The sequence below is a fragment of the Prionailurus viverrinus genome, chromosome A2 (assembly GCF_022837055.1).
Source record: "Prionailurus viverrinus isolate Anna chromosome A2, UM_Priviv_1.0, whole genome shotgun sequence".
NCBI lineage: Eukaryota > Metazoa > Chordata > Mammalia > Carnivora > Felidae > Prionailurus > Prionailurus viverrinus.
In genome coordinates, this window is record NC_062562.1 from 59,991,847 (window position 1) to 60,063,935 (window position 72,089).

A 72,089-nucleotide genomic window follows, 5' to 3' on the forward strand; every position below is an offset into this window, starting at 1 on the left:
ACCATGATGAAGTGAGACAAAAAACAAAAACTTAATTGATCAAATAGAGAGTACAATAGTCAATACTCCAAAGAGTATTTGAGAAAAATGGATAAAAAAGAAGACAGATCACACTGGGCAAATTGATGAGCAGGAGATGGGGAAACCAATCATTTTTAAAGTATGAATGTGAATAAGACAGAGATGGGAATTTAACTTGAGGAAAATGTAGGGTTGCAGGAGAAATTACGTATGACAGGGAGAAGTAAACAGTTAGTTTGCTTTAAGAAAGGCTCTGTGGGAAAGAAGTGTTTGCAGATCCAAGAAAGAGAGGGGAAATCTGATGAAGTAAGTTCTTAAAGTACATAGAAAGGAGAGATAGCAAGAAAATTGTTGGAAAACTAACCCTAAGAAGGAAAAGGTATTTCCTTCTCTGAAATTGGAGGAGAAAGTGAGATAAATCCTAGTATCACGGAATATGAAGAATCTGTGATAGAGGGTAAAGAGGGGCAGCAAAGAAATTTCATGACTGTTGACTTGTTTTCTCACTGAGGAAATAATCCAAGACATCTGTTGAAGTTAAAGGATAGCAGCTTGGTAACACTGGGGCAGCCACAACAAAAAAGGGACCTGGAGCCAACAGGAAAGAAAAAGGTATCAGACATTAATAAGTATGCAGCCAGCACTTCCTTTTGTGGGCCACAGTGAGAGTGGAAAGTGCGCCCCAAAGGCCTCAGGCACACTGGGAGAGTACAAGGTGATAGAGCACTGCCTGCCTACCCCAAATGCCATACTCTGCGCCTCTATCACGTGCACATCTTTGTACATAATCATGCTGTCAACAAGTTCCACTTCTGGTACTTTGTCTCTCAGCTGAAGAAGATGAATATATCTTCAAGGGAAATTGTCTACTATGGACAGGTGTTTCAGAAATACCCCCATGTGGGTCAAGAACTTTGGCACCTGTCTGTGCCATGACTCCCCAGTGGCACTCACAATATGTACCAAGAGTACTGGACCTGACCACTGCAGGTGCTGTTACCCAGTCAGTGCTACTGAGACATGGACACCTGGCATTGCACCTGGGCCCCCTCGATCCAGATTATAAAGGTGGAGGAGACTGCAGCCAGCAAGTGCCTACCAGCAGCCAACCAACTCCATGACTCTACGATCAAGTTCCCACTGACCCACCAGGTCTTGCATGGCCAATAGAAGCCATGTTTTACCATGAAGAGGCCCAAGATCTTCTTTCAGATACAGAGCTGCCCTGTCCCTAGGTCTGCCCAAAGAAATGCCTTGGGAAAACCAAAAACCCAAAAAGCCAAACAAACCAACAAACAAAAAAACCTAAACAAAACAAAACAGAGAGAGAGAGAGAGAGAGAGAGAGAGAGAGAATGCAGTTAAGGCAGAAGATTCTACACTCATAACCTTAAAGGATCTGATCAGTATAGCTATGTCATGTTTCTGTAGAAGTCCTAAGCATCTGAGATGACAAGGAGACACATAAAACTCTTGGACCAATCCCTGTTATCAATGGCAAGTTTTCTGTGGTGAAAGGTGAAGAGGAACAAACGAATAAAAAGTCTTAAGCGAGCGCAATTGAAATGAGCGATGACTGTGTCCAGGCCACATAAACAGGAAAACAAAGCCTGCTACAGAATGACCCATTAAAGGAGCTCAATTTCTAGGTCACTGGAGATAGGGAATGGAGAAGACAGGTGGAGATGTAAGGGTGGGGTGGGGTGGGGGATGGCAGCTACGCTCAGTAGCAGTGCCACCGAAGGAATTTGAAGGTTGGAAAGGTAGAGGGTTTCAGATAAGGTGTTTTAAGATTTTGGAAACCAAACAATTATAAAAGATAGTGAGATGCAGCCAATGATGTAGAAATTTGTCCTTGAAGTTGGGCAGTGTTATGGAGGGAAGTAACTAGAGAAGAGTCCAAGACCCTAGTGGCCAGGAAAGGTGTTACAGGTTAACAGGAGATTAACTTTAAAAAGATTACTAAATATTAGTTGTCCTATTTTCTCAGACCAAATAAGATTTCTAGTACACTATAAAAAGAAAGAAGAAAAAGAAAACCCCTTTAATGTTTCATATTATAGTTCAGAAAACTTACATTATTGTATAACAATTTCATTAAACTGCAGTGAGATTTATTTTTACAGAATGCTCATATGCTACAGATAGACATTACCTTCTGAAGAAGATGTCAAATAGACTTGTTTATGCCCAGAGAAGCCACGTATGTAGAAAAAGCCTCACACATCTACTACAGTTTCTGGAAAAGAGCTGAACAATTGGTGGTTACTACTGACGGAATTTAAAACAGATTCAAAAGATATAAGAAGCTACATTGTTAAAGGAATGGTATATAATTCTTGTGCTTCTTTACGTATGAGATCTTTTCTAAAAATTTTTTTGATGTTTAGTTATTTTTGAGAGAGAGAGAGAGAGAGAGAGAGAGAGAGAGAGAGAGACAGCGCAAACAGGGGGAGACACAGAATCCGAAGTAGGCTCCGAGCGCTGAGCTGAGCTGTCAGCACACAGCCCTACACGGGGCTTGAACTCATTGACCGCGAGATCATGACCTGAGCTGAAGTCCAATGCTTAACCAACTGAGCCACCCAGGTGTCCCTCTAGGTATAAGATTCTTAATTTAAAAAGTAACTGCATAAATCTCGTGACCCTAGGAAATACTTGGTTACACTGAAGCTTTATTTAGCCCTGAAAAGAAATTCGGTGTTCTCTCTTGGTAAAATTTTGAAGAATCACTCATTAGACCTAATTGTTCTTCCAGAACGTCTGGCTGTTAGAGGTAATTTAGTAGGACAGAAAATAAAATATACTCACAGATTACTTGCTACAAATAAGATTGTACTCTCTGTCTATATCGTGAAACATTAAATCATATTTCCAAAGAGAGAAGTTACCGGATTATCTCCTTGAGAAAATACATGTGTGTTAATTCTTAACATCTTAACTCTACATTTGGGAAGACCTTATTTTAAGGTTTGACTTTTTCCTGCTGCTGATCATAGACCTGAGGACAATAATCAGAACCACTAACATAAGATGACAAAGAAAGGCCATAAAAAATACTTACATAAGATATACCAGGAAAACAAACAAACAAACAAACAAACAAACAAAATACTTGTTTTTTCTGGGCAGTCTTATTGTGATATGTAGAATTTTTACAAAGATTAGGTGATTTTGAGTGGTGTTTACAACTAAAAGATAGGAAAAAAATCAACATTTTTTAAAATTTTATTTTTCTTCTGGAATCCTCAGGCAATATTATAACTGACTCATTTAACTCATCTGAATTAGTTTTTAATAAGCTCTCAAAGGTGGACCAATTGTCTCTAGTTTCTCCTGGGAACTGGAGATAATTAAATGAAGGTGCGATCCAAACTCCTAAGGATATTTTTTGGCTAATTTTTGAGACTTCTTTTTTTTTGTTTCTTTTTTTTTTTTTTTTCAACGTTTTTTTATTTTATTTTTGGGACAGAGAGCGACAGAGCATGAACGGGGGAGGGGCAGAGAGAGAGGGAGACACAGAATCGGAAAAACAGGCTCCGGGCTCTGAGCCATCAGCCCAGAGCCCGACGCGGGGCTCGAACTCACGGACCGCGAGATCGTGACCTGGCTGAAGTCGGACGCTTAACCGACTGCGCCACCCAGGCGCCCGAGACTTCTTACTTCTAACTAATTTCCCTTAGATCTACATACCATTCTGACCCCACATCTACCATGGGTGATTAAGAGTTCTGCTTGCTTCTTTCACTATCAATAGGAATAACTCATATTTCAAACTTAGAATTTGCCTGCAAAACTGAAAAACTTGTCAGTTATTATCTACCATTACACTCTGTCATATTCACACACAAAAAAATCGTTTATTGATTTCATATGTAACCAATGATGGGTTTTACATTCTTAGCTACTAACCAACCACTCCTTTTGATTTTGGCATATTGTTAGAATTTAGAATTCAAACCCAAGTCCCTTACTCTTGTCTCTCACCTTCCACATATCTATTGGCATAATCAGAAATTATGAATAGGTCATGTTTGAGAACCTAGAACTCTCTGCATGTCATTTAACAGCCACCAGTCATGTATAGTTATTGGGCCCTTGAAATGTGTCACTACTCTGAACTGAGATGTGCTGTAAGTTTAAAATATAAAGCAGGTATTTAGGTCCTAGTACAAAAATAGGTAAAAACCTCATTAATTTTTATAATGGTTTGATGTTGAAATAGTAATAGTTTTATATATTTGCTAAAATACAACATTGAAATATTTTATAGTGTATATAGTATAGTAGTCTGGCTATAAAAAATTTTAAATTGCATTTGTGATTCACATTTCCATTTCCCATTACAATTTTATTGGACAGTACTGCCCTAGCACAAAGTTTGAAATTAGCATTCTCAGTAAATGTTGTATCCTACAAAAGAAAGCAGATTTGGAAAATGTTACAGGACACCCTACTATCTGCCCCACCATTTCTCATGAGTTGGGCTCATTCTTTCTCTTTGAAAATAACCAAGATTTTTTTTTCTTTTTTAATGTGTATTTCTTTTGAGAGAGGGGAAGAGGGAGGGATAGAGAGAATCCTAAGCAGGCTCCAGGCTGTCAGAGCTGAGCACAGCATGGGGCTCAGTAGCACGACTGTGAGATCATGAGCTGAGCCCAAATCAAGAGTTAGATGCTTAACCTACTGAGCCACCCAGGTGCCCCCCAAATAACCAAGATTTTCAAACAGCTGTTTAAAGGTATACCAACAATTAGCAAGATTTTAAAACAGCTGTTTAAAAGTATGGATTGACAAGAACCAAATTTTAAAGTGTTTTAGAGTGTAAGCCAATAATTGTAGTCTTTCTACTACTCACAATGTCATGTGTTATTCTGTAGTCATAACATTCAAAATATCCGAGGAGGTACGAAGTTGAATAGAACCTCTGCATCTTCTATCTCTAGCATTCTTTAGACAGTAAAACAGTTATGCATAGGCGGACCACATTTAAAAAACCAAGGCTCTCACATATTTACTCCTCTGGTCACAAATGTGCAATGATTTCCCAGGCAGTACTGTCCACATGTATAGAAACAGAAGCTTACCTTACATTACCTCCTCAATAACTAATAATGACTTGTCCCTACCAATAACACTACAATCATGGGATACAGCTTGGACAGGGTCATGTTTTATAAATGCTGTCTTTAAGAAAAAGAGTAAAGTGGCTACTAGCTCACAAATTGGGTATGAATGCCAGTTAATCATTTTTTATTTAAAGAATGCTTATAGTCTTCATCAAGCCTCAAAGTCCTAGTAGATCACAGAATTGAATATGGATACTGAAAAAAAAATACTAAAAAGCAATAAAAAATAAGGCAAATTATATAAATATGCAATTAAGAAACAAGATTCAGAAGGAATAATACATTTGTTTTAAAAGTTCTTTTTCATGGTGCCTGGGTAGCTCAGTCGGTTAAGCATCTGACTCGACTTCAAGCTCAGGTCATGTTCTCATGGTTAATGGGTTCAAGCCCTGTATCCACCTCTGCTCTGACAGCTTGGAGCCTGCTTGGGATTCTCTCTCTCTGTGCCCCTCCCCCACTTGCTCTTTCTTTCTCAAAATAAATAAAAATAAACCTTAAAAAATAAATTAAATAAATAAAGTTCTTTTCTCATTTACTAGAAATGAAATGCAAATTAAAATATGACATGATTTTTGTCAATCTAGTCAGCATTTTTTAAAATTTGACCTTTATTTTTATACAGCAGTTTTATATTCATACAAACTGCAGGGCTTATCGTAGTTATATATTGTAGGGGTTTGAACAAATATATAATGACATACATCCATCAGTACAGTATCATAAAGAGTATTTTCATTGCCCTAAAAATCCTCTATGATCTTATTCATCCTTCCCTGCCCAGAACCCTTGGCCACCACAGATCATTTTATTGCCTACATAATTTTGATTTTTCCACAATGTCATAGAGTTGGAATCACCCGGTACATAGCCTTTTCAGATTGGCCTCTTCCACTTAGTAATATGCATGTATGTTTCCTCCATGTCTTTTCATGGCATGATAGGTTTTGTTTTTGTTTTTGTTTTTGTTTTTGTTTTTGTTTTTTCAGCACTGGATAATATTATAAGGTGGCTTGCACGTTTTGCTGAATTAGAGTAAATGTGCTACAAACATCCAAGTACAGGTTTTTGTGTGGGTGTAAATCTTTAACATAAACTTTGAACTCCTTTGGATAAATACCAAGTAGCATATTGCTGGAGACTGTGATTCTTTTTTTAAATTATTTTAAATGTTTATTTATTTTATGAGAGAGACAGAGTGTGATCAGGGAAAGGGCAGCAGAACCTGAAGCAGGCTCCAGGCTCTGAGGTGTCAGCACAGAGCCCAACTTAAGGCTTGAACCCATGATCTATAAGATTATGACCTAAGATGGACTCGGATACCTAACTGATTGAGCCACCCAGGTGCCCCACTACGATTAGTTTTGTAAGAAAACACCAAACTGGGTTCCACAGTGGCTGCATCATTTTACATTCTTACTAGCAATAAATCAGAGTTCCCATTGTTCCACATCCTTGCTAGCATTTGGTGTTTTGGATTTTGGCCATTCTAATAGGTGTGTAGTGGTACATTGTTTTCATTTGTAATTCCCTGATGACATATAATGTGAAGCATCCGCTTAGATACTTATTTCCCATCTTTCTATCTTCTTTGGTGAAGTGTCTGTTGAGGTCTTTGGTCCATATTTTAATTAAGTTTTTTGTTTTCTTATTGTTGAGATTTAAGTGTTCTTTGCATATTTTAGAAAACAGTCATTTATGACAATGTATTTTTTAATTATTTTCTCCCAATGTTTTACTTATCTTCTCATTTTCTTGACATTATCTTTCACAGAGCAAAAGGCTTTAATTTCAATTTTTATCCAGTTTGTCATTTACTTCTTTCATGGATGGTGTCTTTAGTGTTGTATCTAAAAAGTCATTACCAGGTAGCATCTTTTAAATATATGTATATATATTATAAATGACCTAATTTGCGAAGACTAATGTATACAGATACTTACAATTTTGTCTGAAATGGAAAAAAGAACAACATACTTGAATTATGTGGAAATTTTAAATAAATTACAGCATATTCAAAGACTGAAATATCAAGTATGCATCAAACTTATTGAGAATATTCTAAGATAGGAAATTATCTATAATAAAATTTTAAAATAAAAGTCAAAAACCCTGATATACTCAACTTAAAAAATGATATTTATAGAAAGGCTAGAGTAAATTAAAATATACAAAATGTTTTCTCTGAATAGCAGGATTATGGATGCTTTCAATATTATATTAACAATTTAATTTTCAAGTTTTCCAATTTTTTTTAATTATAAAAATACAAAAAAAAATCACCCTTTTAATCAGATCAAATGATGAGACAGTTTATATACTGAAGTCTCTGAACAATGCTGATGATATGACTGACATGTAAACTTTAAGTATTCTCCCAATTTTATCAAGTCTCTTATCAGGGAGAAGAAGGAAAATTGACAATTCTAATTATATTAAAGGTTTCATCACTGCAGATCCTTACATTCTCTGAAACTTCTATGCCTAACGCACTTTTTTGTTTCAAAATACTTAAACATATAAATTTTGTTTGTTTCAAATACATTAATATATAAATACCAGAAGCACAGAACATACAAAATATTTTTCAATATGCACCAAAATTGGGCAAATTTGATTTGAGCTTCTAAGGTCCCAGGTAAAAGACCTATTCATTTGCTTACCAGTTCTTTTTTTTTTTTTTTAACCTATTTATTTATTTAAATATAATTTGTCAAACTGGCTTCCATAAAACATCCAGTGCTCACCCCAACACGTGCCCTCCTCATTGCCCATCACTCACTTCCCCTCCCTGCTCCCCACCCATTTGCTTGTTCTCTGTATTTAAGAGTCTCCTATGGTTTGCCTCCCTCCCTCTCTGTAACTTTTTTTTCCCCCTTCCCCTCCCCCATGGTCTTCTGTTAAGTTTCTCAGGATCCACATACGAGTGAAAACATGTGCTATCCGTCCTTCTTTGTCTGACTTATTCCATTTAGCACAATACCCTCCAGTTCCATCCACATTGCCGCAAATGGCCAGGTTTAATTCTTTGTCGTTGCCAAGTACTACTCCGTTGTAAACATAAACCACATCTCCTTTATCCATTCATCAGTTGATGGACATTTGGGCTCTCCCCATAATTTGGCCTTTGTTTGAAAGTGCTGCTATAAACATTGGGGGACAAGTGCCCCTATGCATCAGCACTCCTGTATCCATTGGGTAAATTCCCAACAGTGCTATTGCTGGGTCATAGGGTAGTTCCATTTTTAATTTTTTGAGGAACTTCCATACTGTTTTCCAGAGCAGCTGCACCACTTTGCATTACCACCACCAGTGCAAGAGGGTTCCCGTTTCTCCACATCCTCTCCAGCATCTATAGTCTCCTGATTTGTTCATTTTAGCCACTCTAACCGGCGTGAGGTGGTATCTGAGTGTGGTTTTGATTTGTATTTCCCTGATGAAGAGCGACATTGAGCATCTTTTCATGTGTATGTTGGCCAGCTGGATGTCTTTGGAAAAGTGTCTATTCGTGTCTTCTGCCCCTTTCTTCACTGGATTATTGGTTTAAAAAAACCTGTATTTATTTTGAGAGAGTGTGTGAGTGGGGGAGGAGGGAGACAGAGAATTCTAAGCAGCCTCCATGCTGTCATCACAGAGCCCAACCTGGACTTGATCTCAACGACTCTGAAATCATGACCTAAGCCAAAACCAAGAATCAGACACTAACCGACTGAGCCACCCAGGTGCCCCTGACATGGTAATTCTTGAATATGTTGCTTCAGAACAAAGAAATCTGCTTTCCTGTCCTAAATGTTCTGGATATTTTCTTCTTACACTATATGTGGATATTGTCATAATACAAGTAATGTCATCCTGATGGATTTCTAGGGTATACCCAGTTTTTCCCCTTAGTACGGTGATATAAAAGCTTTTGAAAGGGCATGCAGGTTTTTTACTCAAATAAGTCAAGGTAATTAAGGTAGATAAGAAATAAAAAGTACTTTGATGTATAAAATAAGATGGCTTTAGGAAATGGTGGCATCCTAGATTTCTAATTTATGGTAACAGTGTTTGTCCCATGCTCCCAGTTGATGTCTGTTTTATAGGAAATCAATTTTATGGGCTCTGTTTAAACACAATGCAGAAGTAGAGAGAAAAATTGTAATTCAAATGTCTGGCTGGCTCCACTCATGATGCCATGTCCCTGAGTGTGACACTGCCGATGTGAATGTCCTGTGCCCACTGTCCTTCTCAGAGCACATCTTGACCCATGGATAGGAGCTGTGCTTTTTTTTTTTCTTCAATATATGAAATTTATTGTCAAATTGGTTTCCATACAACATCCAGTGCTCATCCCAAAAGGTGCCCTCCTCAATACCCATCACCCACCCTCCCCTCCCTCCCATCCCCCCCCCCCATCAACCCTCAGTTTGTTCTCAGTTTGTAAGATTCTCTTATGCTTTGGCTCTCTCCCACTCTAACCTCTTTTTTTTTGTCCTTCCCCTCCCCCATGGGTTTCTGTTAAGTTTCTCAGGATCCACATAAGAGTGGAAACATATGGTATCTGTCTTTCTCTGTATGGCTTATTTCACTTAGCATCACACTCTCCAGTTCCATCCACGTTGCTACAAAGGGCCATATTTCGTTCTTTCTCATTGCCATGTAGTACTCCATTGTGTATATAAGCCACAATTTCCTTATCCATTCATCAGTTGATGGACGTTTAGGCTCTTTCCATAATTTGGCTATTGTTGAGAGTGCTGCTATAAACATTGGGGTACAAGTGCCCCTATGCATCAGTACTCCTGTATCCCTTGGGTAAATTCCTAGCAGTGCTATTGCTGGGTCATAGGGTAGGTCTATTTTTAATTTTCTGAGGAACCTGCACACTGTTTTCCAGAGTGGCTGCACCAGTTTGCATTCCCACCACCAGTGGAAGAGGGTTCCCGTTTCTCCACATCATCGCCAGCATCTATAGTCTCCTGATTTGTTTATTTTGGCCACTCTGACTGGCGTGAGGTGATATCTGAGTGTGGTTTTGGTTTGTATTTCCCTGATGAGGAGCGACGTTGAGCATCTTTTCATGTGCCTGTTGGCCATCCGGATGTCTTCTTTAGAGAAGTTATTTGTTTTTCAGGTGTGGAGTTTGGTGAGCTCTTTATAGATTTTCGATACTAGCCCTTTGTCTGATATGTCATTTGCAAATATCTTTTCCCATTCCATTGGTTGCCTTTTAATTTTGTTGGTTGTTTCTTTTGCTGTGCAGAAGCTTTTTATCTGCATAAGGTCCCAGTAATTCATTTTTGCTTTTAATTCCCTTGCCTTTGGGGATGTGTCGAGAAAGAGATTGCTACGGCTGAGGTCAGAGAGGTCTTTTCCTGCTTTCTCCTCTGAGGTTTTGATGGTTTCCTGTCTCACATTCAGGTCCTTTATCCATTTTGAGTTTATTTTTGTGAATGGTGTCAGGAAGTGGTCTAGTTTCACCCTTCTGCACGTTGCTGTCCAGTTCTCCCAGCACCATTTGTTAAAGAGACTGTCTTTTTTCCATTGGATGTTCTTTCCTGCTTTGTCAAAGATGAGTTGGCCATACGTTTGTGGGTCTAGTTCTGGGGTTTCTATTCTATTCCATTGGTCTATGTGTCTGTTTTTGTGCCAATACCATGCTGTCTTGACGACAGCTTTGTAGTAGAGGCTAAAGTCTGGGATTGTGATGTCTCCTGCTTTGGTCTTCTTCTTCAAAATGACTTTGGCTATTCAGGGCCTTTTGTGGTTCCATATGAATTTTAGAATTGCTTCTTCTAGCTTTGAGAAGAATGCTGGTGCAATTTGGATTGGGATTGCCTTGAATGTGTAGATAGCTTTGGATAGTATTGACAGTTTGACAATATTTATTCTTCCAATCCATGAGCAGGGAATGTCTTTCCATTTCTTTAAATCTTCTTCAATTACCTTCATAAGCTTTCTATACTTTTCAGCATACAGATCTTTTACATCTTTGGTTAGATGTATTCCTAGGTATTTTATGCTTCTTGGTGCAATCGTGAATGGGATCAGTTTCTTTATTTGTCTTTCTGTTGTTTCATTGTTAGTGTATAAGAATGTAACTGATTTCTGTACATTGATTTTGTATCCTGGCAACTTTGCTGAATTCATGTATCAGTTCTAGCAGACGTTTGGTGGAGTCTATCGGATTTTCCATGTATAGTATCATGTCATCTGCAAAAAGCGAAAGCTTGACTTCATCTTTGCCAATTTGGATGCCTTTGATTTCCTTTTGTGGTCTGATTGCTGATGCTAGAACTTCCAACACTATGTTAAACAACAGCGGTGAGAGTGGGCATCCCTGTCGTGTTCCTGATCTCAGGGAAAAAGCTCTCAGTTTTCCCCCATTGAGGATGATGTTAGCTGTGGGCTTTTCTAAAATGGCTTTGATGATGTTTAAGTATGTTCCTTCTATCCCGACTTTCTCAAGGGTTTTTATTAAGAAAGGGTGCTGAATTTTGTCAAAGGCCTTGTCTGCATCGATTGACAGGATCATATGGTTCTTATCTTTTCTTTTATTAATGTGATGTATCACGTTGATTGATTTGCGAATGTTGAACCAGCCCTGCATCCCAGGAATGAATCCCACTTGATCATGGTGAATAATTCTTTTTATATGCTGTTGAATTCGATTTGCTAGTATCTTATTGAGAAGTTTTTCATCCATATTCATCAGGGATATTGGCCTGTCGTTCTCTTTTTTTACTGGGTCTCTGTCTGGTTTAGGAATCAAAGTAATACTGGCTTCATAGAATGAGTCTGGAAGTTTTCCTTCCCTTTCTATTTCTTGGAATAGCTTGAGAAGGATAGGTATTATCTCTGCTTTAAACATCTGGTAGAACTCCCCTGGGAAGCCATCTGGTCCTGGACTCTTATTTGTTGGGAGATTTTTGATAACCGATTCAATTTCTTCACTGGTTATGGGTCTGTTCAAGCTTTCTAGTTCCTCCTGTTTTGGAAGAGTGTGGGTGTTTAGGAATTTGTCCATTTCTTCCAGGTTGTCCAATTTGTTGGCATATAATTTTTCATAGTATTCCCGGATAATTGTTTGTATCTCTGAGGGATTGGTTGTAATAATTCCATTTTCATTCATGATTTTATCTATTTGGGTCATCTCCCTTTTCTTTTTGAGAAGCCTGGCTAGAGGTTTATCAATTTTGTTTATTTTTTAAAAAAAACAACTCTTGGTTTCGTTGATCTGCTCTACAGTTTTTTTAGATTCTATATTGTTTATTTCTGCTCTGATCTTTATTATTTCTCTTCTTCTGCTGGGTTTAGGCTGCCTTTGCTGTTCTGCTTCTATTTCCTTTAGGTGTGCGGTTAGATTTTGTATTTGGGATTTTTCTTGTTTCTTGAAATAGGCCTGGATTGCAATGTATTTTCCTCTCAGGACTGCCTTCGCTGCGTCCCAAAGCGTTTGGATTGTTGTATTTTCATTTTCGTTTGTTTCCATATATTTTTTGATTTCTTCTCTAATTGCCTGGTTGACCCACTCATTCTTTAGTAGGGTGCTCTTTAACCTCCATGCTTTTGGAGGTTTTCCAGACTTTTTCCTGTGGTTGATTTCAAGCTTCATGGCATTGTGGTCTGAAAGTATGCATGGTATCATTTCAATTCTTATATACTTATGAAGGGCTGTTTGGTGACCCAGTATATGACCTATCTTGGAGAATGTTCCATGTGCACTCGAGAAGAAAGTATATTCTGTTGCTTTGGGATGCAGAGTTCTAAATATATCTGTCAAGTCCATCTGATCCAATGTGTCATTCAGGGCCCTTGTTTCTTTATTGACCGTGTGTCTAGATGATCTATCCATTTCTGTAAGTGGAGTGTTAAAGTCCCCTGCAATTACCACATTATTATCAATAAGGTTGCTTATGTTTGTAACTGTTTTATATATTTGGGGGCTCCAGTATTTGGCGCATCGACATTTATATAATTGTTACCTCTTCCTGATGGATAGACCCTGTACTTATTATATAATGCCCTTCTTCATCTCTTGTTACAGCCTTTAATTTAAAGTCTCGTTTGTCTGATATAAGTATGGCTACTCCAGCTTTCTTTTGGCTTCCAGTAGCATGATAAATATTTCTCCATCCCCTCACTCTCAATCTAAAGGTGTCCTCAGATCTAAAATGAGTCTCTTGTAGACAGCAAATAGATGGGTCTTGTTTTTTTATCCATTCTGATACCCTATGTCTTTTGGTTGGCGCATGTAATCCATTTACATTCAGTGTTATTATACAAAGATACGTGTTTAGAGTCATTGTGATGTCTGTAGGTTTTATGCTTGTAGTGATGTCTCTGGTACTTTATCTCACAGGATTCCCCTTAGGATCTCTTGTAGGGCTGGTTTAGTGGTGACAAATTCCTTCAGTTTTTGTTTGTTTGGGAAGATCTTTATCTCTCCTTCTATTCTAAATGATAGACTTGCTGGATAAAGGATTCTCGGCTGCATATTTTTTCTGTTCAATACATTGAAGATTTGGTGCCAATCCTTTCTGGCCTGCCAAGTTTCAAAAGAGAGATGAGTCACGATTCTTATAGGTCTCCCTTTATATGTGAGGGCACGTTTATCCCTTGCTGCTTTCAGAATTTTCTCTTTATCCTTGTATTTTGCCAGTTTCACTATGATATGTTGTGCAGAAGATCGATTCAAGTTACGTGAAGGGAGTTCTCTGTGCCTCTTGCATTCCAATGCCTTTTTCCTTCCCCAGTTCAGGGAAGTTCTCAGCTATTATTTCTTCAAGTACACCTTCAGCACCTTTCCCTCTCTCTTCCTCCTCTGGGATACCAATTATGCGTATATTATTTCTTTTTAGTGTGTCACCTAGTTCTCTAATTTTCCCCTCATACTCCTGGATTTTTTTATCTCTCTTTTTCTCAGCTTCCTCTTTTTCCATAACTTTGTCTTCTAGTTCACCTATTCTCTCCTCTGCCTCTTCAATCCGAGCCATCGTTGTTTCCATTTTGTTTTGCATTTCGTTTAAAGCATTTTTCAGCTCCTCCTGACTGTTCCTTAGTCCCTTGATCTCTGTAGCAAGAGATTCTCTGCTGTCCTCTATACTGTTTTCAAGCCCAGCGATTAATCTTATGACTATTATTCTAAATTCACTTTCTGTTATATTATTTAAATCCTTTTTGATCAGTTCATTAGCTGTTGTTATTTCCTGGAGATTCTTCTGAGGGGAATTCTTCCGTTTGGTCATTTCGGATAGTCCCTGGAGTTGTGTGGACCTGTAGGGCACTTCCCCTGTGCTGTGGTGTATAACTGGAGCTGGTGGGCGGAGTCGCAGTCAGACCTGACGTCTGCCCCCGGCCCACCACTGGGGCCACAGTCAAACTGGTGTGTGCCTTCTCTTCCCCTCTCCTAGGGGCGGGATTCACTGTGGGGCGGGGTGGTGTGGCCCATCTGGGCTACTTGCACACTGCCAGGCATGCAGAGCTGGAGATCTGGCGTATTAGCCTGGGTGGGTAGGCAAGGTGCACGGGGGCAGGAGGGACAGGCTTAGCTCGCTTCTCCTTAGGTGATCCACTTCAGGAGGGGCCCTGTGGCAGCGGGAGGGAGTCAGACCCGCTGCTGGAGGGGTGGCTCCGCAGAAGCACAATGTTGGGTGTTTGCGCGGAGCAAGCAAGTTCCCTGGCAGGGACTGTTTGCCTTTGGGATTTTGGTTGGGGGACGGGCGAGGGAGATGGCGCTGGCGAGCGCCTTTGTTCCCTGACAAACTGAGCTCTGTCGTCCCGGGGCTCAGCAACTCTCTCTCCCTTTGTCCTCCAGGCTTCCCGCTTTCTGAGCAGAGCTGTTAACTTATGACCTCCCAGATGCTAAGCAAGTCCCGCTTGCTGTCAGAACACACTTCGTCCGGCTCCTCCGCTTTTTCGAGCCAGACTCGGGGTCTCTGCTTGGCCTGCAGGCCGCCCCTCCGCCCCGGCTCCCTCCTGCCAGTCTGTGGAGTTCGCACCACCTCTCTGCCCTTCCTACCCTCTTCCGTGGGCCTCTCATCTGCGCTTGGCTCCGGAGACTCCGTTCTGCTAATTTCTGGTAGTTTTCTGGATTAGTTAGGCAGGGGTAGGTGGAATCTACGTGATCAGCAGGATGCGCGGTGAGCCCAGCGTCCTCCTAAGCCGCCATCTTCCCTAAACCTCGCTTACCAGTTCTTGAGAGTATGTGCAGAGTGTGTGACATTTTCTAATTTTCTCAGCTTTAAAGTCCTGTCCTCACCACTAAATAAGTAGATCTTCAAGAGGTAGTTCTTATGGGGTAGCAACTACTCTCAGCAAGCCCAATCTTAAATCACATCAACACAAAATTACTTTAATTAAAAAGAAAATTAAAACGCAAACACTACAGACACATATCCATATCCATACACACACACACACACACACACACACACACACACAAACTGCAGTTCTCTAGAGATCACCCACTTCAACTTTCCTTAAAGTTCAAATAATATATTCCTGAATTTAACATGGATCATATGATACAATAATCTTTGGTTTCATTCATCTCATTATTTACAAGTCAATCTTTTCCAGCAAACAGTTAAATAATTTTTTAAAATTAACTGACAATTCTAATGATATATTCACAGTTGCCTAATAGGCTAAAGAAAAAAAGACTCCAAGGAAAAGCCAATAGAGGCCCATTCAACCTCCTTTTAACAACAGTAAAACTCCAGTACTTTCTCACAGTTGAGTCTCCAAGCATTTATTTCCCTTCCTTTTAATTTTAACCACACAGCCAATGTTGCCTTATCTTCCTTTACATTTGTTGTGAAATCTTCTGCCACTTTCTTTTCCTTCTCTTGTTGAAGTTGTCAGTCTCTATTTTCCCTTCAGTATTTCACTCAGCCTTAATGAAAGTTAACCTCACAATCAAAATTAAATGGAGCTTAATGGGAGAAAAGAAGAAGGTAATACGTTTGTAAGAAAACTGATGCCATACTTAGGAAAATCAGTGTCAAAAGCTGTGATCATGGTATCACTTAATGATACAACGTCATTAATGCAGCTGATGTAAAGTGATCCTGAGTATAAGTAATTGTGTCTGAGAGAACACAGGTGTGAGTGTACATAACCACCCACTGGATTCCACTCAGGATCTGTGAAGGTCATATGTGGTCATCACATTCAGGACCTCATACCAAAATAGCAGCACCTTTGATGATAAAAGATAAGGCTGGAGCATCAACAGAAAACCAATTGCCTTCTTTCTAATGCAGAAAGCTCACACTGCAAGGCATTTCCATTCTAATAGAAATACACTTCACACTTTCCACAGATCAAAAGATATTTGAGTCTCTTGTATCTGGCATATGAGGATATTTCACTTTATGTTCCAGACAATTCTTCCTCTCTCTCTTCTTCTCCCTTCACTCCCCTTCCCTGTTCTCTCCTCCTTGACCCCAGACCATGTTTCCTTACTAAATCACACCACAAGCAATAGTTTCAACTTTACCTAATCAAATACACATAAACGGATCAAAGTGATTAAATGTTGAAGCACCAACCAAAGATTTACAATAGGCTCTATAGAAAATGAAGGATACAACATCTCCAGTAAAGCTTATACTTTCAAAGTGGTAAACTTTCTGTCTGTTCACTTTTGGTTCCCTTGATTTTGATAATTTTTTGTAAATCTGAAGTTCAGGAAACCAAAGAAAATCCACAAGAGATCTTTAGGGTACAATGATAATCGGGTGTCGAAGTTTTACCTCTTCCTAAACAATAAAAAAAAAAAAACCAACACCTGAAACTATATATAAAATGTAATTAAAAATCATCCATATTTCTCTAGTAATCCAGTGTTCAGAAACAGTTGATTCTGGAATAAATAGGTTTGTAAATTTTTTAGTGTGATTAATTATGATTTAGTAAGAGTAACTAAGTTTTATTAGTTTGCCTGAATTTATGATCTTTTTCCTTTTTAAAAGCAGTATCTTCGGGGCACATGGTAGCTCAGTTGGTTAAATGTCAAACTCTTGGGTTCAAGTCTGGGTCAAACTCCCGGCTGGGCATGAAGACTGCTTGGGATTCTCTCTCTCTCTCTCTCTCTCTCTCTCTCTCTCTCTCTCTCCCTCTGCCCCTCTCCTCTACTCATGCTCTTTCTAAATTTAAAAAAAATTAAAAACTGAAAAACAAATAAAAAATAAAAGTGCTCTCTTCACTGACAGTAATTCTATTTGTGGCCATAACATTCAAGATTCTGAATGCTTCTTCAGTCTCCATTTTCATATTTATTGATTTTTTTTTGTAGACACATTGTTTTTTTCTTATTTGAGGGAAAGAATGCATGCAGAAGCAGAAAGAAGGGGCAGATGGAGAGAGAGAGAGACAGAGAGAGAGAGAGAGAGAGAGAGAGAGAGAGAATCTTAAGCAGGCTTCACACTCAGCAGGGAGCCTGATGTGGGGTTCCATTCCATGACCCTGGGATCATCACCTGAGCCAGTATCAAGAGTTGGATGTTCAATCAACTGAGCCATCCACGTGTCCCTCCATTCTCTTATTTATTAAAGAGTCATGGCCATCCATTCTTAAAGGCAAAACTATCTGAGGCTCCTGTATAAAAGTACCCAGGTGATTCTAGATCTATCATTTAGTGGTTAATACATGTTTTTGGCTATTGACTCCCTTTTGGGGAAATAGTCATCTCCTACTCTCAACTCATGTGGTTCCCATGAAACTGATTCCATTCATAGGTACAGGCCTGGCATATGACTCAAACCTGGCCAACAAAAGCCTCACATTTGTCTACCTCAGTGATTGGCTCAAGGATACACACTGACCTCATGAGAACCAACTAAAGCAGGTTTTACTAAGATTTCCCACAGAGAATTCATCTGCTTTCTTTGCAGTAGTTGGCCTAGTGGTACCCAACTTGCAAACACAAGAAGTCTACCTGACAATGGAGCTTATATGAAAGAGAACCAGGGTCTGGAGAGAACAAATGGATTGAGGGACATTGTTTGATCCTCTGAATTAAGCAGCTAATGAGTTTATATATACTGCTGGAAGTCTCAGTTTCCAGGGATAATGATTATGCCTTTTGTTTAAAGCAATTCGAGTTAAATTTTATGTACCTTGCAACCAAAATAGTCTTAACGGACACACAGCAATGACCACTCTCACTTCATATATTCTGTAGAAATTAAAACTGTACAAACTGTCAATGTAATAATATACAGGTTTAAATGACTTAGCATATATTAAGGAAGGCTTGTTTTTAATCTCTCTGATAGGATTTACTTTCTACAAAGAATATTTTATCTTATAATTAGCCATGTTCTCCCATATGAAAAGGAAAACTGAGAAGCACCTGGGTGGCTGAGTTGGTTAAGTGTCAGACCCTTGGTTTAGACTCCGATCATGATCTCGCAGGTTCATAGGTTTGAGTCCTGCATCAGCTCAGCTCTGACAGTGCAGCCCTGCTAAGGATTAGCTCTCCTTCTCTCCCTCTCTCCCTCTCTCACTCTCCCAAAATAATTAAACTTAAAAAAAAAAGGAAGGCTGAGATAGATAAATTTTTCAAGAGCTTATTTGATGACACTTCTAATGGAATTGCAAGGCAAACCAAGAATAGTTGGAAGCATTCCACCCACAGAAGCTAGGGGCCAGGTTTTTATAGAGGAGAAAAAGAAGCAAAGCAATTATTTGACTGGTTATAGCTTAAGCAGTTGTCTGATTTGGGAAAGCCTAGGTGGCTGTTTGTGACTGGCTGTCCTCAGGGTTCATTTTCTTGGATTCAAATGCACGGACTCTGGCTTAGTGTTTGGTTTGGTTAATGAGGCCTTAGAGCGACCCCTGTCTAGTGGCCTCCTTCTTTAAATATTTTCACACCAGCATATATTCTCCATAGGTTTAAGTTTAAATATAAAATTTCTGGTTGGTATGGGCCTCCACAAAAATAACACATTTGGCAATACAGGAACAAAATGTGACCAGGTAATTCACACAAAGCTTTCTTTTATACAGTTGGCAAGGAAGAAGAATCTGAGAAATTGAAGCAAGTGCAATCTAGGGTGAGACTAATACTCCTACATGTAGTTAGCTATAAGGTTTCTGTTTTATTTTTATTAATAGTCAAATTGTTGGAGAAGAAGAAAAATTCAAACGTTCTTGTCCTCATTTTAAAGTACAATATTTTAGGGGCACGAGGGTGGCTCAGCCAGTTAAGCTTCCCACTTCAGCTCAGGTCATGGTCTCGTGGTTTGTGAGTTCAAGCCCCACATCTGGCTGTCTGTTGTTACTACAGAGCCTGCTTCAGATCCTCTGTCCCTCTCTCTCTCTTTCTGCCCCTTCCCGGTTTGTTCTTTTTTTTTTTTTTTTTCCTTTCTCTCTTTCTCTCAAGAATAAATAAATAGTAATACATACATACATAAATTTAAAAAGTATATAATATTTTAAAGAAAATTCCTTTTGCAAATATGACCTTCTAACAGAGCTATCTCTATGCTTGGAAAAAAAAAAAAGCATTTAACTATCCCTTACTCCAAGAAATTCCTCAAGATCCATCTCATATACAGACCTATTCCATGACATTTAGTTCACATAACAATTCCACATGCTCCTAAACTTGGTGTCTGCCTTTCTTGTAACAGTAAATACATTATACCAATGGGAAAAAAAAGGAGGTAAAAAAGAATGTCTTAAATTCATCACTGTATGCTTAGAGCTGGCTTTTATATGTATAGGTAATACATCTTAATTTTTTGACATTCAATCTTCAGGGGGTACTAAGAAAATATCATTTTTCATGCACTTCAGATATATTATTTCTAGAATTCACAACTATCCTGCAGATATCACCCCCATTTTACAGATGAGGAAACTATAGATCAGAAAATGGAGTCCATAGTTCTCATCTAATAGGTTACAGGAACAGATTTTAAACAAAGATCTGAATTCCAGTTCTTTCCACATTACTTTGCTAACATATGCTTACCTTAGAATGACGTTTCCTGTAGGACAAGAATTTCATCATGGCTATTATTGCTTCATTATATAGAATGTTGCAATATAAAGAGAAAGCCAAATAATGAATCTGGATAATGTTAAAATAAGCCCCAAACAGGGGTGCCTGGTTGGCTCAGTTGGTTAAGTGTCTGACTTTGGCTCAGGTCATGGTCCCCTGGTTCTCGGGTTCATGCCCCGCAGAGATATGCACTGGTGGTGTGGAGCCTCCTTGGGATTCTCTCTCCCTCTCTGCTCTTTCCCCACATGTGTGCTATCTCAAGATAAATAAACTTAAAATAAGCCCCAAACATGTATAATCTTACACTTATTTGCAGATCTCGAGCAAGTTGCTTAACTTCTCTGTGCCAAAACTGCTTCAAACGGTAGTGATAATACCTTAGAAATTAGTTATGATGCTGACATACATTAAAATATATAAAGCTCTTAGCACAATATCTGGAACATAGTAAACACTCCAGAAATGTTAGCTATTGCTACTGAGATGAAAACTCACTAGATGGACATGTTTTAAACCAGGTGACTCCAGTCAGCAATAGCTGGACATCTAATCCGAAAACAGTCAATCCTACACTGGCTTGAAATCTATGATATGATCCGGTGAAAATATGATGCATGTCTACTAGTTTCTCTCCCTTGGGAATCTGAATTAAGAAACAAGGACTAAGCCCATTCATCGTAATTCAGAATTTATATGGTTTGGCTCCTACCTTCATCAATTTTTCTCTCATCAATGTAACCAACAATGCTAAGACTGTTGCTGAATCTAGTCTTTCAGTCTTCATTTTTATATCATTTGGCAGCATTCCATATGTTCAAGACCATTCTCCTCATTCTCTTTGGAAAGCACTGAAAAATTGCAGCTATTCAACACTTAATCCCAAGCCTCTAATCTCCACACCCCACTGTCCCTCTATGCAATTTCATCCACACTTTTGACTTCACTAATTATCTTCATGTTAGCTCAGACTTGTCTTACACATTCAACTGCCTTGTCCATCTCTCACTTCTCTGGATGGCTCAACGATAAATGATACCTCCGACACCATATGTCCCAAACCAAACTCATGATCTTCCCTCTCAAACATAGCCAAGATCCCTTCCAGTGCTCCTTACCTCCATAGTGGCCCCAACAAGTAACCAGATCACGAATTAGAAAATTAGAAGCATGCCCGGATACCTCTTTTTCCTTTATCCCCATCTTTTACTAAATCCTATTAATTTTATCTCTTAAATATTTCTCAATTCCTTCTCTCCATCTCCACTGCTACCTTTTAACAGGTATACCTACATCCATTCTAATATCTTGTGTACTTTCCATACTGTAACCAGTTATATTTTTTTATGATTCTAATCATGTCATGTTCCTGCTGAAGAGTCCACAATGGCTTCCTACTATTCTTAAGATATTTGGTGAAAATACATATCATAGTAGTCAAGACCTGCAAGATATGTTTCAGCTTCTTTCCCTCTCCTGTTGCCCTACATGCAGCCATATTTGTCTTTTTTTCAGCTCCTTAAACATAATAGATTATATTTCCTGCTACCTTAGGATCTTTGCACATGGTTTCGCTCTGCCTGGACTACTCCTCGTCCTTCTCTTCACTTAATTAATCCTTATTATATCTCATCTCATAATACTTCCTCACAGAAAGTTTCTTGAACAACTAGACTTTATCAGATCATTTAGTTATTTATTCAACAAATATTTAATAAAAACCTACTATACACCATGTATAGCTCTAAACATATGGGATTGAGAAACACAAAAAACCCTTCCCTTCATGAAGCCTACATTCTAGTGGAAGCAAACAGGCAATAACCAACAAAATAATGCATAGAATGTATAATATATGTAAAGCCAGTAAGTCTGGGGACTGGGGGTAAGGGGGAAGAAAGAAAAAAAAAAGGGTAAGAAAATCACAAGCAGAGAGTTTCCAGTGCCTGAGTTGGTATCTGACATAGAGTTGGCCCTCAATAAATATTTGTTGAGCAGATGAATGAATAAAGGAAGGAGCATGTTCAAGTTATGAGAAAGTGTACAGTGTAAAAGACTAGAGGAACTACTTGATGGATGAAACAAAGAGAAACCAGGCAGGTCTTGAGAGATAACAGTCTCTTGAACCATTCATTCTCAATGGCTTCATTCAGCTCCAGTTCCAGTCATTATATGGTCTTAGTATAACCATATTTAGTATCCATACCCTTCCTTCCCCAGTGCCAAGGGCTGGATAATTCAAGTGGATCACTCTTGAAACCAAAATACCTAATCAGGACACGGATACAAGATTGTGTATACCACTTCCATCACTCACCACCACACATATCCCTAAAGCCACTTCTTTACTACACACACACACACACACACACACACAGATATCACTTGTGTTGAAGCTTCAGTTCTCCAGTCCACAGCCCCTTTCAGGTACAAACTCCCTCCCATATACACAAGACTGTGAAAGCCCTTGCTCTTTTCCCTGACCCTGTGAGACACTTAGGTCACTACTCTCCAAATCCAGTCAAACCCACAACTGGGGGCCCCTCAGGAAAAGGAACCTGGGTCTCTCCTTCCCAGCAGTCTCCTGCACCTTAAAGACTATCTTCTACCCACACGTAGATGGACATGAACTCCTTTGTGATTCTGAATGACCTTCAAGATCACTGATCCCATATATACTCAAACTCAGGCTCCAGCATCAGATGGCAAGGTTCTGAAGGACTGGGGCTCTGAGTGCCCCCTCAAGCCTCTTGTCTTTATCAGAACCCACAGAAGGATTTGTATACTTTCTGGGTGGCCTGGGCGGAAACTAAGGCACTGTACTTCCCCAAAACACAAATATTCAGTGTATACCCCCTTTCCATGGCACTGCCTGATATTACAGTAACACTCGCCTCACAGATAACTGCCTCCTCACAATTAGAGACTCTATCAAACCATGTCCCTTTAGGGAGCCCTCCCATGTTCCCACAAGTCTGTGTACCCTGCTCCATGACTAAGCCCACTCCTATGATCAGCCCCATCACAAGCGCCCCTCAGGATTGGAGTCCTGTATCTTCCCTGGAGTCCCAGCACTTTCTGGGCTCATGCTCACTCAGGAGTGGGCACACTCGCACATACATCCCTGCGCCTTCTCTGGGACTCCGAGGTCCCTTCCCACCATTCAGAGTTGTATGACTTCCCTTGACCCCTGACCCCGAGGTCCCAGCCCCACCACACAAACACACAGGGACGCCTCCTCAGGAGTAGGGCCATGCCCAAGTCCCCTCTCCCCTCAGACCCAGGACTGCCCAGCTGCTTCAGCGCTTCCCCCTGAACGACCGCCTCCACAGATCTGCCTCAGGTGCCCTCTGGCTCTGCTCCACCATGTTTTGTTGTCCCTCCACATCTAAGCCCACGCAAAAGTCACGGGGCAGTGGGGAGTGGGCAATAGGATCCTCGGGGTGACATACCTTCCTCAGGAAGACTGGGAACAATGTAGAGGGCCTGGCGGGGAGGTGGTAGGTGGGCTGGGAGGGAGCAGTCGCCTGAGGCCCCGCCCCCCCATGGCCCCAGTCCTCTTGGGCCCAGGTGCCCACAGGGCTAGGAGTCCCCAGCACTTCTCATTTTGCTCCTGAACATTCGAGTCCTGGCAACTGAGCATGCTCAGCCACCTCTGGGGACCCATTGTGCTGGGATGGCGCTCTGCTGCACTGAGGGGTTCTTCCTGCCCACCCCAGACATGTAAGGACTGGCTTTACTGTGGTTGAAGCTCAATTTGGGACTTGAGACAGATTTCCTGATTTCCCAACACATCTCCTCCTGGCCTGCCTGGTTCTGGTCGAGGTGCTGGGTAACCTATTTCTTCAACTGAAATGCACCGAGGAATCAATAGTTCTGTGCCCACCGATACCAAACTCGAAGAGGCCCAAAGAGTTCTGGCTCCTTGCCCCTCTACAACTGCACCAGCCCTAACCCTAGACTTTACTGCTGTATTTCTCAGTATACTTAGGATGTATTTTCCCATCTCCCCCTGGTGAATCGACACTATCTTCTAAGACCAAGCTAAACATTACACTTTTCTGAGCTGCTTTATCCTCCCACAGTCACCTGTGTGTCCCTGGCCTGATGCTGACAATGCTTTATGCATTATTTACTTCTCTCTTCCTCACTTAAGGGTGGGGTGAGCTCTCTGATGCCTGGGGTCTGACACTTCATCTAGGTATACTCCATACCACAGCATAGTGCTTGACACAAGGTAAGTGCTTCATAAAAGTAAATGTTTGTGGAAGGAAAAATGAATCCTAAGTTCACTCCTGCACATCCTACCAGTTTTGTTGAGCACTTAGTTTTTTAACAACTACCATTCTAGGCCCCTTCTCTTCAAAGGTCTCACAGAGAAAGGAAGAGATTATGGCTTTATATACCTCATAGAGACACCACCTCCAGCCTGGACTTCAACTTATTCTAGGATGTTAGCCCACCAGAGAGTGGACACTCCATACATTTCTTTACTGAACAAAAGGATGTAGTCACAGAAACAAAAAGAGAGAGATGGAGAGAAAATGGCTTTGGTAGAGGTTAACTAGTGTTTGAAGTGCTACCGAATCACAGAGAGAACTCTCAATTAGAGGTGGCAGGAGTAAAACAACGAAAATCCTAAAGAGGAGTGGATACCCTAGCTGAGTCTTGAAGAATGAATAGCTGTCAGCCAGGCAAAGGAAAGGAAGACTGTGCCAGGCAGAGGGAGCAGCATGAGCAAGGCAGAGTGTAGGGAACAGCAGTGATACTCAAAGAAGTCCAGGAGGCTAGAGCACAAAACTCCCAGGGCAAAACATTATCTCTAAAGAAACTCCTGTATAGCTAAGTAATGTCTTCAGTTGGGTTCCCCAAAAGCAAAATCTGAGGCCAGGACTTGGTTGCTGGTAATTTGTTTGGGAAGTAAGCTCCAGAAACAGATGGGAGGGAGACAGAATGAAAGAGGGGAAAGTGGAAAAGCCAAGCAAAGTGTGATATTGAGCTGATAGCTTTACTAGATAATTGGGCTTGAGCTTACTGGAGACCCTCTGAAAACCATGTAGAAGGTGCCTCAGCTTTGCACCACCAAATAGCAAGGAAACTGGGTCATTTACCTCTTAATTTTCATCCCCATTATGTGAGGGTTATCTCAATCCCCCAGCTGGAACTCATTAACATTTCCTGATTATGCTTGCCCAGGGCTAAGCATTCTACTAGGATTTGAAAGAAAGCCTTGAGGCAGAAAAGCAGATGGACCAGAAAGCATTTGAGCTAGTAACAGGCTTAGAGCTACACTGAAATCAGGAATAAGGTTTTGAAAGGGCGGGCCTAAGCCAGCTGACTCCATCTTGTTCTGTGTCCTTCACCTTGACCACGCCTCCTCCCCTTGAGTAACCTCCTGCTCGCCTGCCTAACAGGACTCCGACCCTTCCCCAGCCAATCGGCTGAGGCCACAGCCATTACCTCACCAACTGCCCCTAGGCCCCAATAAAACCTTTGTGCTTCTGAAACTCGCTCTCTCTCCCTGGTGTATCTCACCACTGCGTAGGTGCAGGTAGGGGATTGAGCTCGAGCTAGCTCGAATAAAGGCTCTTTTGCTTTTACATCGGACTTGGCTCCCTAGCGGTCTTTGGGGATCACGAATTCTGGGCATAACATTTGGGGGCTCGTCCAGGATCCCCAAGACCCCCGAGGGACTCCCGACCCGGAGAGCCTGACTGGCCACGGTTAGTGTCTGTTCGTTCCGTCTTTTCTGTGTGAGCTCATTTCTGAAATTCTGGTAGTGCCCGACGCGGTCTAAGTGGACGCACTGGAGGACCACGGGCCGGGAGTTTCAGAAGACGTTCCGATCCTCCCTTTTGGAGGGACGTGGAATCCCCTCATCGGTTTTGGAGGGACGTGGAACCCCCTCAAAGGTCTGAGATAGCTTTCAGTTTTGCTTCCATGGAGTTGGAAGACTTTTTAGGGGCCCTGTTTGTTTTTGTGTTTCTCTGTTTTGTTCTGTGGACTTACTGGATGGATGTTATGGGACAGACTCAGACTACTCCTCTAAGTATTATGATTAATCACTTTAAGGATGTGAGGGGAAGAGCTAACAACCTCAGCGTGGAAGTCCGAAAGGGTCGATGGCAGGTTTTTTGTTGTAGCGAGTGGCCAACTTTCAATGTCGGATGGCCACCAGAGGGGACCTTCGACCTCCCTACCATCCACCGAGTCAGGAGTATCATCTCTCAGCCTAAGATGGGCCATCTTGATCAGCTCCTTTACATTATCACTTGGCGGGACCTTGTAGAAGACCCAGCCTCTTGGCTTAAGCCTTTCCTAGCCCCACTCCCTCCAGAGCCAAAACCCATTCTTGCCTTGCAGGGGACAAAGAAGAAGAAAAGTCTTACCCAGCCTTCAGCACCCCTCTACCCTGTCCTACAAGGGGGGACTGAAGAAGAATTAATTTTTCCTCCCCCGTATAACCCCTCTAGGATGCCGGAAGAACACCATCCTCCCTGTCCGGGGGAGGCAGATGCTGTTCCGAGAGCGGGAGGCAGAAACGCTCCGGTGGGAAGCCGACCCTTTACCAGACAAAGGGCTCAGAGGGAGCAATCCGCCTCCGCCGCCGACTCCACTGTTCTGCCCCTGTGAGCCACTGGACCCCCAGACGCGGAGGGGAATCAGCCCCATCACTATTGGCCTTTTGCCATTAGTGACCTCTACAATTAGAAAGCTCAGAATCCTAAGTTTTCCGAGAAACCGGCAGGGCTTATTGATTTATTAGACTCTGTTCTTTTTACCCATCAGCCCACGTGGGACGATTGCCAGAAGCTTTTGCAGGTCCTGTTCATGACTGAAGAAAGAGAAAGAATCCTCAATGGGGCCCGAAAACTAGTTCCAGGAGCAGACGGGAATCCCACCACCAACCAGGCTCAGATAGATGCCTCCTTCCCCTTAACTCGGCCCCAGTGGGATTTCAACATGGCACAAGGTAAGGAGAGGCTCCGGGTCTACCGCCAGACTCTAATGGGGGGTGTCTCCGAATGGCTGCTAGAAAGCCAACCAATTTGGCCAAGGTAGGAAATGTACAACAGGGAAAAGATGAATCTCCGGCTGCCTTTTTAGAACGGAGCATGAAGGCATTCCGTACCTATACCCCCAGGGATCCAGAGGCTCCGGAAAGGAAGGCAGCTGTTATCATGGCCTTTGTAAACCAATGGGCCATAGACATTAGGAGAAAATTACAGAAAATAGATAGACCAGGAGAAAAAAGTCTGCAACTTACTGGTGGTAGCCGAAAAGGTATATAATAACCGGGAGCCTCCTGAGGACAAGCAGGCTCGCGCCATGGCGGCTGTCAGCAGTAAGCAGACTCGAGACCTGGACAGAATACTACTAGCTACCACTGCTGACTTCCCCGAGGAACGAGACCGCCATCTCTGGCAGCTGGCAGACGACGCAAGAAAAGGTAAAGGAACCACAAAGGGGGGGAAGCAGAGGCTGCAGAAAGATCAGTGTGCATACTGCAAGGAGATAGGGCATTGGGCCCGGGATTGTCCAAAAAGGGCCAGCGGGAAGGGAAGCAAGACTGATCGAGTAAAAGTCCTAGAGCTAGATGAACTAAGTGATTAGGGGAGTCAGGGTTCGGACCCTCTCACCGAACCCAGGGTAACTCTTAAAGTGGAGGGGACCCCTGTGGACTTCCTTGTCGACATCGGAGCACAACATTCGGTCCTCCACACCCCACAAGGAAAACTAGCCAGCAAGGAGTCCTGGGTACAAGGGGCAACTGGTATGAGCCAGTATTCATGGACTACCCGAAGAACGGTAGATTTGGGGACGGGACGGGTATCCCACTCCTTTATGGTAATACCAGAATGCCCCTACCCGCTGTTAGGATGGGACTTACTGACCAAGATTGGAGCTCAGATAACTTTCACACAAGGGGGGCCTCAGGTCACCGATGGCAAGGGCCACCCCATCCAGGTCCTGACCATGAAACTGGATGAATACCACCTCCACCAGGAGGCGCTCCCAAGAGAGGATAATATAGACAGATGGCTACGAGAATTCCCCTCGGTTTGGGCAGAGACCGGGGGGGATAGGACTAGCCGCTCACAGGACCCCGGTCCTGGTAGAGCTCAAGCCAGGAGAGAGTCCGGTAAGGATCAAACAATACCCCATGTCTCAGGAGGCCCGGAAGGGGATCCAGCCACACATCCGGAGACTACAAAGCCTAGGGGTACTAGTTCCTTGCCAGTCTCCCTGGAACACCCCCCTACTGCCGGTCAAAAGGCCTCACACAAATGACTACCGACTGGTACAAGACCTCCGGGAAGTAAATAAGAGGGTCACGGACATACACGCAACTGTTCCCAGCCCATATACTCTCTTGAGCTCCTTGGCGCCCTCCAGGGTCTGGTATACTGTACTGGATTTAAAGGACGCCTTCTTCAGTCTGCTGCTGGCACCCCAGAGCCAACCCTTGTTTGCCTTCGAGTGGCATGATCCGGAGGAGGGCTACAGTGGGCAACTCACCTGGACATGGCTACCTCAGGGATTCAAAAATTCACCCACCATCTTCGACGAGGCACTACACGAGGACCTGGGTGAGTACAGAAGGGAGCACCCTGGCCTCACCCTCCTACAGTACGTAGATGACATCCTGATTGCTGCCGACATGGCCAAAGGCTGTGAGCGAGGGACCCAGGACCTGCTGGCTACCCTGGGGGCCCTAGGGTACCGGGCATCCACGAAGAAGGCTCAGATATGCAGGGAGAGGGTAAGTTACCTGGGATATATCCTGGAGGGCGGACAGCGGTGGTTATCAGATGCCAGAAAAGAAACTGTCCTAAAGATCCCTACTCCCACCTCCTGAAGAGAAGCAAGGGAATTCTTAGGATCAGCCGGCTACTGCTGCCTCTGGGTTCCAGGTTTTGCTGAGATTGCCAGGCCCCTATATGAAGCTACTAAAGAGGAGAAAACATTTAAATGGGCTGAAAAAGAAGAAACTGCCTTTAATCAGTTAAAAAAGGCCCTCCTAAGTGCCCCAGCCCTGGGCCTACCAGACATTACGAAGCCCTTCCACCTCTTTGTAGACGAACATAAGGGAATAGCAAAAGGGGTTCTAACTTAGGCCCCTGGAACCGCCCAGTGGCTTACCTGTCCAAGAAACTACACCCAGTGGCTGCCGGCTGGCCGCCATGCCTAAGAATTATTGCGGCGACAGCACTCCTAGTCAAGGACGCAGACAAACTGACCCTAGGACGGGAGATCTGGATCACGACCCCACACGCCATTGAAGGGGTCCTGAAACAGCCTCCTGATAGATGGATGAGCAACACACATATGACTCATTACCAGAGCCTCCTACTCAACCCTCCACGAGTGCGGTTCCACCCCAGTGCAGCCCTCAATCCTGCAACCCTGCTGCCCGACCCTGACCTAGGTGCTCCACTATGTGACTGCAGGAATCCTGGAACAAGTACATGGATTCCAGACGGACCTGACCAACTGGCCCCTCCCCGATGCCGAGGCTACTTGGTTCACTGATGACAGCAGCTTTGTGCGAGACGGACACAGGTATGCAGGTGCAGTGGTGGTCACCGAAACGGACACTGTATGGGTGGAGGCTCTACCCTCCGGAACGTCAGCCCAGCGAGCAGAGCTCATAGCCCTCACCAAGGCGCTGATGCTGGGAGCTAGAAAATGGCTTAACAACTACCAGACTTGGGAGACCCAGTTTTACCAGCCCAGCCCAAATACTCCCAGGAGGAGTTACAGTGGATCAAGAAACTCCCCATGGCCCAGGAGATAAAGGGATGGTGGTATACACCTAACAAGGAGCTTGTGCTGCCAGACCGGCTCGGAGTCTCAATATTAGAGCATGTGCATCGGTCTACTCACCTGGGGGCCTGAAAATTAAAAGACTTAATCCGACATGCCAGAATCAAGATTCACCAACAGGACACCAAAATAGAGCAAGTTGTATCTGCCTGCAAGACCTGCCAACTCACCAATGCGAGAGCCACATCAAATAAAAAAGGAACCAGGCTCAGAGGCACCAGACCGGGAGCACAATGGGAAGCCGACTTCACTGAAGTCAAACCAGGAAAGTATGGTTATAAATACCTTTTAGTATTTACAGACACCTTCTCTGGCTGGGTGGAGACATACCCAACCAAGCATGAAACGGCTCAGACAGTGGCTAAGAAGCTACTAGAAGACATCTTACCCAGGTATGGTTTTCCTGCCATGGTAGGATCAGACAATGGACCAGCTTTTATCTCGCAGGCAACACAGGCAGTAGCCAAGGCGGTGGGGGCAAACTGGAAATTACATTGTGCTTATAGGCCCCAGAGCTCAGGACAAGTAGAAAGAATGAATAGAACCCTAAAAGAAACCCTTACCAAATTAACCATGGAGACTGGCGGGGACTGGGTGACTCTCCTACCATATGCCCTTTACCGGGTTAGAAACACTCCTTACACTCTGGGTTTTACTCCCTACGAGATCATGTTTGGCAGGCCACCCCCTGTTATTCCCAACCTTCGAGCTGAACTTCTTACTGAGTTTAAAGATCAAGAACTTTTTCTTTCCTTGAGAGGGCTCCAGAAGGCGCATGAGGACATTTGGCTGCGCCTCCGTGCCATCTACGGGGCCGGCCCAACCCTGACACCTCACCAGTACAGGCCAGGAGACTGGGTCTACGTTAAGAGGCACCACCGAGAGACCCTCGAGCCGCACTGGAAGGGACCCTACATCGTGGTGCTGACAACACCCACCGCTCTCAAAGTAGAAGGCATTGCGACCTGGGTCCATCACACCCACGTTCGGCCAGCGGACCCCTCCTCGATCTGGAAGGACTTCGTCACGTGATGAGCCATCAATCGGGACCAACACAACCCACTCAAGCTCAAGCTACAGCGCATTCAACCCACCTAATATTGGTAACTCTGTTAACTCTGCTTGTCATTGCTCATGCTGCTGGGAGTCCCCACGCCCCCCAAAACATCACCTGGCAGATCACAGACACCAGCTCGGGGACAATACTTAATCAGACCTCCCAGAGCCAACCCAGGGACACTTGGTTCCCAGAACTTTGTGTAAACCTGCAAACTCTGTTCCCCTTGTCACCATAAATGCAGCTGGTCCCATGATTGGGTCCGTAAGCTACATGACAAGGGGGGAATGAAAGGGCGGGCCTACGCCAGCCAACTCCATCTTGTTCTGTGTCCTTCACCTTGACCACGCCTCCTCCCCTTGAGTAACCTCCTGCTCGCCTGCCTAACAGGACTCCGACCCTTCCCCAGCCAATCGGCTGAGGCCACAGCCATTACCTCACCAACTGCCCCTAGGCCCCAATAAAACCTTTGTGCTTTTGAAACTCGCTCTTTCTCCCCGGTATCTCACCGCTGCGTAGGTGCAGGTAGGGGATTGAGCTCGAGCTAGCTCGAATAAAGGCTCTTTTGCTTTTACATTGGACTCGGCTCCCTGGCGGTCTTTGGGGATCACGAATTCTGGGCATAACAGTTTGGGCACCAGAAGAACCTCTACAAAAAGTTACATGAAAAAACTCATCAGAAATAGCCCTCCATAGCTGAGTAGTTTAAAAATTCACAAGCCTTGTCACTACAACTATCAAGATGAATATACACAAGCTTTTACACATCAATCCTAATGATTGGTAAAGGCTGTGGGGGCTATAGGAATTTCAGTGTGGGAGGGGTCACTGAAGGCTGAAGAGGACAAAGGAGCTTCATGAAGTATAACAAAATGGAAAAAAAGGCCTTTGAGAACCAAGGTTCTACTCAATCTCTTGGGCAAATCACTTAAAGAGACATTGAGCCTCAGATTCCTTTTCCAACAAACCCAAACAACAGTGCTGCCTACCACAAAGAGTGCAGTAAGTCACAAATGAGACAGGCTAAAATGCATTTTATAACTATAATTATGGTAAATAAAGAACCTGGCATGTTTTCGAACAATTAACATAAACATACCTTGATTCCATTCCTGAGTAGGCTCTGTGCAGATGCTAGTGTTGAACTTAAAAAATAAAAATGACAGGGGTGCCGAGGGGCTCAGTGGGTTAAGCCTCTGACTTCAGCTCAGGTCATGATCTGGAGCCCTGCTTCCCTTAGAGCTCTGTGCTGACAGCTCAGAGTCTGGATCCTGCTTCAGATTCTGCGTCTCCCTCTCTCTGTCCCCCCACCCCCACCCCGTTCATTCTCTCTCTTTCTCTCTCTCCCTCTCACACACACACACTCACAAATAAACATTAAACATTTTTCTGAAAAAACAGATACAACTGCCAGCTGTTTTACCAATAAAAACAGGTTTCTCTGGGAATAGAGAATTGCAACCTGAGACAAGCAAACTGTGGCAAAACCACAGACAAGGCCTCCTGGAAAGGAGAGAGATGCTCTCTCATAGAGAAAAGGGGGAAAGTTGGAAATGCTGTTATAAAGTCCATTGGACGAAACTAGGAGTTTAAAGTATACCAGATTTTCATTGAGTGTGTTGTGACAGGTTTTCATTGAGTGTGTTGTGACTGTTTCTCATTTTTCCTCACTTCCAGTAGGTCTGTAGGAAACAAGGAGTACTCAACTTGACAGCTCCCTCTGCCCTCTGCCCTCTGCTCACCTCCTGACTCCTTTCTAAATGAGGTTTCCTTTTATTACTTTTCACACCGAAGATAAAGAAAGAAATGAATATACCGCTGTCCGTGGTTTCTAGAAGCTCGCAATCCAAAAAAGAAAGGAGAATTAATCCATAATTATAACCTAGCATGATCGATGTTCTGATTAGAGCAACCATGGGAGGCTGTGGGAGCCCAGAGGGAGGCATACAACCCAGCCTGGGGTAGAGAGGATAGGCTAAGGGATGTTTAGGGGAAACTTCCTGGAGGAGAGTGTTTGATCTAACTCTTCAAGGGCAGGTAGGAATAAGCTTGGCAAAGAAAGCAGTGGGACAAGGGGAAAAGGTGATTGGGGCAATGGGAACAGCATGGACAAAGCAAAGGATAGTGTGTCTGGGGTGGACAGCAAGGACAGGAGTGGCTGCATCAATAGGTAAGTACAGATCCTGGAGAACTCAAATAGCAGGGGACCTGATCCTGAAAATGATAGAAACCCATTGAGGAATTTTTAAGCAGGTCAGGGACCTGGTCAGTTCCTCTGGTCGCTGTGTAGAGAGTAGATTTGAGACAGAAAAAAAAAAAAAAAATTTGAACAGTGCAATTCTATACAAATGTGTTTGTTGACATTTCAAATTACCATGTGATGAGAACCTTTTATTTACTATATACGCTTGCCCTGTACAATTTAAATCTTAAGTGAATTTAAATACCAGTTATTTAGTCAGACTAGCCACATTTTAACTGTTCAATAGCTACCCTATATTGGAAAGCATATATAGAGAACACTCAGAAAGTTTTTTCCCACAGCATTGAAAGACAAATTACAACTGGGCAGAAGAAATAAAATGCCTAGAAACATTCAGGACTTAAAAAGACCAGGTTCAGGATACCTGGATGGTTCAGTCAGTGAAGCGTCTGACTCTTGATTTCAGCTCAGGTCATGCATGATCTCACGGTTCAAGAGATCAAGCACCAGGTTGGGCTCTGAGTTGACAGCATGGAGCCTGCTTGGGATCCTCTCTCTTTCTCTCTCAAAATAAATAAATAAACTTAACAACAACAACAAAGTCCAGGTTCAGTTCTGTATGTCAGCTTCTCCTCAGGAAGCTGGGAAGGAAGGAGGATAGACTTCACACCTGCTGGAGTCCTCAGAGACTTCCTTCTGATATGACTAGCACAGCATGAGGACTGGGATAGAAATGTCCCCCTCATGGTCTCCTGGGAGTCGGTTTTCCCATGCTATCATTCAGAGTGTACCCAGGAGGTCTGCCTTCCCTGAGGTTTCTTATCTCCACAGATAGCCACTTCCCACCCACCATAGAGCCAGGGTGCCTTCCTTCTCACAAAATATTCCCTATAAGATTCACCCACTCCCTCTGTAAACATTTATTAAAATGATGCCTTCCATGTGCCTGTCACTGAGTTAGATACCGTATGGAAAGAGAGATATTCAAGGTATAATCACATTTCTCACATGGGCCCACTCATTTACATCTCAAAGTAACATTGTAAAATTACTATTAACTTCATCATCCTGTACAGAAGATGAAATTGAGATTCAGAGAGTTTAAGTCACACAGTCAGATAGCAGTAGCGCTAAGGAAGGCTGAAATGGTGCTATGTGGTCTTAAGTAATTTCATACCAAAACTCCCATGCTTTTGATGTTTACAAACACGTTGGGAAGAAAAGATGAACACACACAAATACAATTTATAATTTCCAAGCAATGTAGTAAAAGCAGTGTTACAATCATGCTCAGAAAAATATTGAAGCATCAAAGAGGGATGCCTTTGGTGGACATCATGGAAGGTTTCCTGGAGGAAATGACCCTGGAGCTAGTTGGAAGCATTCCACCCACAGAAGCTAGGGGCAAAGTTGTTATAGAGGAGAAAAAGAAGCAAAGCAATTATTTGGTTATAGCTTAAGCAGTTGTCTGATTTGGGAAAGCCTAGGTGGCTGTTTGTGACTGGCTGTCCTCAGGGTTCATTTTCTTGGATTCAAATGCACAGACTCTGGCTTAGTGTTTGGTTTGGTTAATGAGGCGTTAGAGCCACCCCTGTCTAGTGGCCTCCTCCTTTAAATATTTTCACACCAGCATATATTCTCCATAGGTTTAAGTTTAAATATAATGAGCAGGGACAGAAACAAACCTTGCTGAAGCAAAACTGTTAGGGATACTTCTTTTTCTTTTAAGTTTATTTATTTATTGAGAGAAAGAGAGAGACAAAGAGCTTGAGTGGGGGAGGGGCAGAGAGAGAGGGAATAGAGAGACCCAAGCAGACTCTGTGCTGATAGCAGCACACGCTGAGAGCAGCACGGAGTCTGACTTGGGGCTTGATCCCACGAACCGTGAGATCATGACTTGAGCCAAAATCAAGAGTTAGATGCTTAAAAGACTGAGCCACCCTGGTATACCATTAGGGATGATTCCAACCTGACCTTCTCAATTTAACTTTAATACTAACAGAGACAAGGATGGCTCACACTGTCCAAATATCTTTCTTATTCAAATATTAGATGGATTTTTTATGAATGAATTTTATCATAACTGCTAATTGATTAGATAATTGCTCATCGTTTAGCAATAACAGAACATTTATGGGGTTATTTACTTAAAGCATAATTATATTTATTGTCATGATAAAAAGATTTGTTTTTTTTTTCTTCTTTTTTCTTTGAGAGAGACAGAACACAAGTTGGGGAGAGGGGCAGTTGGAGAGAGAAAGTATCTCAGGCAGCCTCCACATGCATCATGGAGCCTGATGCGGGGCTCAGTCCCACCAACCTGGGATCATAAACTGAGCCAAATCAAGAGTCTGACGATCAGTCATCTGAGCCACCCAGGAGCCCCAAAGTGGGTTTCTGATATGATTTCTCAGTACCTTAAGCATTGGAAATCTTCAAACTGGTCTTTCTAAGGATTGTTTTCAGACTATCAGGCCAAATTTTCTCTCTATATCACCTGCTTTATGCTATATGCTATATTGCTCTGGGTATTACAATCATAATTTAGGCCAGTGTGTGTTGAGACGTCACTTTTATGTATTTGGTCTTTATTATTAATTGCATAAATGCCTGTTTGCATGTATTTGTCAAAAATTGATTTTTAGGGAGAGTAGTATTGGTTTTTACACTTTTCTAATGCTTTCAAACACATTTCTGTCTCACTTATCATCACCTAGGACGTTTTTCTTCTTAATTAGATTGCTGCGAATGTGCTAAGGTACTATCTCTCCACTTCAAGCCCCCATCTTCTCAGTTCTCTGATTACATGGCAACACGTTCTCTAACTCTTGCTTCAGTTGCTTCAGTTTTATGACATTATCTAAGTCACACCGCTTAACTGAAAGAACCTTTTCACCAGAAAATGCAGATCCAACTAAGAGTCAAAAAACCTCGATATTGAGTTACTTTCTATGAACTACATTAAGCATTTTCTCCACCTCAAAGTCACAAGTATTTTGTTTTTATTTCAATACCATATGATACGTGTTCACCAGAGCCTTGCAGTTAAGATACACTCAATGATTATGTTGAGTCATAAGAAAACCCATTGACTGACAGAGGTAATGGACACCATACATTTTTGCTTCTCAGTCTTTTCAATTGTGGCATTCAACATAAGTCTGTTAGCTGAAATAAGAATTTCTAGGCTGATCAGTAATTCAACAAATTATTAACTTCAGTTGAATACATGTGTCAACACATGTAATTAAGAAGGTCATCAACTCAACAAGAATGATGCTACCATCTTCATTGTGTATTAACAACCTCTCAAAGAGTAGCTCTTCAGTCTTCGGGGTTTGCACTGAATTCATGTTTTGAATACAATTCTTAATCCAAGATTAATTCATTTAAACTTTACCTTTGTGTACAACCTATCTACTTCAAGCAGGCTTTAGTGGGACTATTGGAACTCAGGGACTCTATAATGCCAAAGTGTAAGACTAAAGGAGTTTAATATGAGAACATTTATATTTTATCAGAACATGTGAAAAGTCATCTTCTTCATTTGCATTTTGGTCTACCACATTATTTCATGCAACTATTTTCTCCTGAAAATCAATTTGCCACAAAGCTTTATTGTATAACCTGTTATATACAATGCATTAGAGGTAATAAGAATTTCAAGTTAGAATGGTTACTTCTTTTGAGGAATGTCCATTATTATTTACAAATATTTTTAAATCTCTAACAACATACAATGAGATATGATAATAACTGTATGTGGTCAACTCCCCTAATGGTACAAATGGGAAGAATGTAGATACTGATGAAGGCTGAGAAAATGTCTCAAAAAGTAGAATTCGAAATTTTAGGATTGATAAACAGCACTTTTATAAAAGGGTGAAATTAAAGGAAATAAAAAGTGATCACAAGGATGAAGTATCAGCACTACATCATTACAGAGCAGTCAGGAAACTAACCTTAGTTTGTCAATGAGGTGGATGACATAAAAAATTAAAATCCAGGGATGTCTGGGCGGCTCAGTCCGTTACGTGTCTGACTTCAGCTCAGGTCATAATCTCGCGGTTCCTGGGTTCAACCCCACATCAGGCTTTGTACTGACAGATCAGAGCCTGGAGCCTGCTTTGGATTCTGTGTCTCCCTCTTTCACCGCCCCTCCCCCACTCACACTCTGTCCCTCTCTCTCTCAAAAAAAATAAACATTAAAAAAAATTAAAATCCAGACAGATATTTTCAAAACATTATCGTGCAGACAGTAGAGTCACAAAAATACAAGTATTATCAATTGACAATTATGGGGATTTCTTTAGAAACTCTGAACCGTTTCTTTAGAAACAACTCAGTTGTTCCTGTCATCACTCCTCTGATTTGTAAACGAAATTAACAATACAGTATTCAGTAGCAATAATTTAGAGAGAAAATAATCAAATAAACTTTGAACTTGAGGTGAGAACCATAGTTAAATAAGAAGAGAACCCAAAGCAGTTAAACAAAATAAAACAAATTAAAAATTAAAAATCAGATGAAGAGAGACAGGAGAAAAACTAGGATGCAAGAGTTTTATGAAAACAAAGGGAAGAAAGTATGTTTCCTCCCCTGCTTTTTTTTCTTGTATGAGAATGCACACTTAAGGCTTTATCACAACTTGTTATTTTTAGTTCACAGTTCTTAATAGACAAGCTAACCTATAATTACCAAAGAATGACTCGGAGTAGTTCTTCAGATAACAGGACACTGAAAACACATTTCCACTTAACAGGAGGGGATTAGTTGGTAGACTGTGTTAGAAAAGCTGCAAATCTCCTACAACAAATATCAATCCTCTCATTCAGGGGTTGTTTTTCATCACTGACTAAAAAATATAGTCAATCCATTAAACTTTCTTTCCTTCAAGTTCTAAAATTGTCCCAGGTGAATTATCAGGGTTTTTTTTTCCCCATCATGTCACTCTGGTGGGCTGATAAAGACCCAAAAACAACATATGGTCAAATGTTTACTGTCAAACAGCAATCTCTTAACATTAAAAGAAAATGGGTTTTGGATTCAAAACTACATTAAAGAAACACTTTTGTTAGTTTGTTTTTAGTTTATTATGTGCCAAAAACTGAGGTGGGCACAAGCACCCCCCCCAAAACAAAACAAAACCCCACAAAAATAAAAAACAGAAAAACAAATGTATTACCATTTAGTGATAAAATTAAACAACAACAGCAAAAGAACACACAAATACCAACAACACGATATGATGTGGTAAAACATTCTGAAAAGACAGAAGGGAAAGTGACTTTTTGTAAGGTGAGAAAAAGGCAAGTAGTTAACTAACTTGGATCTTAAAAGAGAAGTTGTTTTCCTTTTGTTGTTATTGATTTTTGTCCTTTTTTTCTGAAAAGAAGTAGAGGAAGGCAAAGGGGAATAAGTGTTAAGGTATGAACCCTATTCATGTTTGAGTAGCATCAAGCTTTCTATGAGATTGCAATCAATTTAGACACACACACACACACACACACATGGAGGTAGTAAATGATTGGTAAGGCTGTTCTACTTGACATCATCCCTGTATTAGCCAGGGTTCTCTAGGAAAAGAGAACTAATAGGATGTAGACACACAGATTAAAAAGATAAGGAAGGGAGGGAGATTTACTATAGGAATTGACTCATGCAGTTGCAGAGATCTAAAAGTCCCGTAATCTTCCCTCCACAAATTGGTATAATTCAATCCATGTCCAAAGGCCCTTGTACCAGGGGCTCTGATATTTGAACACAGGAAAAGATGAATATCCAAGCCCAAGAGAAAGAGTGAATTTGCCCTTCCTTTGTCTTTTGGCTCTATTCAGGCCCTCAACAGATTGGATGAGGTCTACTCACATTGGTGAGGGCACAGGTCTTTATTCAGTCTACTGAATGAAATGCTAATCTCTTCCAGAAATACCCTCACTGACCACCCAGAAATAATGTTTTCCCAGCTGTTTGCATTCTATAGCTCAGTTAACACATAAAATCAACCAATACAGTCGCAACTAGCTCCCAGACTTTTCACAAATCTCCAGCTATCCCATCATATAAGTTCCAGTTCAGATATTGTAATTCCATTGAGATCTTCCCTGATGCTCTAATCTAAGTCAAAATTGCACCTCCTCCCCAGCCCTATCACATCATCCTGTTTCACTTGCGGTGCGAGCCTGTGGAGTTGGCGGCGTCAGCGGCTGCTCCAGGTGGGGCCGGCGTGAGGCAGCGGGAGGCAGATGCCAGCGCGAGGCGGCGCAAGGCGGTGGCGGCCCCGAGGCGGCGGCGAGGCGGCTGCGCGAGGCAAGGGCTGCTGGAGGCGGGGGCAGCACGAGGCGGCGTCGGCGGCGTCGGAGGCTTCAGGGGCGTTGCGAGGCCAGGCGGCGCGAGGGAGCCGCGGTGTAGGCATCGGTGGCGTCTGCGGCGGCGCGAAGCAAGGGCTGCTCGAGGCGGGGGTGGCACGAGGCGAAGACGTTGGCGAGGCGGCGGCGCGAGGCGAGGCGGCGGCGCGAGGCGAGGTTGGCGCGAGGCGGCGGCAAGGCAGCTGCGGAGGCGCGGGGCGACGCAGCGGCGCCAGGCGGCGAGGAGGCCACTGCTCCAGGCGGCGCCATGGATGAGGCCGTGGGCGACCTTAAGCAAGCGCCGCCCTGCGTTGCCGAGGCGCCGAATGTCCACTTGGAGGTGCACCAGAGGAGCACAGGTGAGCCTGGGCGCCGCACCCAAGCGGAGCCTGACGGCCCTGGGATGAAGGGGCGTGTGTGCAAGTTATCCTCAGAGCTGGCGTTTGTTGGGCCGTTCGGTCACCCTAGCTGCCCACCACCTGACGTCTCAGGACCCCAGGCGAACCCCCGTGGTCCGCAGTTTTCAGAGGGGTCTGGGTGTGGCTTGTGTGGGGCAGGCGCCCGGACGGTGGACCCTCCCGGGCCTGCCTGCTGCAGAGGGAGAGGCCGAGGGGGAGGCCGGCTGGGGCAGTGTGGGAGGCAGGGCGGAGGCAGGTATGGTCCAGAACCGGTCAGCGTCCTGGAAGCCTTGAAGGCCAGTCGGAAAGCGTCAAAGAGTTTTCCCACGTGAATCAGAGGCCTCCGGCTTTTGTTAAAATGCGGACTCGAGCTGCAACCCCACGGCTGTGGGAGCTTTGCGCCTTGGTTCCTAACAGTAGCAGCACTAGCGAGAGCTCGCGGCGCGCCCCAGGCCTGTGTGTCCGGGCTGATCTTCCGTTGGGGCAGCCGCGGGTGGCAGGAGCTGTTGCTGTGGCCTCTTGGCGTATGGAGAGCAGGGCTTGGCTCGGGGCTGACCCCCAGGCGAGCCCACGGCTGTGCTCTGAAAGGTCTGACTTTGTAGAAGGCACTTGTTACCATCCTGACCTCTGTGTCTTGTGTCCCCAGCCCTGCCAAAAAAGAACATACTAAGCTGAGCGTTAGAAAGCTGATCAACAGACGTAACATTTTGTTTGGTGACTACATGTGGACCGAGTTTGATGATCCTTTTCTGAGCAGAAATGTGCAGTGTGTGTCTATTGTTGCCACAGAGTTGAAGGTTAAAGACCCACAGGTGACTAATTCATATTGCCAAGAAATCGCTAATTCACAGCCGAATACAAAGTCAGTGTCATGGGGGCACCAGGCTGGCTCATCTAGCAGATCATGCGATCTTGATTTTGGGTTCATGGGTTCAAGCCCCACATCGGGTGTTGAGTTTACTTTAAAAAAATTTTAACAATATTTATTCTTCCAATCCATGAGCACGGAATGTTTTTCCTTTTCTTTATATCTTCTTCAATTTCCTTCATAAGCTTTCTATACTTTTCAGCATACAGATCTTTTACGTGTTTGGTTAGGTTTATTCCTAGGTATTTTATGCTTCTAGATGCAACTGTGAATGGGATCAGTTTCTTCATTTGTCTTTCTGTTGCCTCATTATTAGTGTATAAGAATGCAATTGATTTTTATACATTGGTTTTGTATCCTGCAACTTTGCTGAATTCATGTATCAGTTCTAGCAGACTTTTGGTGGAGTCTGTCGGGTTTTCCATGTATAATATCGTGTCATCTGCAAAAAGGGAAAGCTTGACTTCATCTTTGCCAATTTGGATGCCTTTGATTTCCTTTTGGTGTCTGACTGCTGATGCTAGAACTTCCAACACTATGTTAAACAACAGCAGTGAGAGTGGACATCCCTGTCATGTTCCTAATCTCAGGGGGAAAGCTCTCAGTTTTTCCCCACTGAGGATGATATTAGCTGTGGGCTTTTCATAAATGGCTTTTAGGATGTTTAACTATGTTCCTTCTATCCCAACTGTCTTGAGGGTTTTTATTATGAAAGCATGCTGAATTTTGTCATATGCTTTTTCTGCATGGATTGACAGGATCATATGGTTCTTATCTTTTCTTTTATTAAGGTGATGTATCACATTGATTGATTTGCGAATGTTGAACGAACCCTCTAGCCCAGGAATGAGTCCCACTTGATCATGGGGAAAATTCACTTTATATGCTGTTGAATTCGATTTGCTAGTATCTTATTGAGAAGTTTTGCATCCATATTCATCAGGGATATTGGCCTGTAGTTGTCTGTTTTTGTTGGGAGTCTGTCTGGTTTAGGAATCAAAGAAATGCTGGCTTCATAGAATGAGTCTGGAAGTTTTCCTTCCCTTTCTATTTTTTGGAACAGCTTGAGAAGGATAGGTATTATCTCTGCTTTAAATGTCTGGTAGAATTCCCCAGGGAAGCCATCTGGTCCTGGACTCTCAACTTGTTGGGAGATGTTTGATAACTGATTCAATTTCTTCTCTGGTTATGGGTCTGTTCAAGTTTTCCTTTTCTTGCTGTTTGAGTTTTGGAAGTGTGTGGGTGCTGAGAAATTTGTCCATTTCTTCCAGGTTGTTCAGTTTGTTGGCATATAATTTTTCATAGCATTCCCTGCTAATTGTTTGTACTTCTGAGGGATTGGTTGTAATCGTTCCATTTTCATTCATGATTTTATCTATTTGGGTCATCTCCCTTTTCTTTTTGAGAAGCCTGGCTAGAGGTTTATCAATCTTGTTTGTTTTTTCAAAAAACCAACTCTTGGTTTCATTGATCTGCTCTACAGGATTTTTTTGGTTCTATATTGTTTATTTCTGCTCTGATCTTTATTATTTCTCTTCTTCTGCTGGGTTTCGGGTGTCTTTGCTGTTCTGCTTCTGTTTCCTTTAGGTGTGCTGTTAGATTTTGTATTTGAGATTTTTCTTGTTTCTTGAGATAGGCCTGGATTGACATGTATTTTCCTCTCAGGACTGTCTTCGCTGCATCCCAAAGCGTTTGGATTGCTGTATTTTCGTTTTCATTTATTTCCATGTATTTTTTAACTTCTTCTCTAATTGCCTGGTTGATCCATTCATTCTTTAGTAGGGTGTTCTTTAACCTCTGTGCCTTTGGAGGTTTTCCAGACTTTTTCCTGTGGTTGATTTCATGTTTCATAGCATTGTGGTCTAAAAGTGTGCATGGTGTGATCTCAATTCTTGTATACTTATTAAGGTCTGTTTGGTGACCCAGTATGTAATCTATCTTGGAGAATGTTCCGTGTACGCTCGAGAAGAAAGTATATTCTGTTGCTTTGGGATGCAGAGTTCTAAATATATCTGTCAAGTCCATCTGATCCAATGTATCATTCAGGGCCCTTGTTTCTTTATTGATCCTGTGTCTAGATGACCTATCCATTGTTGTAAGTGGGGTATTAAAGTCCCCTGCAATTACTACATTCTTATCAATGAGGTTGCATATGTTTGTGGTTAATTGTTTTATATATTTGGGGGCTCCCAAATTTGGTGCATAGACACTTATAATTGTTAGCTCTTCTTGATGGATAGACCCTGTAATTATTATATATGCCCTTCTTCATCTCTTGTTACCCCCTTTAATTTAAAGTGTAGTTTGTCTGATATAAGTATGGCTACTCCAGCTTTCTTTTGACTTCCAGTAGCATGATAGATAGTTCTCCATCCCCTCACTTTCAATCTGAAGATGTCCTCAGGTCTAAAATGAGTCTCTTGTAGACAGCAAACAGATGGGTCTTGTGTTTTTTTCTTTTTTTAATCCATTCTGATACCCTATGTTGGTTGGAGCATTTAGTCCATTTATATTCAGTGTTGTTATTGAAAGATACGGGTTTAGATTCATTGTGATATCTGTAGTTTTCATGCTTGTAGTGATGTCTCTGGTACTTTGTGGTCCTTGCAACATTTTACTCACAGAATCCCCTTAGGATCTCTTGTAGGGCTGGTTTAGTGGTGATGAATTCCTTCAGTTTTTGTTTGGGAAGACCTTTATCCGTCCTTCTATTCTGAATGACAGACTTGCTGGAGAAAGGATTCTTGGCTGCATATTTTTTCTGTTCATTACATTGAAGATTTCCTGCCATTCCTTTCTGGCCTGCCAGGTTTCAGTAGATAGATCTGTCATCAGTCTTATCGGTCTCCCTTTATATGTTGGAGCATGTTTATCCCTAGCTGCTTTCAGAATTTTCTCCCTATCCTTGTACTTGCCAGTTTCACTATGATATGTAGTGCAGAAGATCAATTGAAGTTACATCTGAATTGAGTCTCTGTGCCTCTTGGATTTCAATGCCTTTTTCCTTCCCCACATCAGGAAAGTTCTCAGCTATGATTTGCTCAAGTACACCTTCAGCCCCTTTCTCTCTCTCTTCCTCTTCTGAAATTCCTGTTATACAGATATTGTTCTGTTTGATTGCCTCACTTAGTTCTCTAATTCTCCCCTCATACTCCTGGATTGTTTTCTCTCTCTTTTTCTCAGCTTCCTCTTTTTCCATAATTTTATCTTCTAATTCTTTCTCTCTGTCTTCCTCTTCTGAAATTCCTGTTACACGGATAATGTTCTGTTTGATTGCCTCACTTAGTTCTCTAATTCTCCCCTCATACTTCTGTATTTTTTTCTCTCTCTTTTTCTCAGCTTCCTCTTTTTCCATAATTTTATCTTCTAATTCACCTATTCTCTCCTCTGCCTCTTCAATCTGTGCTATTGCCACCTCCATTTTATTTTACACCTCATTGATAGCATTTTTTAGCTCCTCATGACTATTTCTTAGTCCCTTGATCTCTGTAGTAATAGATTCTTTACTGTTCTCTATGCTCTTTTCAAGCCCAGGGATTAATTTTATGACTATTATTCTAAATCCTTGTTCTGTTTTATTGCTTAAATCATGTTCGATCAATTCGTTAGCTGTCGCTACTTCCTGGAGTTTCTTTTGAGGAGAATTCTTATGTTTCATCATTTTGGATAGTCTCTGGGGTGGCGCCCAACTGCGGACACTTTCCCTGTGTTGTCTGGAGTAACTTGTATTGGTGGGCAGGGCCGCAGTCAGACCCAATGTCTGTCCCCAGTCCACCGCTTGGGCCAGAGTCAGACTGGTGTGCACCTTATGTTCCCCTCTTCCAGGGGCAGGACTCATTGTGAACTGGTGTGGGCCCTCTCTGGGCTACTTGCACACTGCCAGGTTTGTGCTGCTTTGATGGGATCTGGCGTATTAGGCAGGGTGGATCTGCAACGTGCACGGGGTGGGCAGGGTAGGCTTAGCTTGCTTTGCTGTAAGTGGTCCCCTGCGGGACGGGCACTGCAGCACCTGGAGGGAGGTAGCAGACCCGTCGGAGGGGTGGATCCACAGAAGCACAGTGTTGGGTGTTTGCGTGGTGCAAGTTCGGTGAGGGGAACTGTTTCCCTTTGGGATTTCGGCGGGAGGATGGGAGAGGGAGATGGCGCTGGCCAGCACCTTTGTTCCCCGCCAAGCTAAGCTCTGTCTTCAGGGCTCATCAACTCTCCCGGTGTCCTCTTGCCCTCCCTGATCTCCGAGGGTAGAATTGTTGACTTTTAACATTCCAGATATTAAGTCCCGCTGGCTGTCAGAACTCACGCAGTCTGTCCCCTCCACTTTTGCAAGCCAGATGCAGGGGCTCTGCCTTACTGGGCGGGCTGCCCCTCCACCACCCCAGCTCCATCCCACCAGTCCATGTAGCGCACACCGCCTCTCCGCCCTTCCTACCCTCTTCCGTGGGCCTCTTGTCTATGCTTGGCTCCGGAGAGTCCATTCTGCTCGTCTTCTGGCGGTTTTGTGGATTGTTTAGGCAGGTGTGGGTGGAATCCAAGCGATCAGCAGGACAAGGTGAGCCCAGCATCCCCCTACGCCACCATCTTCTCTTCCCTTTCACTTCTGTATGTTTTAAAAGAAATTCCATTAAATAGTGTGAGCCACTGAATTGTATTTAATAATGAAAGAAAAAACAAAGTATCTCCCTTCAGGTTTTTTATTTCATAACTCCTTTCCTTGTCTAGCAGTAGGGAAGTTTTATTCTGGTTAAAGACTCAAGAAATTTTATGAAAATAATGATTATGAATGAAAATGTTTAAATATGATCTGGAAGATAAAGTTGGGTATTTAAAATATGTGAAAATGCCAATGGTATTTGTTACATATTTTTAAAACCTGAATCATATCTTACTGGTTTGAAACACTTCATGGGATTTGGCAGAAGTTGTTTTTAATGTTTATTTTTGAGAGAGAGCACAAGCGAGGGAGGGACAAAGAGAGAGGGAGACCCAGAATCTAAAGCTGACTTCAGGCTCTGAGCTGTCAGCACAGAGCTCGATGCAAGGCTTGAACTCATGAACCATGAGATCATGACCTAAGCCAAAGTCCAACACTTAATCGACTAAGCCACCCAGGCGCCTCTGGCAGAAATGTTTAACATGTGTGTTCTGGAATTTTTAGTTATTTTACAGAAATGATAAAAGTTATTTTGAAATAGAACATAAGAATTACATGTGTTAACTTGGAAAGCAAGGAAACCTATATCTATATGCATTAAGTCAAGAAGACAGAAACTACTGCAGGTTTTTCAGTTATTTTATTTTATAGTTAGGTGCTCTGAGAAAACTTGCTTAGTGCTTGCTTGTTTGTTTTAATGGCTAAAAGAAATGTTTAGAATAGTTGGTTTCACTTTTTTCCAGTATATTACCCTAGGTATGCAGTGACAAAGTCACTGATATTCCCTGATCTGAAGTAGACCAGGACCTTTTTAAAAGTTTGTACTGAAGTTCTCTCTCTCTCTCTCTCTCTCTCTCTGTATATGTGTGTGTGTGTGTGTATACACACATATACATACAGAAAAGTGCACATATTGTAGGAGTGAACCTCAATGATTTTTACCAAGTGAATATCCCTGTCCCTTGCATCCAGATAAAGAAGCAGATCACCTGGTACTCCATTAGGCTGTCTCCTGCTTCCCCAAAAGGTAGTACATTGTCTTAACTTCTTATAGCATATGCTAGTCTTGTTTGTTGTAATTTCATATAAAAGGGATAATACAGTATGTGTACTTTCATGACTGACTACTTTAACTTAACATTGTTTGTATAATTCATCCATATCATTGCATGTAGTTGTAGACAGCCATCATCATTGCTGTAAGTATCCCTATTATGTGAATATACCCCAGTGTATCCTTCTGTTGCTAATGAAGATTTGAGTAATATCCAGGTTTCAGCGACCACAAATAGTATGTTGTGAACATGTTATTCCGTGTCTTTTGGTAAATATTTGTACACATTTATGATGAGCATATACCTAGAGAAATGGAGCTCTGGGACCATAGAGTTGGCCTAAGTTCACTTTCAGTAGAAACAGCCAGCTAGGCTCCTAAAGAGTTTGTGCCAAGTTTACAGCTCCAGAAGCTGTGTCTGAGAATTCTGGTTGTTGTCCATCCTCATCAATGCTTGGTATTTTCTCTTTCCTTTCTGTATTTTCTGTTTTTATTACTTTCTAAAATTTTATTATATCTTTTCACTAATCTCTGCACCCAATGTGGGGCTCAGACTCAGAACCCTAAGATGAAGAGTCTCACGCTTTATCAACTGAGTCCGTCAGGAGCCCCTATTTCTGTACTTTATAAATGGCTTGGGTGATTATTGAAAGGTATTTCATTATGGTTTTAATTTGTATTTCCTTGATGGATTTTCATCGGTTTAACGGCCCTTTGTGTCCCCTCAAAGAGAGGTTTTTAAGGCAGAGGAATGTTTTCAAAAGTGATAGATGGGCAGGGAAAGGGATGAGTAGATATGACATGGAATCAGGGAGCTGCCCCTGCCTCTGTCCTAGAGAGCACTCCCAGTTAAGCTGAGGCACTGCTTCTGAAACGGAGCTTCCTCACCTGCTGCTGTGAGTACCTGCATATGCTGGAGTCTACACCCTCTTGGTAGTTGACTTTCTGCTACTTTGAGAGTTGAAAACAGAAGGATTTTTCCTCACTTTTGCCTTTTAAATTCCTACCAGTGCCTCCCGTTTGAGGGACCTATCAGGAAATCAGGCCAGAGAATCTGGAAGTGTCCTTTTCAGCATACCACCTTTCCCTCAGAGTAAAGAGAAAAGCTGGGAAGTCAGAAAGTAAACTGCATCCTGACTATGTCGATCCCAGTGCTCTTTACCTTAGCCCTCTAGATATTAAGGAGCAGGGAGAGGTTTGTAAGGATGGTAGCCATAGCAACCTGCATATCAATGTCCACCAACATTTTCAGGCAAATATTTAACCAATAGATTTCATGTGTGTAAGCCTTTTATAAAGTGCTCTGGAGAAATAAAAAGTAAAGTACTTGCCCTCATACCTTTATAACTTCTTAGGGAATAAAGAAAAATACACATGGAACATCAGCGAATAATAAAGAAAATTGGGAGGTAAATTGTGATAGTAGACAATGAGTCCTGAATGATTTTTCTGAGAGCAGGAGAGAGGAAATGGCAGCTAAAGTAGTTGAGCATGCCATGGGGTTGAACTTGATCTCAAAAGGTAAACACTGTTTGTAGAGGTGAAGGAAAGAAAGAACAGCATTCTGGGCCACAGGAGCAATATGAATGGAATAGAGAGCACAGGATTAGGCTGTGGCATCTTTCCAAAATATTAAGATCCTGTCTTATTTTGACCTCAAGTATGCTTTAGAAGAATAACACAGAGTTAACAACCTAAATTTTTATAGCAAGTTTGCTGTGAACTTAGAAATCTGGAAACCACACTGCAGTAGGAATAAGGGAACTAAGATGTTCACTTGAGAGGGTAGAAACCTAAAAGGAATGCCTATGAAGTGTTAGGTAGAAGAGAGTGTAAACTTTTTTAGTGATTTGAAGAGGAAGAGCTTGAATCAATGCACTGCAGTTAGAGGTACTCAGTTATAAATTCAATGAAAAGGAATTTTTTAAGTTTATTTTGAGATAGGATACACAAGTGGAGGAGGGGCAGAAAGAAAGGGAGAGAGAATTTCAAGCAGGCGCCACTCTGTCCATGAGGAGCCTGATGTGGGGTTCAAACTCAGGAACCAAAAGATCATGAGCTGAGCTGAAGTCAGAAGCTTAACCAACTGAGCCACACAGGTGCCCCAGTGAAAAAGAATTTTTTGAACAATTGCTATCCAAAAATGAAACCCACTGCTCGTGTAGATGTAATATCTTGAGCCCTGAATTATTCTCACAGAAATTAAGTGACCAAGTATATCAGGGAATTCCTGTAATCAGAACGAAGAGGATGATCGCCAAGTCCCTTTTCAAAAAATAGGGGTAGGTGGGGTGGCATTTATCAAGAAACCTGAAAGCCGGTTAGTTTACACTTTAAAAACTGATACAATTAGTTTTTCCTACCTGTCTACTTTGTGCCAAGTGCAGTCAAGAGTATGGTGAATAAAATAATTCTGTGTTCTCTAAAACAAATGTGAAGAAACTTTAGTCTTAGAAGGTGCTCCATGAAAAAAAAAAATGAGTCTGAAGGAAAACAATTTTGAGAAATTCTGTATCCACTTACCTTTTTAATAGTAATTCACAGAATATAAAAGTTTCATGGCTCTGTGATGTCCTTTAATAAATGACTTTGCTTAATCTCTGAATCATGCAGCGTTCTCCAAATTTATCTCAAAAAATAATCTTCTGTTTAAAGTACATCAACATTCTGGATCTGGTGTTTCTGCAGAACTAATTTTGGGGGTACAATTTAATTATAACCACAACTGCTGCCTATGGGTGCCTATGGTTCTAGCAAAGGAAATAGGTAAAACACAATCTGTTTCAACATTGGAGAGGGGCAGAAACTCATTTCTGGAAAAGGTAGTACATACCTAGAACCTATAGGATAGGTTATATTACTGGGAAAGAGGATGGGAAAAGAGTGTTTGAGACCTAGGAAACTCCAAATGTGAGGGGCTACCTGTGATTATGATACATTCTTGAACAGCATGGCACATTTTTAAGAAATGCTTAATATGGAATATATATTTAATGTATATTTAACACAGATTTGTTTTGTGTCTCACATTTTTTTGTAAGCCCACTACAAAGGTTATTGGCACACATAAATAATGGCCCAAATGTGGGAAAGAAATGTGGGGGCGCTCTGGTCAGAAACCTTTGCTAGAATGGTCTAACATGAACCTCTTCTCTGTTTAAATGTTTTTAGTCACTGAAAACACTCTTATCTCATGATGCATTTTTTCCTCCTTATAGTAAGATGAAATCCACCTTTCTGTAACTTTCACCTGCCCCAGGTCTGCATTCTTGAGCTGCAGAGACAGAACTCTGGGCTTTATTACTGTGGGAGTACCAGAGTCATTTTCTATTGGTGATGGAATTTAAAATAAGGATCTATTTAATGGAGTTTTCAGTTGCTCTGCACATTAATTTTAATACCAGACACTTCACCGCTTTTAACAAGTGAAATATATCTGTATGTCTTAAAGTTTTCTTAAGACTAAAATATAGGGGCGCCTGGGTGGCTCAGTCGGTTAAGCGTCCGACTTCAGCCAGGTCACGATCTCGCGGTCCGCGAGTTCGAGCCCCGAGTCGGGCTCTGGGCTGATGGCTCAGAGCCTGGAGCCTGCTTCCGATTCTGTGTCTCCCTCTCTCTCTGCCCCTCCCCCGTTCATGCTCTGTCTCTCTCTGTCTCAAAAATAAATAAATGTTAAAAAAAATTAAAAAAAAAAGACTACAATATAAATATTGAGTTTTATAGAACCTGTATTTATCAAGGGAGTATTTTGGGGATTTGGTTTCAGCATCTTTTTGTAAAAATGTTAGATCTTAAGAGTATTTTCATAATTCAGCAGGGTATGCCATGTTAATGGACATGAGCAGCAGGATCCTTGGACCACATACTAGAATTACTCCTCAGGGTGCTTGTAATTTCAATTCCAGAGCCTAATGATAGCTGTAATCCAGTTGTTTGTCTTCTCTTTTTGAAAGTGATTCACAGCAGCCCACTGATTTTGGAAATCTATTTCTTTTGCTCAATTTGAAGTTGGTAGTCAAAATTTAAATTAAAGTGGTATTGGAAAAAGACATGGTAGGGATTGAAAAAAAGGAATGGATAGACAAATATTTTCTATGAGCAAAAGATGCTTTTAAAAACCACTTAAATCACTCAGAGACAAATTAGAATTTTCTTTCTTCTTTTTCATCTCAGGCTTCAGTGTTTAGAATACTAAAGTTGAAGGAAAATATATTTTTCTCTTGGTTGAAATTAAATGGTTTTAAATTGCTCAATAACTTCCAATTCTAGTTTAAACATGAGATAGATGCAATATATCTTCACACGTGTGTATGTGGTATAATTGGTATTTCAAAATTAATATGTATAAAACTTTTCTTTAAATGAGTCAAAATTACTTTGGCTCAACTTTTAACAGAATTCAAATTTTAGATATGCTCTAATTCCATTGGAACAAATTCCATGATTTTATAAAATGAGGAAACTGAGTCGAGTAAAGGTTAAATAATTAATATTAGAATTAGACGTGGAAAGGTCTTGAGTATTTTCACTCTATATGGTTGGTGTGCTTTTTTACTTACTAAGAGACAAATAGTGTTACAACAAATGAAAAATTGTTTTGATTATTCAAATAGTGATGGGAGTCTTACTTTAATAAATATGGTTCAGTTCAAGAAAAAAGAGAAATCAAAATATGAAAATAAAACTTAAATAAACCTAAATCACATATGATGTGATACTCATATTTCTAATTTTCATGGTTTTTTTTTTCTTTTGTCATCAGGGAAATCATCTTTTGGGATCTTATGAAGAACTTCTTATGGTAAGAACATATAATCAACCAAAATTTTATAAAAACGATCATAACATGTTTATTGCATGACATTCTCTGTGTTTTCAGATACAATGTCCAATAAACAAAGGGCTGAGAAAAAGTAGATTGCTCGTCTTTACATTCTTTTTTCCCATTAACCTGATTTATTGATTTATTGACTTATTGATTTGAAACATAACCTGGTTTATTTTATTATAGTACCTATCGCCACCAGATTGTTAATTAGTTTATACCTTTGTTGACTGTCTTTATCACTAGAAGGTACTTCCAGGGGTGCTAAAATGCTTACTTACTGACAAACATCTGACCTATACTAGAATTTTGTTCAATGGATGGCTTATACCAATATAATGATCACCTATTATGTACCAGTCACTGAACTAGATTGCTTCAAAGAAACGTTTCCATTTATCCTGATAGTAAACCTAAGAGGTAGGTATTAGCTCCATTTTATAGTCAAGGAAGTCTGAGAGCAGGAAAATTATTTGCTCTAGGTTGTTATTATTAAGAAGGTGCTGGAACTTGAAGTCTCATTTAGCAATGTCAGATATCAAACTCTTATGGAGTAGATAGCCTGAAACTCAAAATTTGAAAATTATGTAAAGGAGAAAATGAACAGGAAACTTACACAAAGTCCGGAAACAATGTTTAAACACAAATTCCATTTCAGAAAACCTCACGGATCACTGATCCTGGGATATCTGCATGTGATCCTGGATAACTGATTCCCTAGTTCCAACTTATTCATGCATATTTGACACATGTCTAGCAAAATGAATAAAATTTTTGAAATGGAATATAAGCTAGTTTTAATTATTTAGGTGCTTATTAACCACTTGATTCCATATTTGTCTTGTAGATAATAGAAACATTGGTAGACCGAGAGGGTATTATACCAAGTAAAATAAGTCAGAGAAAGACAAATACCGTATAATTTCACCAATATGGGTAATCTAAAAAACAAAACAAATGAATAACAAACTGAACAAATGGATAAATGGACAAAACATCAACTAACAAAGATTCTTAAATAGATAGAACAAAGTGATGGTTGCCAGAGGGGAGGTCGATGGCAGTAAAACTGATGTTGAAAGAGAGTGATATCCCTGAGTAGAGTGAAACCAAGAATTAGCTAAATCAAGGCAAGACGGAGATATAGAGTAAGTTAAAAGTAAATTAAATAATTGCTTTTTATTGATGTGTGTAAGCATCCTTACTCTTGTTGTTGTTGTTGTTATGGTTAATGCTGGTATATCTCTGAAATTAGTAATCTTGCTTAGTGTATCTAAGAAACATATGGTTTCCTCATCATGTTCTCTTCCTTTTGAAATTTTTGTGGATTGAAATAAACCTTTGGTTTATTTACTACCTATATGTATTGAAATGAGTGCCAGGTTTACATTCATAGATCAACTTGTAAATGATTGGAAGTATAGTGTTTTCCTTAAGGACTAAGGACACCCGTCTAATTTGCTGGGCTATGGCACACCAAAGTGCCAGGGTATGTTTTATAGCATTTGTTACTAATCTAATAATCTGCATTCCTCTGATGAGGTGTACATGCTGGCCTGGTACCTTACCTCCACTCATCTAACCTTAAACCCTGAGGAAAAACCCCAATATTTTGCAAGATAACCATGTGGGAAGGAGATTGTTCTGAGTAACCCAAAAGTATCATCAAATGTGTATTTATGTACAGAGATTGTGTGTGTATATGTATTTATATGTGCATGTATGTATATGACTACAAATAGTAAACTACTGCTGTATCATACAAAACTTGTAGAGTTGAAGGTCAAGACAGGGAGACTAAAAAAAGACTACATTTGCTGAGTTTTAAGGAATTATTAAGGAATCCTTTAAGATTCACATTCAAAAATTTGAAAAGAAACCAGTCTTATCTCTTCTTTGTTCCATTCTCTCTTCTCCCCTCCTCTCCCTTCCACTCCCTCTCTCTCCCTAATATGTATGTACATGACCAGAAAGTAAATGTTTGAACTTGTGAATATGGAAATTTTATTGTCATTTACATGAAATTAGAATGTTGGAAGAATCACCTCCTATAAATTGGTATCTCTAAGATTTGTAAGATCTTTGAGAGAGTGATTGAAGTAGAAACTAAAATCTTCAAGAAATGAAGAGGAATAACACGAGGGATAGGAGCTGACTCTCAAGAGTGGTATGCAGTAATATCTGATGACATGATTCAAAGCTAGAGTAATTCAGAGAGAAGGAAGAGGGAATAATCTAGAACTGGAGATGAGCTGTAAAGAGAACACTTGTCCCAGTACAGTCTCAAGCGTGTGAGGAAGGGCGGGGTAAAACAAAATGATCCCTTGGGAAAACACTTTTCTCAGAGAAGATCCAGGGCTCCTTTGAGCAAGATGAGGAAGGGAACATTCAGAGTCAAGTGTCAAGATCCTGGGGACTTTGAAGATGATGCATTGTGAATTGCACAGAACACAGTGGGCAAGTTTTAGGAACTGTGGAAAGCTGAGAGAGGGGGAATAAACAGGAGCTGTGCAGAGTCTAAAGGGGTGAAAGTGTGGGAATTGAGAACAATGTCAGGAGGTTTTGATGATGATCTGGAAGAAGCCAGAACAGAGGGTGTGGGGGTAGTGGTCTTATAGAAGGGAGAAGTGGTGAGAACCTTTTTGTGTCTGGGGTACCCTGTGTACTACTTGTGAAGGCAGTGGGAAGCAGGAAAAGTCCAGTATTGTACCCATGCACCTCTCTTTTGACCATAGTTGTGGAAGCTTTTGACATCTGCTGAAGGGTTGGTTCTCTCTTAATCTGGGAGCGAAATGTTAGAATTTTGCAGTAAATTTCTAGTTCATATAATACTTATTTTTAAAGGGAGTAATAAAAAAAATTACTTATATTCTGACCAGGCCAATTGTAATTTCTTGAGATTACGTGGGAAGAGATGGTGGGCATTATCTCAGTGTTTCCCACAAAATTTTACATTGAATAGGAATCTTGTTTAGATCAATCTCAAATTATTTTTCCTTATTTTCCCAAATTATTTTGCATTAAGCAATAGGTGGTTATGTTTAAAAGCTATCCCTTTTGTATTTAATTTCTCCCTTGACTTGATTAAGCTCAACAAGTTTTCACTGCAAGATTTCTCTCACCAGGAGGTCTTTCACAGCTCTCCTTGTTATCCTTCCTCTTCTTTTGGTTGTCTGGTAATGAAATCATCATCCTATCTTTTACAGCATCACAGGCTGATAACAGCATGAACACAGTCAGAGGATTCTTGCTCTCATTAAGCTTTTAATTTCTTTATTGACTTTAAATTTGAGAGGCTTTTTTAATAATGAGAAAGAAACATGTTTGTATGTTGGATTCATAGCATTGTATTAAGTAGACTGTAGATGATATTTTGGGGGGGGGGGGGGGAGGATAAGCTTTTCTCTTATCCTAATCAGAAATGAGATGTTTTCCATTTCTGAACTCCTTGTTTTTAACGTTTATTTATTTTTGGGACAGAGAGAGACAGAGCATGAACAGGGGAGGGGCAGAGAGAGAGGGAGACACAGAATCGGAATCAGGCTCCAGGCTCTGAGCCATCAGCCCAGAGCCTGACGCGGGGCTCGAACTCACGGACCGCGAGATCGGACCGCGAGATCGTGACCTGGCTGAAGTCGGACGCTTAACCGACTACGCCACCCAGGCGCCCCTGAACTCCTTGTTTTTAAAGGAGACCTTCCACCATATGAATTACACTATAAACATTGCACTACTTTCTAGAAGATTTTAATACTTCCTAGAAAGATTTTAAGAAGCCAGTGACTCTTAGGTGAAGCTCTCTAAACACCATTTTAGCTGATTTGTCTATGTTTTTAAAATGCAGTGAACAAGTATTTATTGAACACCTCCATTGTGCTATGCACTCTTCTAAGCAATGAGCATCATTGGTGCTTCACGGAAAAAAAAAATGTGGTTGCTCTCAAAGAACCTATATTATAGTAGCAGAGATACACGATGAACAGGTAAACTGATTTAAATAATGTTCTTAAATTGTCAATAGTTATATGAAACATGAAAAAAAATTAAGCAGGATTATATGATGGAGTGTCTGGTGGGCTGGAGGGTGGGAACGCCCAAGAAGGTGGTTAGAGAAGGTTTCTCTGCACAGCTGATAATTCAGCCAAAAGAATTATTTATTACATTTAATCTTTTTCTCACTAGGTTTGGAAAACTGATTACATCTGCATATTGAATTAGGGTAGCACATCAGTATTTGGCATTGAAACTAATGGGAAGAAATAAAGATTTATTTTAAATAGTAAATAACTTACATAAAAGGATACAATCAAATATATTTACTTTTATTTGAGGTTCTTGAAATAATTAGAGCCTTGCCATAAAGGCGAAAAATGAAACAGGTAAACATGCACAAAACCTGGATGTAACTCCACTGTGGGTAATATTCTATAGCTCTCCAACTAGTTGACACTGGTCACATGTGACTACTGAACATTTGAAACAAGGCTTGTATCTCACACTGAGATGTGCGGTAACATAATCTATTTCAAAGACTTAGTACAGCAAAATATGTATATATGTATGTATATACATTACAGGTTGAAATGATAATATTTGGACATATTAGGTTTAATTACATATATAATTAAAAATTATATATAATCGTACATATTGAATATATAAATATATAAATAAATATATATACATATAGAATTAATTAATTTTACTGGTTTCTTTTTACTTTTTAAAATGTGGCTACTAGCAAATTTAAAATTCTTTTTTGTGGTCACATTTTATTTCTATTGGTCAACACTGTTCCATAGAATTGCTAGTACCTCAAGCATATTGCAGAGAATTTGCAGCCTAGTCATTTAGGTGAATTAAATGTTCGTGAAAGATGGCATATTTTCCAATTTACATGACAAAATCCAAGTAGAATTTATTTAAGACAAAATAATACTGAGGTTATATTATAACCAATGTCTATTAATGTTTGGAAATAATGTGCTAAAACAGAATAATCTTTGAAATCTAGTGATTTTTATATGCTTTTAGGAAAAAGAGCATTCTAATTTGTTGGGAGATATAGATTGTTGTCTAGAATACCTAGCTACATTGTCTAAGTTAAATGGATAATTTTTCATTCTTCATGACCATGTACAGTCTGCACTAAAAGTTAGCTGTAATTTTTAGGGACCACCTTTGGGTATAAATAAGTGTTAGCTTTCATAAATGAAGCGATTCTAACTGGAAATTGGATTGATAGTTTTCATCTCATCCAAATATCTTTGCACACAGACTTGGCCTAAGTAATTCAAGCAGTCATACCATCAGAAAAACATGTTCTCTACATTGAAATAGTTCTGATGAGAAAGAGGTTATCTTCTCTTGTCACTTGTTTGCTTGCTTGCTTGTTTTACACAGCCATTCCCCATGCTTGTAAGGCCTATTTTAAAGGCAAAAACACTCAGAATAAAATATTATACCTGTTCACAATGACCAGTTTAAGGTAAATAGAAAAGACAGACCCAGTTTTAAGGTCTTTAAGCACATAAAGTTTCTATAGAGTTCTTGACTTGACAGAGCACGATACTACCCAGTCTGGTAAATATTTTTTTAGAATTTCCAAATGTTAGGGTTCTTCCAGGCCAAGTGACTAACTGCTTATTTGAGAATAAGCTCTTGTGATGGAGATTTTTCCTGAAGGATTACCTGTTTTTTATTCCATACATAGGGGAATCTCTTGTTGGTGTTGCTGAAATTTCTAGTCTTTGCATAGTGATCACTGTTATTGCCTAACAGTTACTCTAATACTTAGCGACCTAAAGCAACAGTTTTGTGAGCCTCACTGATTCTATGAGCTAAAATTTTAAGGCAGTCTGGAGCACCTGGATGGCTCAGTTGGTTAAGCGTCTGACTTCAGCTCGAGTCATGATACCGTGGTTCATGGGTTTGAGCCCCACCTCGGGCTCTGTGCTGACAGCTCCAAGCCTGGACCCTGCTTCAGATTCTGTGTCTCACTCTCTCTTTGCCCTTGTCCTGCTTATGCTCTGTCTTTCTCAAAAACAAATAAACATCAAAATACAATGTAAAAATTTTTAGGGAAGCCAGAGCAGACATAGATTTTCACTGTTTAGTGATGACGGGGTCCTGAGCTGGAGAGACTTCACACTTGCAGGTGAATGTACAGTTTCACCTGGAGTTGTCTTAATTCACAAATATGGCAGTTCATTTCCAATATTAGCTTGGACCTTAACCTGGATTCTCAAATGGTGCATCTACCTGTGGTGCTTTCACGGGTCTTAGGCTTCCTCATAGCATAGCTTCTTCAGATTGGTTAGATCCTTACATGTCATTTCAGAGTTGTGCAAATGAGTGTTAGGGTGAACAAGACAGAAACTGCACTGGTTTCTGTGACTTAGCTACAGAAATCTTACAGTGTCTCTGCTGCCCCTTGTATTTGTTGCAAGCAAATTACAAACCCACCCAGACTCAAGGGAAGGTGGGAGCATAGACTTTATCTCCTGATGGAAGACGTATCAGAGAACTTGCACACATGTTTTGAAACCTTCAAATACTGGAGGACCAGTCTCTCTTCAGAATGAGTATTAGGCACCTAGGTGGCTCTGTCGGTTTAGCGCCCAACGTCATCCCAGATCAGGCTCTCATGGTTAGTGGGTTTGAGCCCTGCATCGGGCTCTGTGCTGACAGCTCAGAGCCTGGAGCCTGCTTTATATACTGTGTCTCCATCTCTCTCTGCCCCTCCCTCCCCCACCCACCCCCCCCAAAATGAATGAAAAAAAGGTTAAATAAATGAGTCTTGAAAGATAATTACAGAATTGCAAGGCAGGTTCTAATGAAACAGCTGTTTTTCTGGTAGTCTAATACAGATAATTAGATGATTTTTATTAATGGGTATTGGGGGTGGTAGGAGAAAAGTTCTTTGATCCATTAAGAAATTAACAGGTAACTAATTTTTTGGAAACTTGAAAAGATTTGAAATTTAAACTTTCAGCATCAAATCTTTTCTTTTTTTTTCAACGTTTATTTATTTTTGGGACAGAGAGAGACAGAGCATGAACGGGGGAGGGGCAGAGAGAGAGGGAGACACAGAATCGGAAACAGGCTCCAGGCTCTGAGCCATCAGCCCAGAGCCCAACGCGGGGCTCGAACTCGCGGACCGCGAGATCGTGACCTGGCTGAATTCGGACGCTTAACCGACTGCGCCACCCAGGCGCCCCTCAAATCTTTTTTTGATTTCTCTATAATAACTTTCATTTTCCTCAAACTTTATCTTTTTTAGTTCTGAAAATAAATGCATTAGTGTCGTTTTTTGAATAAATATTTTATGCATATACATAATAGAAAATTAACCCCTCCTGAATGAGACTGTGATCTTTGGATAATCATTATTTCTTTCATTCTTTAAGCTTTTGAAACTGATTTAGGATTATATGCTTTCTTATTTTTAAAATAATAACTCTCTGAAATGATCTTTTAAATACTGTGTGCTCATCTGTTGCTTTCATGCACATATAAGATGCATCTGTAATTACTCCCTCAGAATATTCCAGTGGGTACAAATACATGGATCCTACTTTTATGGAATTTACATTTTTAGTGGAAAGATACATAGAATAAATAAATATGTAAGTGACAAAAAACATCAGGAGGTCATAAGTTTTATGGGGAAAGAAAAATAGGGTAAAAAAAAAAGAGAGAGCAAGTATAACAAGATAATGTGATAGGACTGGAGAGAAGGTGCAATTTTGACTTAGATTAGAGCATCAGGGAAGATCTCAATGGAATTACAATATCTGAACTGGAACTTATATGATGGGATAGCTGGAGATTTGTGAAAAGTCTGGGAGCTAGTTGCGACTGTATTGGTTGATTTTATGTGTTAACTGAGCTATAGAATGCAAACAGCTGGGAAAACATTATTTCTGGGTGGTCAGTGAGGGTATTTCTGGAAGGGATTAGCATTCATTCAGTAGACTGAATAAAGACCTGTGCCCTCACCAATGTGAGTAGACCTCATCCAATCTGTTGAGGGCCTGAATAGAGCCAAAAGACAAAGGAAGGGCAAATTCACTCTTTCTCTTGGGCTTGGATATTCATCTTTTCCTGTGTTCAAATATCAGAGCCCCTGGTACAAGGGCCTTTGGACATGGATTGAATTATACCAATTTGTGGAGGGAAGATTACAGAGCTTTTAGATCTCTGCAACTGCATGAGTCAATTCCTATAGTAAATCTCCCTCCCTTCCTTATCTTTTTAATCTGTGTGTCTACATCCTATTAGTTCTCTTTTTCTAGAGAACCCTGGCTAATACAGGGATGATGTCAAGTAGAACAGCCTTACCAATCATTTACTACCTCCGTGTGTGTGTGTGTGTGTGTGTGTGTGTGTGTCTAAATTGCAATCTCATAGAAAGCTTGATGCTACTCAAACATGAATAGGGTTCATACCTTAACACTTATTCCCCTTTGCCTTCCTCTACTTCTTTTCAGAAAAAAAGGACAAAAATCAATAACAACAAAAGGAAAACAACTTCTCTTTTAAGATCCAAGTTAGTTAACTACTTGCCTTTTCCTCACCTTACAAAAAGTCACTTTCCCTTCTGTCTTTTCAGAATGTTTTACCACATCATATCGTGTTGTTGGTATTTGTGTGTTCTTTTGCTGTTGTTGTTTAATTTTATCACTAAATGGTAATACATTTGTTTTTCTGTTTTTTATTTTTGTGGGGTTTTGTTTTGTTTTGGGGGGGGTGCTTGTGCCCACCTCAGTTTTTGGCACATAATAAACTAAAAACAAACTAACAAAAGTGTTTCTTTAATGTAGTTTTGAATCCAAAACCCATTTTCTTTTAATGTTAAGAGATTGCTGTTTGACAGTAAACATTTGACCATATGTTGTTTTTGGGTCTTTATCAGCCCACCAGAGTGACATGATGGGGAAAAAAAAACCCTGATAATTCACCTGGGACAATTTTAGAACTTGAAGGAAAGAAAGTTTAATGGATTGACTATATTTTTTAGTCAGTGATGAAAAACAACCCCTGAATGAGAGGATTGATATTTGTTGTAGGAGATTTGCAGCTTTTCTAACACAGTCTACCAACTAATCCCCTCCTGTTAAGTGGAAATGTGTTTTCAGTGTCCTGTTATCTGAAGAACTACTCCGAGTCATTCTTTGGTAATTATAGGTTAGCTTGTCTATTAAGAACTGTGAACTAAAAATAACAAGTTGTGATAAAGCCTTAAGTGTGCATTCTCATACAAGAAAAAAAAGCAGGGGAGGAAACATACTTTCTTCCCTTTGTTTTCATAAAACTCTTGCATCCTAGTTTTTCTCCTGTCTCTCTTCATCTGATTTTTAATTTTTAATTTGTTTTATTTTGTTTAACTGCTTTGGGTTCTCTTCTTATTTAACTATGGTTCTCACCTCAAGTTCAAAGTTTATTTGATTATTTTCTCTCTAAATTATTGCTACTGAATACTGTATTGTTAATTTCGTTTACAAATCAGAGGAGTGATGACAGGAACAACTGAGTTGTTTCTAAAGAAACGGTTCAGAGTTTCTAAAGAAATCCCCATAATTGTCAATTGATAATACTTGTATTTTTGTGACTCTACTGTCTGCACGATAATGTTTTGAAAATATCTGTCTGGATTTTAATTTTTTTTAATGTTTATTTTTTTTGAGAGAGAGAGGGACAGAGTGTGAGTGGGGGAGGGGCGGTGAAAGAGGGAGACACAGAATCCAAAGCAGGCTCCAGGCTCTGATCTGTCAGTACAAAGCCTGATGTGGGGTTGAACCCAGGAACCGCGAGATTATGACCTGAGCTGAAGTCAGACACGTAACGGACTGAGCCGCCCAGACATCCCTGGATTTTAATTTTTTATGTCATCCACCTCATTGACAAACTAAGGTTAGTTTCCTGACTGCTCTGTAATGATGTAGTGCTGATACTTCATCCTTGTGATCACTTTTTATTTCCTTTAATTTCACCCTTTTATAAAAGTGCTGTTTATCAATCCTAAAATTTCGAATTCTACTTTTTGAGACATTTTCTCAGCCTTCATCAGTATCTACATTCTTCCCATTTGTACCATTAGGGGAGTTGACCACATACAGTTATTATCATATCTCATTGTATGTTGTTAGAGATTTAAAAATATTTGTAAATAATAATGGACATTCCTCAAAAGAAGTAACCATTCTAACTTGAAATTCTTATTACCTCTAATGCATTGTATATAACAGGTTATACAATAAAGCTTTGTGGCAAATTGATTTTCAGGAGAAAATAGTTGCATGAAATAATGTGGTAGACCAAAATGCAAATGAAGAAGATGACTTTTCACATGTTCTGATAAAATATAAATGTTCTCATATTAAACTCCTTTAGTCTTACACTTTGGCATTATAGAGTCCCTGAGTTCCAATAGTCCCACTAAAGCCTGCTTGAAGTAGATAGGTTGTACACAAAGGTAAAGTTTAAATGAATTAATCTTGGATTAAGAATTGTATTCAAAACATGAATTCAGTGCAAACCCCGAAGACTGAAGAGCTACTCTTTGAGAGGTTGTTAATACACAATGAAGATGGTAGCATCATTCTTGTTGAGTTGATGACCTTCTTAATTACATGTGTTGACACATGTATTCAACTGAAGTTAATAATTTGTTGAATTACTGATCAGCCTAGAAATTCTTATTTCAGCTAACAGACTTATGTTGAATGCCACAATTGAAAAGACTGAGAAGCAAAAATGTATGGTGTCCATTACCTCTGTCAGTCAATGGGTTTTCTTATGACTCAACATAATCATTGAGTGTATCTTAACTGCAAGGCTCTGGTGAACACGTATCATATGGTATTGAAATAAAAACAAAATACTTGTGACTTTGAGGTGGAGAAAATGCTTAATGTAGTTCATAGAAAGTAACTCAATATCGAGGTTTTTTGACTCTTAGTTGGATCTGCATTTTCTGGTGAAAAGGTTCTTTCAGTTAAGCGGTGTGACTTAGATAATGTCATAAAACTGAAGCAACTGAAGCAAGAGTTAGAGAACGTGTTGCCATGTAATCAGAGAACTGAGAAGATGGGGGCTTGAAGTGGAGAGATAGTACCTTAGCACATTCGCAGCAATCTAATTAAGAAGAAAAACGTCCTAGGTGATGATAAGTGAGACAGAAATGTGTTTGAAAGCATTAGAAAAGTGTAAAAACCAATACTACTCTCCCTAAAAATCAATTTTTGACAAATACATGCAAACAGGCATTTATGCAATTAATAATAAAGACCAAATACATAAAAGTGACGTCTCAACACACACTGGCCTAAATTATGATTGTAATACCCAGAGCAATATAGCATATAGCATAAAGCAGGTGATATAGAGAGAAAATTTGGCCTGATAGTCTGAAAACAATCCTTAGAAAGACCAGTTTGAAGATTTCCAATGCTTAAGGTACTGAGAAATCATATCAGAAACCCACTTTGGGGCTCCTGGGTGGCTCAGATGACTGATCGTCAGACTCTTGATTTGGCTCAGTTTATGATCCCAGGTTGGTGGGACTGAGCCCCGCATCAGGCTCCATGATGCATGTGGAGGCTGCCTGAGATACTTTCTCTCTCCAACTGCCCCTCTCCCCAACTTGTGTTCTGTCTCTCTCAAAGAAAAAAGAAGAAAAAAAAAACAAATCTTTTTATCATGACAATAAATATAATTATGCTTTAAGTAAATAACCCCATAAATGTTCTGTTATTGCTAAACGATGAGCAATTATCTAATCAATTAGCAGTTATGATAAAATTCATTCATAAAAAATCCATCTAATATTTGAATAAGAAAGATATTTGGACAGTGTGAGCCATCCTTGTCTCTGTTAGTATTAAAGTTAAATTGAGAAGGTCAGGTTGGAATCATCCCTAATGGTATACCAGGGTGGCTCAGTCTTTTAAGCATCTAACTCTTGATTTTGGCTCAAGTCATGATCTCACGGTTCGTGGGATCAAGCCCCAAGTCAGACTCCGTGCTGCTCTCAGCGTGTGCTGCTATCAGCACAGAGTCTGCTTGGGTCTCTCTATTCCCTCTCTCTCTGCCCCTCCCCCACTCAAGCTCTTTGTCTCTCTCTTTCTCTCAATAAATAAATAAACTTAAAAGAAAAAGAAGTATCCCTAACAGTTTTGCTTCAGCAAGGTTTGTTTCTGTCCCTGCTCATTATATTTAAACTTAAACCTATGGAGAATATATGCTGGTGTGAAAATATTTAAAGGAGGAGGCCACTAGACAGGGGTGGCTCTAACGCCTCATTAACCAAACCAAACACTAAGCCAGAGTCTGTGCATTTGAATCCAAGAAAATGAACCCTGAGGACAGCCAGTCACAAACAGCCACCTAGGCTTTCCCAAATCAGACAACTGCTTAAGCTATAACCAAATAATTGCTTTGCTTCTTTTTCTCCTCTATAACAACTTTGCCCCTAGCTTCTGTGGGTGGAATGCTTCCAACTAGCTCCAGGGTCATTTCCTCCAGGAAACCTTCCATGATGTCCACCAAAGGCATCCCTCTTTGATGCTTCAATATTTTTCTGAGCATGATTGTAACACTGCTTTTACTACATTGCTTGGAAATTATAAATTGTATTTGTGTGTGTTCATCTTTTCTTCCCAACGTGTTTGTAAACATCAAAAGCATGGGAGTTTTGGTATGAAATTACTTAAGACCACATAGCACCATTTCAGCCTTCCTTAGCGCTACTGCTATCTGACTGTGTGACTTAAACTCTCTGAATCTCAATTTCATCTTCTGTACAGGATGATGAAGTTAATAGTAATTTTACAATGTTACTTTGAGATGTAAATGAGTGGGCCCATGTGAGAAATGTGATTATACCTTGAATATCTCTCTTTCCATACGGTATCTAACTCAGTGACAGGCACATGGAAGGCATCATTTTAATAAATGTTTACAGAGGGAGTGGGTGAATCTTATAGGGAATATTTTGTGAGAAGGAAGGCACCCTGGCTCTATGGTGGGTGGGAAGTGGCTATCTGTGGAGATAAGAAACCTCAGGGAAGGCAGACCTCCTGGGTACACTCTGAATGATAGCATGGGAAAACCGACTCCCAGGAGACCATGAGGGGGACATTTCTATCCCAGTCCTCATGCTGTGCTAGTCATATCAGAAGGAAGTCTCTGAGGACTCCAGCAGGTGTGAAGTCTATCCTCCTTCCTTCCCAGCTTCCTGAGGAGAAGCTGACATACAGAACTGAACCTGGACTTTGTTGTTGTTGTTAAGTTTATTTATTTATTTTGAGAGAGAAAGAGAGAGGATCCCAAGCAGGCTCCATGCTGTCAACTCAGAGCCCAACCTGGTGCTTGATCTCTTGAACCGTGAGATCATGCATGACCTGAGCTGAAATCAAGAGTCAGACGCTTCACTGACTGAACCATCCAGGTATCCTGAACCTGGTCTTTTTAAGTCCTGAATGTTTCTAGGCATTTTATTTCTTCTGCCCAGTTGTAATTTGTCTTTCAATGCTGTGGGAAAAAACTTTCTGAGTGTTCTCTATATATGCTTTCCAATATAGGGTAGCTATTGAACAGTTAAAATGTGGCTAGTCTGACTAAATAACTGGTATTTAAATTCACTTAAGATTTAAATTGTACAGGGCAAGCGTATATAGTAAATAAAAGGTTCTCATCACATGGTAATTTGAAATGTCAACAAACACATTTGTATAGAATTGCACTGTTCAAATTTTTTTTTTTTTTTTCTGTCTCAAATCTACTCTCTACACAGCGACCAGAGGAACTGACCAGGTCCCTGACCTGCTTAAAAATTCCTCAATGGGTTTCTATCATTTTCAGGATCAGGTCCCCTGCTATTTGAGTTCTCCAGGATCTGTACTTACCTATTGATGCAGCCACTCCTGTCCTTGCTGTCCACCCCAGACACACTATCCTTTGCTTTGTCCATGCTGTTCCCATTGCCCCAATCACCTTTTCCCCTTGTCCCACTGCTTTCTTTGCCAAGCTTATTCCTACCTGCCCTTGAAGAGTTAGATCAAACACTCTCCTCCAGGAAGTTTCCCCTAAACATCCCTTAGCCTATCCTCTCTACCCCAGGCTGGGTTGTATGCCTCCCTCTGGGCTCCCACAGCCTCCCATGGTTGCTCTAATCAGAACATCGATCATGCTAGGTTATAATTATGGATTAATTCTCCTTTCTTTTTTGGATTGCGAGCTTCTAGAAACCACGGACAGCGGTATATTCATTTCTTTCTTTATCTTCGGTGTGAAAAGTAATAAAAGGAAACCTCATTTAGAAAGGAGTCAGGAGGTGAGCAGAGGGCAGAGGGCAGAGGGAGCTGTCAAGTTGAGTACTCCTTGTTTCCTACAGACCTACTGGAAGTGAGGAAAAATGAGAAACAGTCACAACACACTCAATGAAAACCTGTCACAACACACTCAATGAAAATCTGGTATACTTTAAACTCCTAGTTTCGTCCAATGGACTTTATAACAGCATTTCCAACTTTCCCCCTTTTCTCTATGAGAGAGCATCTCTCTCCTTTCCAGGAGGCCTTGTCTGTGGTTTTGCCACAGTTTGCTTGTCTCAGGTTGCAATTCTCTATTCCCAGAGAAACCTGTTTTTATTGGTAAAACAGCTGGCAGTTGTATCTGTTTTTTCAGAAAAATGTTTAATGTTTATTTGTGAGTGTGTGTGTGTGAGAGGGAGAGAGAGAAAGAGAGAGAATGAACGGGGTGGGGGTGGGGGGACAGAGAGAGGGAGACGCAGAATCTGAAGCAGGATCCAGACTCTGAGCTGTCAGCACAGAGCTCTAAGGGAAGCAGGGCTCCAGATCATGACCTGAGCTGAAGTCAGAGGCTTAACCCACTGAGCCCCTCGGCACCCCTGTCATTTTTATTTTTTAAGTTCAACACTAGCATCTGCACAGAGCCTACTCAGGAATGGAATCAAGGTATGTTTATGTTAATTGTTCGAAAACATGCCAGGTTCTTTATTTACCATAATTATAGTTATAAAATGCATTTTAGCCTGTCTCATTTGTGACTTACTGCACTCTTTGTGGTAGGCAGCACTGTTGTTTGGGTTTGTTGGAAAAGGAATCTGAGGCTCAATGTCTCTTTAAGTGATTTGCCCAAGAGATTGAGTAGAACCTTGGTTCTCAAAGGCCTTTTTTTCCATTTTGTTATACTTCATGAAGCTCCTTTGTCCTCTTCAGCCTTCAGTGACCCCTCCCACACTGAAATTCCTATAGCCCCCACAGCCTTTACCAATCATTAGGATTGATGTGTAAAAGCTTGTGTATATTCATCTTGATAGTTGTAGTGACAAGGCTTGTGAATTTTTAAACTACTCAGCTATGGAGGGCTATTTCTGATGAGTTTTTTCATGTAACTTTTTGTAGAGGTTCTTCTGGTGCCCAAACTGTTATGCCCAGAATTCGTGATCCCCAAAGACCGCCAGGGAGCCGAGTCCAATGTAAAAGCAAAAGAGCCTTTATTCGAGCTAGCTCGAGCTCAATCCCCTACCTGCACCTACGCAGCGGTGAGATACCGGGGAGAAAGAGCGAGTTTCAAAAGCACAAAGGTTTTATTGGGGCCTAGGGGCAGTTGGTGAGGTAATGGCTGTGGCCTCAGCCGATTGGCTGGGGAAGGGTCGGAGTCCTGTTAGGCAGGCGAGCAGGAGGTTACTCAAGGGGAGGAGGCGTGGTCAAGGTGAAGGACACAGAACAAGATGGAGTTGGCTGGCGTAGGCCCGCCCTTTCATTCCCCCCTTGTCATGTAGCTTACGGACCCAATCATGGGACCAGCTGCATTTATGGTGACAAGGGGAACAGAGTTTGCAGGTTTACACAAAGTTCTGGGAACCAAGTGTCCCTGGGTTGGCTCTGGGAGGTCTGATTAAGTATTGTCCCCGAGCTGGTGTCTGTGATCTGCCAGGTGATGTTTTGGGGGGCGTGGGGACTCCCAGCAGCATGAGCAATGACAAGCAGAGTTAACAGAGTTACCAATATTAGGTGGGTTGAATGCGCTGTAGCTTGAGCTTGAGTGGGTTGTGTTGGTCCCGATTGATGGCTCATCACGTGACGAAGTCCTTCCAGATCGAGGAGGGGTCCGCTGGCCGAACGTGGGTGTGATGGACCCAGGTCGCAATGCCTTCTACTTTGAGAGCGGTGGGTGTTGTCAGCACCACGATGTAGGGTCCCTTCCAGTGCGGCTCGAGAGTCTCTCGGTGGTGCCTCTTAACGTAGACCCAGTCTCCTGGCCTGTACTGGTGAGGTGTCAGGGTTGGGCCGGCCCCGTAGATGGCACGGAGGCGCAGCCAAATGTCCTCATGCGCCTTCTGGAGCCCTCTCAAGGAAAGAAAAAGTTCTTGATCTTTAAACTCAGTAAGAAGTTCAGCTCGAAGGTTGGGAATAACAGGGGGTGGCCTGCCAAACATGATCTCGTAGGGAGTAAAACCCAGAGTGTAAGGAGTGTTTCTAACCCGGTAAAGGGCATATGGTAGGAGAGTCACCCAGTCCCCGCCAGTCTCCATGGTTAATTTGGTAAGGGTTTCTTTTAGGGTTCTATTCATTCTTTCTACTTGTCCTGAGCTCTGGGGCCTATAAGCACAATGTAATTTCCAGTTTGCCCCCACCGCCTTGGCTACTGCCTGTGTTGCCTGCGAGATAAAAGCTGGTCCATTGTCTGATCCTACCATGGCAGGAAAACCATACCTGGGTAAGATGTCTTCTAGTAGCTTCTTAGCCACTGTCTGAGCCGTTTCATGCTTGGTTGGGTATGTCTCCACCCAGCCAGAGAAGGTGTCTGTAAATACTAAAAGGTATTTATAACCATACTTTCCTGGTTTGACTTCAGTGAAGTCGGCTTCCCATTGTGCTCCCGGTCTGGTGCCTCTGAGCCTGGTTCCTTTTTTATTTGATGTGGCTCTCGCATTGGTGAGTTGGCAGGTCTTGCAGGCAGATACAACTTGCTCTATTTTGGTGTCCTGTTGGTGAATCTTGATTCTGGCATGTCGGATTAAGTCTTTTAATTTTCAGGCCCCCAGGTGAGTAGACCGATGCACATGCTCTAATATTGAGACTCCGAGCCGGTCTGGCAGCACAAGCTCCTTGTTAGGTGTATACCACCATCCCTTTATCTCCTGGGCCATGGGGAGTTTCTTGATCCACTGTAACTCCTCCTGGGAGTATTTGGGCTGGGCTGGTAAAACTGGGTCTCCCAAGTCTGGTAGTTGTTAAGCCATTTTCTAGCTCCCAGCATCAGCGCCTTGGTGAGGGCTATGAGCTCTGCTCGCTGGGCTGACGTTCCGGAGGGTAGAGCCTCCACCCATACAGTGTCCGTTTCGGTGACCACCACTGCACCTGCATACCTGTGTCCGTCTCGCACAAAGCTGCTGTCATCAGTGAACCAAGTAGCCTCGGCATCGGGGAGGGGCCAGTTGGTCAGGTCCGTCTGGAATCCATGTACTTGTTCCAGGATTCCTGCAGTCACATAGTGGAGCACCTAGGTCAGGGTCGGGCAGCAGGGTTGCAGGATTGAGGGCTGCACTGGGGTGGAACCGCACTCGTGGAGGGTTGAGTAGGAGGCTCTGGTAATGAGTCATATGTGTGTTGCTCATCCATCTATCAGGAGGCTGTTTCAGGACCCCTTCAATGGCGTGTGGGGTCGTGATCCAGATCTCCCGTCCTAGGGTCAGTTTGTCTGCGTCCTTGACTAGGAGTGCTGTCGCCGCAATAATTCTTAGGCATGGCGGCCAGCCGGCAGCCACTGGGTGTAGTTTCTTGGACAGGTAAGCCACTGGGCGGTTCCAGGGGCCTAAGTTAGAACCCCTTTTGCTATTCCCTTATGTTCGTCTACAAAGAGGTGGAAGGGCTTCGTAATGTCTGGTAGGCCCAGGGCTGGGGCACTTAGGAGGGCCTTTTTTAACTGATTAAAGGCAGTTTCTTCTTTTTCAGCCCATTTAAATGTTTTCTCCTCTTTAGTAGCTTCATATAGGGGCCTGGCAATCTCAGCAAAACCTGGAACCCAGAGGCAGCAGTAGCCGGCTGATCCTAAGAATTCCCTTGCTTCTCTTCAGGAGGTGGGAGTAGGGATCTTTAGGACAGTTTCTTTTCTGGCATCTGATAACCACCGCTGTCCGCCCTCCAGGATATATCCCAGGTAACTTACCCTCTCCCTGCATATCTGAGCCTTCTTCGTGGATGCCCGGTACCCTAGGGCCCCCAGGGTAGCCAGCAGGTCCTGGGTCCCTCGCTCACAGCCTTTGGCCATGTCGGCAGCAATCAGGATGTCATCTACGTACTGTAGGAGGGTGAGGCCAGGGTGCTCCCTTCTGTACTCACCCAGGTCCTCGTGTAGTGCCTCGTCGAAGATGGTGGGTGAATTTTTGAATCCCTGAGGTAGCCATGTCCAGGTGAGTTGCCCACTGTAGCCCTCCTCCGGATCATGCCACTCGAAGGCAAACAAGGGTTGGCTCTGGGGTGCCAGCAGCAGACTGAAGAAGGCGTCCTTTAAATCCAGTACAGTATACCAGACCCTGGAGGGCGCCAAAGAGCTCAAGAGAGTATATGGGCTGGGAACAGTTGCGTGTATGTCCGTGACCCTCTTATTTACTTCCCGGAGGTCTTGTACCAGTCGGTAGTCATTTGTGTGAGGCCTTTTGACCGGCAGTAGGGGGGTGTTCCAGGGAGACTGGCAAGGAACTAGTACCCCTAGGCTTTGTAGTCTCCGGATGTGTGGCTGGATCCCCTTCCGGGCCTCCTGAGACATGGGGTATTGTTTGATCCTTACCGGACTCTCTCCTGGCTTGAGCTCTACCAGGACCGGGGTCCTGTGAGCGGCTAGTCCTATCCCCCCCGGTCTCTGCCCAAACCGAGGGGAATTCTCGTAGCCATCTGTCTATATTATCCTCTCTTGGGAGCGCCTCCTGGTGGAGGTGGTATTCATCCAGTTTCATGGTCAGGACCTGGATGGGGTGGCCCTTGCCATCGGTGACCTGAGGCCCCCCTTGTGTGAAAGTTATCTGAGCTCCAATCTTGGTCAGTAAGTCCCATCCTAACAGCGGGTAGGGGCATTCTGGTATTACCATAAAGGAGTGGGATACCCGTCCCGTCCCCAAATCTACCGTTCTTCGGGTAGTCCATGAATACTGGCTCATACCAGTTGCCCCTTGTACCCAGGACTTCTTGCTGGCTAGTTTTCCTTGTGGGGTGTGGAGGACCGAATGTTGTGCTCCGATGTCGACAAGGAAGTCCACAGGGGTCCCCTCCACTTTAAGAGTTACCCTGGGTTCGGTGAGAGGGTCCGAACCCTGACTCCCCTAATCACTTAGTTCATCTAGCTCTAGGACTTTTACTCGATCAGTCTTGCTTCCCTTCCCGCTGGCCCTTTTTGGACAATCCCGGGCCCAATGCCCTATCTCCTTGCAGTATGCACACTGATCTTTCTGCAGCCTCTGCTTCCCCCCCTTTGTGGTTCCTTTACCTTTTCTTGCGTCGTCTGCCAGCTGCCAGAGATGGCGGTCTCGTTCCTCGGGGAAGTCAGCAGTGGTAGCTAGTAGTATTCTGTCCAGGTCTCGAGTCTGCTTACTGCTGACAGCCGCCATGGCGCGAGCCTGCTTGTCCTCAGGAGGCTCCCGGTTATTATATACCTTTTCGGCTACCACCAGTAAGTTGCAGACTTTTTTCTCCTGGTCTATCTATTTTCTGTAATTTTCTCCTAATGTCTATGGCCCATTGGTTTACAAAGGCCATGATAACAGCTGCCTTCCTTTCCGGAGCCTCTGGATCCCTGGGGGTATAGGTACGGAATGCCTTCATGCTCCGTTCTAAAAAGGCAGCCGGAGATTCATCTTTTCCCTGTTGTACATTTCCTACCTTGGCCAAATTGGTTGGCTTTCTAGCAGCCATTCGGAGACACCCCCCATTAGAGTCTGGCGGTAGACCCGGAGCCTCTCCTTACCTTGTGCCATGTTGAAATCCCACTGGGGCCGAGTTAAGGGGAAGGAGGCATCTATCTGAGCCTGGTTGGTGGTGGGATTCCCGTCTGCTCCTGGAACTAGTTTTCGGGCCCCATTGAGGATTCTTTCTCTTTCTTCAGTCATGAACAGGACCTGCAAAAGCTTCTGGCAATCGTCCCACGTGGGCTGATGGGTAAAAAGAACAGAGTCTAATAAATCAATAAGCCCTGCCGGTTTCTCGGAAAACTTAGGATTCTGAGCTTTCTAATTGTAGAGGTCACTAATGGCAAAAGGCCAATAGTGATGGGGCTGATTCCCCTCCGCGTCTGGGGGTCCAGTGGCTCACAGGGGCAGAACAGTGGAGTCGGCGGCGGAGGCGGATTGCTCCCTCTGAGCCCTTTGTCTGGTAAAGGGTCGGCTTCCCACCGGAGCGTTTCTGCCTCCCGCTCTCGGAACAGCATCTGCCTCCCCCGGACAGGGAGGATGGTGTTCTTCCGGCATCCTAGAGGGGTTATACGGGGGAGGAAAAATTAATTCTTCTTCAGTCCCCCCTTGTAGGACAGGGTAGAGGGGTGCTGAAGGCTGGGTAAGACTTTTCTTCTTCTTTGTCCCCTGCAAGGCAAGAATGGGTTTTGGCTCTGGAGGGAGTGGGGCTAGGAAAGGCTTAAGCCAAGAGGCTGGGTCTTCTACAAGGTCCCGCCAAGTGATAATGTAAAGGAGCTGATCAAGA

At 41.9% G+C, this 72,089-nt stretch overlaps 2 long non-coding RNA genes and 1 pseudogene across 2 annotated transcripts in view; 2 read left to right on the forward strand and 1 right to left on the reverse strand.

Annotated features, from left to right (window-relative positions):
• The first annotated feature begins 652 nt into the window (after positions 1–652).
• Positions 653–2,794, forward strand: LOC125153331 (60S ribosomal protein L18a-like; annotated as a pseudogene).
• Positions 2,795–19,367: 16,573 nt separating this feature from the next.
• Positions 19,368–30,156, forward strand: LOC125161053 (uncharacterized). Its single transcript, XR_007150459.1, has 6 exons — positions 19,368–19,378; positions 23,722–23,729; positions 24,646–24,651; positions 27,721–27,725; positions 28,274–28,284; positions 29,594–30,156. It is a non-coding gene; the product is annotated as an uncharacterized LOC125161053 (long non-coding RNA).
• A 38,163-nt stretch (positions 30,157–68,319) lies between these two features.
• LOC125161052 (uncharacterized) overlaps positions 68,320–72,089 on the reverse strand; it is a 10,792-nt gene continuing 7,022 nt past the window's right edge. Inside the window, exons 4-6 of the long non-coding RNA XR_007150458.1 lie at positions 70,751–70,755; positions 70,192–70,202; positions 68,320–68,882 (exon numbers count right to left, since the gene is read on the reverse strand). This is a non-coding gene — a long non-coding RNA (uncharacterized LOC125161052). The remainder of the gene's footprint in view (positions 68,883–70,191; positions 70,203–70,750; positions 70,756–72,089) is intronic.